This window comes from Cotesia glomerata, linkage group LG7 (assembly GCF_020080835.1).
Source record: "Cotesia glomerata isolate CgM1 linkage group LG7, MPM_Cglom_v2.3, whole genome shotgun sequence".
Lineage (NCBI taxonomy): Eukaryota > Metazoa > Arthropoda > Insecta > Hymenoptera > Braconidae > Cotesia > Cotesia glomerata.
Genome location: NC_058164.1, coordinates 18,244,328 through 18,316,416, shown reverse-complemented (window position 1 = coordinate 18,316,416; position 72,089 = coordinate 18,244,328). Strand labels below are relative to the sequence as shown.

The following is a 72,089-nucleotide window of genomic DNA, read 5'->3' as shown; positions in this document are numbered from 1 at the left end:
CCTAAAGGCAGCGTTTGATACAGTGGACAGAAAAATACTAATTAAAAAAATAACAGAGGCAGGTATAAGCGGAAGGATGAGGAACATGATAGTGGAGATTTACAAAAAAACAACAAGCGAAATTCAGCTAGGGAGTATGAAATCAGAGGAGTTCGAGATAAATCAAGGTGTCAGACAAGGCTGTGCCTTGAGTGCAATTTTATTCAACCTATTTATAGATGACATGGAGGTAACAATCAAAGAGAAGAATGTAGGAGGGACAGTAACAGGAAAAAACAAGATTTTCATAGCGAAATATGCAGATGATGCGGCGATAATAGCGGACACAGCCAGTGGATTAAGAGATATGCTAAAAGAAATAGAAAAATATGTGGGAAAAAACAACCTAGTGGTGAACGCAAAAAAAACAAAAATAATGATCTTCAGAGGAGGGGGAAGGGGCAAAAAAGAATCATGGAAATACAAAGGAGAGCAACTAGAAGTGGTGAAAATCTTTAAATATTTAGGTTACAGGTTCACGACAAAAAACTCACCGGAGATGCACATAAGCGAATTAGTGAACAAGGCAAATAAAATAGCCAACGCGACATGGGGAGTAATCAAAAGAACAGAGAGGAACAATGCAAGAGACAGAATATATCTATATAACTCGTTGGTAAAAGCAGGATGTCTATACGGAGTGGAAATTTGGGGGTGGGACGAGCCAAAGAAAATCAAGACATTTTACAACAGGATAAACAGGATGTCATTGGGGGTGGCAAGAAACACGCCGGGGTATATAATCAGACAAGAAGTGGGAATTGAACACATGGAATACATAATAAAGGAACGAGCCTTGAGATTCCTAGCAGATGTAGTCAAGATGGATGATGACAGGTGGACAAAAATATGCATAAAAAACGAGATGAGAGAGATAATGAACAAGAATCCAACAAAGTGAGGAAAAACAATAGAAAAATTTTTACAAAAAATAGGAATTGGAGAACTACCGAAAATGATTTATGAGGGTTGCAGCAGTGACGAAGTGGAGGAAAAAATAAAAAGCGGACTTGAAAACTATAAGTGGATGTTGGATGAAAAAGAGAAGATGTTAATAGAAAAATCCACCTACAACGAGCTATATAAAAATATAAAAACGGAGGGAAGCAACAATTATTGGAAAAGAGACAGCGTAAGGAGTGAAGATAAAGAAACATGGGCTAGATTACGATGCGGTAACATCTGGAGAGATGGAAAAAAAGGGCAAAATAACTGGGGGTGCAGAATTTGTGAAAAAGAGCAAGAAACTATTATCCACATTATAAAGTGCAAGGAAATTCATGAAAAAATAACAGTGGAAGGTAAACAAGCAAAAAGTAAGTGGATAGAAGAGGTAAATAACGAGGTGTCCAGTGAATTAATGATAAAGACTTTAAAAGGGGAGATAAAAAAAGACTTATGTATATTTATAAGAGAGGTGGAAAGAGTGTTTAAAGAAAAAGCATTAAATAACAAAAATTGTCAAGGCGCTGCGGACATATAATGTATACTAAAAAATGCAAAATTAATTAAAAGAGTAAGAACAGAAATGTGATACTAGTAATTTTGTAGAGTATAAAAATTATTATTTGTTATGGAAGATGTAAGGAGTGTGATATACTAGATTAAGTCAAAGATAATATTAGTAAGTGGTTGTAATAAAATAAAATGTAGTGTAGAGAGTGGTGTGTGCTTATAAATAACTAAGAGAGTACCAAAGAAAAACGAGTAAAATGCAATTATTATTATAAATGTAATATGGTAACAGTTTTGTAAAACACTAAATATGGTGATACAAATAAAATTATATTCTATTCTATAAGTTAATTTTTATTATAAATAGATTTTAAAAGGGTCTGTTAAATTAATAAAAATAGCACCGGCACACAAAAAAAAATTAAGTAGAATGTGCATTTGACCGGACCTACCTAAGGGTACGTATTTTGGTCCGCTGAATCCGAATTCGAGGTCAGTTTGACCCCTACATCCTCGAAATTTCAAGAAAACTTCAAAAAACCGTAAAAATGATGAAAATTGGCAGTTTTAATGATAAAAAAATGTTTTGGAACTAAACTAAGCGTGATTTTCATGTATTTCGATCCACTGAATATGAATCGAAACTTTATTAAGACCACGAGCCATTTTAAATGTGAAAAAATCACACAAAACTCTCGAAAATTCCGAAAAAATATAGTTTTCATGATGAAAAAACTTTTTCTGGTCCAATTCAGATAAAATTTTATATCTTTTGATGTCTTCAATTCGCATCTTAATTTTTTTAGTCTATTTACCCTCTAAAGCTGGAAAAATTCGAAAAAATTGTAAAAATTACCATTCATAACAGAAAAAAAATTGATTGATCATGATTTAATGTCTTAAATAAATACTCTATAACGTAGATATATCAAATCACTTTAAATCTGTGAAAAACATAAGACATAAAAAGATAGAAAGAAATGATTTTTACGAATCCTAAACTTTCCTTCGTTTGTATCGCACTCTTTTATCCTCAAATGATCTTTGGAGTGGATTCCTCTTTCGTTTACGATTTTCTTCGGGTACTTCTCTTTTTAACATCCAACAAAAATCTGCCATCATGTTAACACTCCAATTTCCTTGGTATCTACTCTCCATTTCACTGATGTCTTGGTGAAAACGTTCTCCCTGTTCTTCACTATATATTCTCCACAAATGTAACAAAATGAATCAGGACTTTTATTACACAGATGAGAATTACTTCTTGTAATAGTATACTCTCCAGTAGCCAAGTTTCCCACTTCTGAAGAGCTGCAGTCGCTTGATGACGACGCCTGCGAGCCTGCTTTCTCACCCTGACCAGACGCCGATACTGGGGCTCCGACTCCCTGCATCGTAAAGTACTTATCACTTGTACCTGCCATGACAGCACACACGCCGTTAACCCAGGGACTCTGCCAGATGGTTCTGTTGCCCACCGTCACCACGTGGAGGTGCCCTGGTTACAGGCACAAGCAATTAAGTCTTCAAAAGTCAAAAACGAGAGTAAAAAAACAAAAAAATATAGTTTTTTCGGAATTTCGGAGGGTTTGTGTGATTTTTTTACATTTAAAACGGCTCGTGGTCTCAATAAAGTTTCGATTCATATTCAGCGGATCGAAATACATGAAAATCACGCTTAGTTAAGTTCCAAAACATTTTTTTATCATTAAAACTGCCGATTTTCATCATTTTTACGGTTTTTCGAAGTTTTCTCGAAATTTCGAGGGTGTAGGAGTCAAACTGACCTCGAATTCGGATTCAGCGGACCAAAATACGTACCCTTAGGTAGGTCCGGTCAAATGCACATTCTACTTAATTTTTTTTGTGTGCCGGTGTAGTTAAATAAACATAATGACTGTACTGCTAAAAGTGTATATTAGTGAAGTCCAACTTTCAGGCCGATAGGCTGAAATAAATATATATAGATATAGAGAAAATACATGTTAGTATATAAGGATCATTTATATGTAGTAGAAAATATCTGTGCTTATGTATTCCTTAGAGTGGATGTATGTATGGAAGTTATGGTGGGAGAAGAACGGAGTTTGAAGCTCTTCGGAAAAACTATGTAACGACACTTCTCACCGAGAGCTTAGATTGCTAAGATCACGTCATTGTAAACCTCAATTTTATATTTTGAAGCTTTTTAATATTTTGTCAACTTGAATAATGAATTGAAACCAACTAAATAATTTTGATCAAAATTAAATAACGTCTAAATAGAATTCTTTTATTTAAAATGATTCCTTTCCCGCGCTGAAACCGAGTATTTTAATACTCCCGGGCGAAAGAACTACAGTAAGTAGTGATTCGAGTGGACAAATATCCGGTTACTAACCGGTAAGTTATTTGGCTATTTAACCGGTAAAATATTAATTTAAATGATAAATATCTACTTGTGTCGAATGTGTATATAGTTTAGTATACTAAGTTTTAAAAGCAATATGGCGTACTGTTCTCTACGTATAATAACTTTTTTTTTGTTAAACAACCATAACTTTTTTGAAAATTGACTTATTGGGATGTTTTTTTGTTTTAATTTTTGTTTTAAAATGTACTTTTTAGAAAAAAAAAAATCAGAATAATAATTCGGATTCATATTCAACGGTTTTTTTTAAACTTTTGGAAGAAAACGAAAATTTGGGGATGATGCTCATTTTTTATTTTAGATTTTTTGGTATTTAATAAAAAACCAGTATTTTCTGCGAATTCCCTAAAATTTTCAGTGACATTTTTTTTCTTTCTATATTCTTTTTTAAAAATAAAAAAAAATTTTTGTTTCAATGTTTGTTTTTCGTTATACCACTCTTAAAATTTTTCAGCAGATTTGAAAAACTTCAAAATCCGAGAAAAAAAAATCTGGAAAACGGTTGACCCTAAAGGCCATCCCTGCAACTTCCCGCTAATTCCATATCGAAGAGCTTAAAATTGCACTTATGACGTTTTTTAGCTCTTCGACCTCAAAAATAGAATTTATGTGTTATTTTGAGCTCTCCGAGTTCAATGAGTTAGCTGTTTTAAGCTTTTGAACTGAAAATCTTAGAGAAATTTGAAAAATTTACTTTTTCCGAATTTTTTCGACAACGATAACTCACGAACCAATCAACCGATTTTCACGTTCTTGGTGGCGATCGACGTGGTTTTTTGGGCGGTAATAATTATTTTAGTTCATCAAATACGATCCAAAATGAAATGTCGAAGTTATGTGAAAAAAATACTTTTTTCGAAATTTTTCGTTTTCGATAACTCTCGAACGAATCAACCGATTTTGACGGGGCTGGTGGCAATCGACGTGATTTTTCAAATTTAAGAGAGGATCAGTTTTTGAAATTGATCGGTCGAGCCGTTCAGAAGTTATTCCGAAAAAACGATTTTTTAAAAATTTTAATTTTGAGATTTCTCAAAATCTAGTGAACCGAATCGATTCAAATTTTCACCAAATTTAATGGCAATGATACTCTTTGGATCGCCACCTATTTCGATCCGATCGGCTGAGCTGTTCAAAAGTTATAAGAGGTTTACACACACACACACACACACACACACACACACACACCCACAAACATACATAAAGCTGCAGCACGGACACCATCGCGGAAATAGTCAGGGAAGCTTCCTGTGACCTTAAAACGTCGAGATTTGATGAAAACTCGATTTTCACAAAACGGGGTGAAACCAATAACTTCCCGATTTTTGAAAATTTTCAATTTTCTTAGCGGGAAGTTAAAAATCGAAAATCAAAAATAGCAATCATCAAAATTTTTCGAAAGTTTCAAAAAAAAAAAACGTTGAATATGAATCAAAATTATTATTTTCTTTTTTTTCTGAAAGTACATTTAAAAACAAAAATTTTCAAAAATAAAAAACATCCCAATAAGTTAATTTTTAATAAAGTTATGGTTATTTAACAAAAAAAAAGATATTTTTATTGAATAACTCGTATTTTTTTTTAGTTGGGTAAGAAAATTTGAAAAAATTTTGAAAATTATTTTCAATAGGGTAGAGAAAGATACGAAAATTTCAGAAAAATCGTCATCATATAAATTTAGCTTATGAGAATGATGAGATGTGAGTCAACTCATCGGTCGTATGGTGTAGGGGTTCGTTACCCATCTGTCAAGCGCGCGGTTCGGGTTCGAATCTCGGTTAGAACGGATACGATTTTCACTTTATTTCTATAATTAGCGAATGTTAGGTCTAAATTAAGAATTAAACGGTCAGAATTTGCGATAGCTCTACATCAAAAATAAAATTAAAACATGACACTGATGAAACCCTTTTATTATCATTTTTTATCAAATGGCATGAGCCGGTCATAGCATGCCGCTAACGGCAGCCATTTGTATCTGGATCCATTCCCCTTTTCTTTCTTTCCCCTCGCATACATCATATTAATCAATAAGGATCTTTTTTACGGTAGAGATGTAGTTTCAGGAGGCTCAATTTATGGTTCTAAAACTGTAATTTCGGCCTAACTTTGGTAAAAGCAGACAAAAATACTACTTGTAAGCTGAAATTATGGTTCTGATATACGCGTCATCGTAGTCGAAAAAATCTAAAACCATAATTTCAACCTATAACTCCTCCAGTAGGTTGTGGAGGCTCAAAATATGTTTTTAATTTTGACTCGGGAATTCATATATAAATTACTAATAAGATAAAAGAGTATAATATTTGTTAATAAGACAAAAGAGTATACTCATTGAAAATTGTATGATTATAGTCTTATATAATGGCTTTCTATTATGTTGAATTAATATAAGTCCAATAAGTCTTAACGGTTGATTACAAAAAAAATTTTGTTCCCGCGCGATTACAATGGTGTATACGGTTTTCACTGAATTAAAAATTTGATTTTGATACGAATAGCATTTGCTAAGTTTTTTAAACTTAGTTTAAGTAATAAAAGTATATATTATATTTGGCTATTTTTAAATACACATTTAATTTCCCAAACAATTTTCCATATGTGCATTTTTATGTTCTTTTACAACCGTCATTCCTTGGTAAAATTAAATAAAAAAATTATTATGATTTTTAGATGTATTAATTTTGCTTATGTATGAAAAAAAATGAAAATTAAGTTAGCCGTCATCTAAAAATTTTTAGAATTTCTTTTTATTGAAAAAATTATTACAAAAAAATAAAAAAAATTTCATTCGTAAAAAATTTGAAAAGCTGTGTTTAAAAAAATATTTTTTGTTCTAATTTAATTATTGAAAACAAATAAAAAAATTAAAAACGTCAGCTAACATTAGTAATATAAAAAAAAAAAAAAAAACAATAAAATGCCTGCCACGGATTCGAAACTGGGTTAAAGAATTTCAAATTCTTACGTTCAACCAACTTTGCTATAACAGACCTTCAGAAAAAGGGTCGTATTTCAATACTAAAGCTGCACTTGACGAGATCCGCGAATAACCTTAATCAATGTTTATTGGCATAATAACTAACTTTTTATCATTTATCATTTTTAACTATTTATTAACTCAATATTATTGAAAGATAATAGATAATTGCTAATAATTTTAGTCTACATTGTACACATCCTCAATCGCATACCCACGGAACAAAATTAACTACTTTGATTATTTATCCGGTAAATAACCTGCTGAAAATTGGTAAAATAAGTAAAATATTTATTTTACCGGTAAATTCTCTTCCCTAACAGTAAGTAAAGTTTTCAATAAATAAAAATAACATCCACTAGATAGAAGCATATGTAATGCACCTAGTGCATCCAGCAGGTGACGCTACCTGTTATTAGAGCGCTATTTATTATGAGAGCGTGAATTCAAATGAAATATTCAAATTAGTAAATATTAAATGATTAAAATTAGTTAAATTTTATATTCGAAGGAAATATTCAAATCATTTATTTCATGCTTTTACTCTTACCAGTTGTAATAAACATCTTTTGGTTAACTCTGTTTTATTTATAAAAGAAAATAAAATAAAATAAGGGAAAAACATATTTCGGTACAAAAGGACATTGTAACCGAATTTTCAGAACCCATAAAAGGTACTTGAGTAATTCAAGGACTATTTCTCGCCACATGGAATTTAAAACCCTATGAGGAAAAGTCGTAAAAGACACGTGTGAAACTCAATAAACCCTTGTTCTAAAAGTAACAAAGAATAATAAAAAACCATATGTAACTAAACAAAAATAAGATTGTTAAATAACATTTACTGTTAAAATCTAACTTTATATAATATTGTAGTTAAGCAAAATTAAGTTAAAATAATTAATAATTATTATCTTGTATTTAATTTATAACTAATAATTATTATTTAATTTATTATTGAATCATTATTTAATTATTATTTAATTTATAATTAAACGATAATGTCTATTCTTTTATACATGATAATAATTAAATTAACTTATAATTTTATTAGAAAATCTGATTGTAAAATAATAGAAATAATATTTAATTCAAGTTATTAATTAGTCAAACTCAAACATTAATCCAACATATTATAAACAATATAAGATATATATTTTCATGTTATAGTTTATTATAATTTTTATTGTAATTTAATTTCAAGTTAATTATAAGTTAATTTTTATTATAAATAGATTTTAAAAGGGTCTGTTAAATTAATAAAAATAGTTAAATAAACATAATGACTGTATTGCTAAAAGTGTATATTAGTGAAGTCTAACTTTCAGGCCGATAGGCTGAAATAAATATATATATATAGATATATATATATATATATATATATATATATATATATATATATATATATATATATATATATATATATATATATATTTATAGAGAAAATACATGTTAGTATATGAGGATCATTTATATGTAGTAGAAAATGTGTGTGCTTATGTATTCCTTAGAATGGATGTATGTATGGAAGTTATGGTGGGAGAAGAACGGAGTTTGAAGCTCTTCGGAAAAACTATGTAACGACACTTCTCACCGAGAGCTTAGATTGCTAAGATCACGTCATTGTAAACCTCAATTTTATATTTTGAAGCTTTTTAATATTTTGTCAACTTGAATAATAAATTGAAACCAACTAAATAATTTTGATCAAAGTTAAATAACGTCTAAATAGAATTCTTTTATTTAAAATGATTCCTTTCCCGCGCTGAAACCGAGTATTTTAATACTCCCGGGCGAAAGAACTACAGTAAGTAAAGTTTTCAATAAATAAAAATAACATCCACTAGATGGAAGCATAACATAACACTATAGTGTTGTGTTATGCTTCCATCTAGTGGATGTCACTACATTAACACCTGTAATTCTGCAGTCTCAACGCGGCAATCATTTTAAGCAGAAATCTTAGGATGACTAACGATCAAGTATGGTTAGTATTGAATTCAAGTTGACAAATAAAAAACTTCAAACAAGTGAGTTTGTAGCTTAATGCTACTGTCTCTGTACATAGGCTGCAGGCACATCTCTACATATGCCAACATGTATCATACTACATATCTATATCTATATACTTATTTAAGCCTATCGGCCTGAAAGTTAGACTTTACTAATATACACTTTTAGCAATACAGTCATTATCTTTATTTAACTATTTTTATTAATTTAACAGACCCTTTTTAAAATCTATTTATAATAAAAATTAACTTATAATTAACTTGAAATTAAATGACAGTAAAAATTATAATAAACTATAACATGAAAATATATATATTATATTGTTTATAATATGTTGGATTAATGTTTGAGTTTGACTAATTAATAACTTGAATTAAATATTATTTCTATTATTTTACAATCGGATTTTCTAATAAAATTATTAGTCGGTTTAATTATTATCACGTATAAAAGAATATACATTATTATTTAATTATAAATTAAATAATAATTAAATAATGATTTAATAGTAAATTAATAGTAAATTAATTAAATAATAATTATTAATTATAAATTAAATACAAGATAATAATTATTAATTATTTTAACTCAATTTTGCTTGACTACAATATTATATAAAGTTAGATTTTAACAGTAAATGTTATTTAACAATATTATTTTTGTTTAGTTACATATGGTTTTTTATTATTCTTTGTTAATTTTAGAACAAGGGTTTATTGAGTTTCACACGTGTCTTTTACGACTTTTCCTCATAGGGTTTTAAATTCCATGTGGCGAGAAATAGTCCTTGAATTACTCAAGTACTTTTTATGGGTTCTGAAAATTCGGTTACAATGTCCTTTTGTACCGAAATATGTTTTTCCCTTATTTTATTTTATTTTCTTTTGTAAATAAAACAGAGTTAACCAAAAGATGTTTATTACAACTGGTAAGAGTAAAAGCATGAAATAAATGATTTGAATATTTACTTCGAATATAAAATTTAACTAATTTTAATCATTTAATATTTACTAATTTGAATATTTCGTTTGAATTCACGCTCTCATAATAGATAGCGCTCTAATAACAGGTAGCGTCACCTGCTGAATGCACTAGGTGCATCACAATAGACATATAGTGATTTCAATTTTGTAGTGGTATGAATGAATCTTTGCAAAGACAAAATCCGGTCCCATCTAAAATCATTGAGTGAGCAACCCCTGGTTACAGACATAAGCGTCCTTTTTCGTCTAATCTCGGATATCTCCGCAACAAATGGTCGTATCAAGCTAAATAAAAAATGGAATTGAAGCTGAATAAACAGGATATCTGTTCCATAAGGTCGCTTTGTCTGAAAAAATTTTTCCGAGTCCGTAGAGCGGAAAAAAAAAATAAAAAATTTGGAAAATTTTTTTTTCGCTCTATTTCTTCGAATCATGTTGAAACCGTAATTCCTAAAAAATTTTGACCCCAAGATGTGAAAACTAGAGTTTCGGAGCTTTAAAATGCATTTTTTATTTTTGCGATACGATCATTTTCCGCTGAAATACAGCCCGTCAAAAATCTAAAAAAAATTTGCATTTTTTTTTATTCCCTTAATTTTTGTGAGTAGTGTATTAATGAGTTTTTTACGCCAATAAAATGTATATGTAGGTTTATATTAATAAACTTATGATTCGTTCATGTTTTTATGTAACCTAAAAATTCTCATCCCTATGAGGTGTCAAATAATAAAGGTTTTACGACATTCATCTTTTTATTTTTAACAACAAAAGTGCTTAATGAATTATTAACGAAATCCAAACGCAAATCAAACACTCTAATATCATTAACTTATTAGAAGAAGAATTTTGTAACGAACCTTTAAATTGTTGATAATATTGCGAATGTTTGTTTATATGTTGTAAACTAGATAGATGTTTCTTTCTAGCTTCTGAATCATCTTTGAAGTGTCGATCACAATAATCACAGTAATATCTTTTTCCCATCTAGCTTTTAAAACAGAAAAATAATGATTTTCTCTTTAAAAATATTATTGAGTATTAAATTTCAAATTAAGACTTTAACCTCAAAACCAAACAATAAATCGTTTAAAAGTATACCTTGGATAAATCGACAGATATGTTTACCTTATGAGCAACTGTAGCACTCATTTGTTTAAGTAGAGAGTTAGTACTTTTATCATTCAAAGAGAGCACCACTATACGTATTATGTCCTCACAATATAAAAATGCTCCTCCAAATAAAAATACATGAAAGTCTTGAAGTTAGTCATAGGTCGAAACTCGCAAAAAATGGGCCACAATTCATTATTGGATAAACTTAGGCGCGCGCGTAGCTATTCAAATTTCTAGTACCCGATTAACTTGCAACGTATATCGGAACCCCATAGAGGAAAGTACCACGGGGCCTAGCTTGGCCCAGCCTTGGCTCAACTACGTAAAACTCTGAGCCAAGCTTGTAAGCCAGGCTTGGTCCCGTCCTGGTTGAAGTCTGGGATGATAACGATGGGCCAAGCCTGGTTACCAGTACTGGCCCACGCCTGGTTACCAGGGCTGAGCCATAGTTAATTTTCAAGTCTGGCCCATGCCATTTGATAAAAAATGATAAAAAAGAATTATTGGAATGTTATTTTTTTATTTTATTTTGTAAGTAAAGTAAATTCAAACCTAACTGTTGCTAATTATAAGAAATAAAGTGTGAAAATCGTATCCGTTCTTCTAATCGAGATTCGAACCCGAGCCGCGCGCTTGCCAGACCGATAACTAACCCCTACACCGTACGACCGATAAGTTGATGTACATCTTATTATTCTGATAAGCTAAATCTATATAGTGACGAAGTGTGACGGTTTATTATTTATATAATTTATGTTATTTAATATTGTGTTTCGATGAAAATTAACTATTTTTTACAAATGTTTATTATAGTTAAAAAAAAATGAAAGAGTCAAGTTGTTATATTACTTTAAACTTTGTACATCGTTCTGTATATTTTTAATATCTTATGATAAATTTTCATGTTTAAAATTATCAATATTAAAAATTCAACTGTAAATTATTATATTTTAATTTTTTTAAGACTACATCAATTTTGACGATATGCAATTATCTTGGTTAAATAATAAATTTTGAATTTTAGAATTTGTTAGCAAATATTCGTTAAACAATAAATGTTTACTGTTTAAAATTCTATTACTTAATGATTTATTAAGTTTGAATTTCCCATTGAATGGCTAAGGCTAGGTTACCCAATTCTGGCTCAAGTCTTGGTTGCCATTCAACGCCCATGGCTACAAAGAAAAAAAAATTTACTTAAATCAAGTAAATAATTTTTAAGAATTTCATCTTCTTGATTTGAGTAGAAAAATTCTTAAACTAAGAAATTTTTCTCGATTTAAGTAAATTTTATTTAATTAAAGAATTTTTCTTTTTACTTGAAGACAATTAAACTCTTCAAAGTTATTTTCTTGGTTCAAGAATTTTTCTCTTGAATTAAGTTAATTTTTTTTTTCAGTGTAGGTTTCTCAATCTTGGCTAACCCTTGGGTAATCATTGTGGCCGTGACTGGGTGACCCAGTTCTGGCCCAGGCTCGGGTAATAATTGGGCCGACCAAGGCGTGGTTGCCCAGTCTTGGCCCAAGCTTGGGTCACCGATGAATCGCCAAGGCTAGGTTAGCCAGTCTTGGCACAAGCTTGGATAATTATTGGCATGGCCGAAGCTGGGTTAACCAGTCTTGGCCCACGCTTGGGTCGCCAATGAATGGCCAAGGCTGAGTTAGCCAGTCTTGGCCCAAGGTTGGGTAATTATTGGCATGGCCGAGGCTGGGTTAAACAGCCTGGCCCACGCATGGGCCAATACAGGTACGCCGAAGCTAGGTTTCCCAGTACTGGCCCAAGCCTGGCCCCTTTGTCAACTCTGGGGGTTTCCTGCATGGGACGTAGCAATATTTTGTTGAGTTGAATAGAAATTTTGTGGGTTGTACTTCTTTTGCTCTTATATTATTTATATTCATTTAATATGTCAAAGCATTGAGTTTAGTCCTTTCGCCACTATAGATAGTGGTGTATGCAAAAAGATCTCCATGAGATTTTTCAACTGTTATATACGTAATTTGATGCGAGGAATCCGATTGTGATAATTAAAAAGTCGCCAGATGGTCCAGTTTTTTGTTATTAACAATTTAATTGTTTAAATGCAATTTATGAGAAAACTATTATCGATAGATGAAAATTAATTTAAAATTCCGATAGCTCGCATCAAAATACGTAATTAATACCTGGATCACTTATCACATATTTTTATTATTTTTTGAGTTATAACGTGATAAAAAATTATTATTTTGACGCCGCAGTTGATAACTCGTTGATGCGCGCGCAGCCCAGTCTCATTCAGTTGCGGCGGAAAAATAATAATTTTTTATCACGTTATAACTCAAATAAATAATAGTTTAAAAAAACTAAAAACACGCTTTTTATAGAAAACCAAACTAAAAAATAGAAAATAAATTTAAATTAAGAATAGTGTTAAAAATTTCAATAAATATAAATTAATAATAGTGTAAATAAAAAAAATGTATTTTATTTTAAAAAAAGCGTGAGGTGCATGGTGTCAATAGTTATAAATATTTTATTGACAGATATGAGTAGAGTGATTATCATTTTGATAATATCTTAAAAAGCACCCCACGCTTTTTTTAAAATAAAATACATTTTTTTTATTTACACTATTATTAATTTATATTTATTAACATTTTTTACACTATTCTTGATTAAAATTTATTCTATATTTTTTAGTTTGGTTTTCTATGTAAGGCGTATTTTTTAGTGTTTTTAAACTATTATTTATTTTTTACTTTTAGTTTTGTTTATTTATAAAAGCGTGATTTTTTAGTTTTTTTAAACTATTATTTGTTGATTATCAAAAATATTCAGGCGCGCAAATTACCCACGGAGAGTTACATACTGACATACTGACATACAAGTGAAGCTAATAAAAAAAATAATTATTTATAAATATTATAAATACGGGGAATCAGAGTTCGATTTCGGAGAGCGAGCTTGAGAAACGGCTACCAGAACCAAGGAAGGCCGCAGGCGCGCAGATTACCCACGGAGAGTTACTGACATACTGACAAACTGACAAACAAACAAACTGACATACAAGTAAAGCTAATATAAAGCGTGTAAAAAACCTACAGAGGAAAACACCTGGTTTCGAAATATAACTTCGGGATGGTCATCAGAGGATTCCGGGTTGATGTACGGGTTTATCTGTGCCATTCCCGATGAAAACCTACGGAGGAAAACACCTGGTTTCGAAATATAACTTCGGGATGGTCATCAGAGGATTCCGGGTTGATGTACGGGTTTATCTGTGCCATTCCCGATGAAAACCTACGGAGGAAAACACCTGGTTTCGAGATATAACTTCGGGATGGTCATCAGAGGATTCCGGGTTGATGTACGGGTTTATCTGTGCCATTCCCGATGAAAACCTACGGAGGAAAACACCTGGTTTCGAGATGTAACTTCGGGATGGTCATCAGAGGATTCCGGGTTGATGTACGGGTTTATCTGTGCCATTCCCGATGAAAACCTACGGAGGAAAACACCTGGTTTCGAAATATAACTTCGGGATGGTCATCAGAGGATTCCGGGTTGATGTACGGGTTTATCTGTGCCATTCCCGATGAAAACCTACGGAGGAAAACACCTGGTTTCGAGATATAACTTCGGGGTGGTCATCAGAGGATGACTAGGAAGGTCATCACCTGGGTTCTAGGTTGATAATAATCAAAATTTAAATAATATCATTATGGTAGTCTCTTTATGCGGAGGAGAGTTACATACTGACAAACTGACAAACTGACAAACTGACAAACTGACATACAAGTGAAGCTAATAAAAAGCGTGTAAAAATAATAAAAATACGTGAAAAGTAATTTAGGTGTTAATTACGTATTTTGATGCGACCGATCGGAATTTTCAATGAATTTTCATATATTGATTATAGTTTTTTCATAAATTGCATTTAAACAATTAAATTTTTAATAACAAAATACTGGACCATCTGGCGACTTTTTAATTATCAAAATCGGATTCCTCGGATCAAATTACGTATATAACAGTTGAAAAATCTCATAGAGCTCATTTTGCATACACCACTATCTATAGGCGAAAGGAATAGTTTAGTCACACTCATTAAAATTTAAAGATTAGTCACATTAAATTATATAAAAAACATAGAGCAGCCTGGGGCACGACGGCCCCTTTAAGCCGATTTTTCCTTTTTGTGGCTTTTATCCATCAAATTCATTTATTTGCCATCTACTTTGAACGAATCAGTCGAAATTTTGCAAAAAATCGAAAAAAAAATTTTTTTTTCTGGGGCACGACGTCCCCTCCCCAAAAAATCATAAAAAAAAAAACTTTTTTTTATTAAAGCTATTACCATCAAAATCTAGAGACTCTCCTTCCAGAAAACGTCGTCGAGGGAAAATCACGATTCTTACGAGTTTTGAGTATCGCCAAGAACTCACAGAAAAAAAAAATAACATGAAGCAAAAAAAAAGACCTCAATTAAATAAAAAAAAAAAAAAAAAAAAAAAAAAAAAAAATTTGAAAAAAAAAAAAAAACATTTTAAATATAAAAATGATGATTGCCATTGTTTGTATTGCGATGGACTTTCCTTAGAGTCCTCAGAGTCATGGATTCAATGTAAAAATTGTAATAAATGGTCTTATGATTCTTGCGCAGGAATTGGCGAAGATTATTCTGACGAATATGTTTGTGATCATTGCGAATAATCGTATATTCATTAAAGTATCTCGATATGATTTTCTAATCATCAAACATTTATATTTCATGGTTTATTCAAAGTGTAATTTTTGTTAACGTCTTAAAAAATTATTATAAATTTTATTGTTAAGCTATTAATTAGTTTTAAATTGATAATAAATAAAAATATAATTAATTTCTTTTATTGCACTCAGAAGTTTTAAACCTACGATTAAGAAAAAATACAGAGATGTTATTTAGCAATGAATTGGTTACATTAGTTTACATTGATTGAAATCACAGGTTGAGTTTTCATATTGAGCTTTTTAAATACGTAATATCTTGAACCAGACTTTTTTTTTTATATTTTTATCAAGTCAAAATTAGAAATATGAATTGCGTAGAGTAAGACATCCTTGGAGGAATTCAAATTAAACTTTGAGATTAGGTTTCTGTCTGGTGCAGATAATACCGTGATCAATAATTCATAATATAATTATTACTGTTTTAATTTAAAAAAACTGTGTTTTCAATTTTTTATAAGCTATATAATTCAACTTTTCATTCAATTTTTCGGTTTAATTAAATTCATTCTCATTCATTGACCTGAAAAGGCCTAAAACAATGAATTCTTTAAATTTGTAATTTTTTTCTCGAGCGGTCCATTATGCCCCACTTATCAGATTTTGACCCGAAATATTATAAAAACATCATAGAGGCCATAACTTGACGGAAAATAAAAAAAAAATTTTTTACCTAATTTATGAGAGGGGCCGTTATGCCCGAAACCGTCGTGTACCTCTCTCCCCTGTATGATTCAATTTTTTGTTAAATTTTTTAGTTTAATTAAATTTCTTTTAATTCATTTCACCACAAATTTATCATAATTTGAAAAAAAACAAAAATTATTTTTCGTTACAATTTTTTTCTCGAGTGGTCCATTATGCCCCACATATCACATATTGGCCCAAAATATCATAAAAACATTATACACGGTGAGAAATTTCCATTATTTTTTATTCTGCATGGATTTTAGATTTTACAATGGTGCATATTACTAGTGAACCTTATTGACTCAGAATAAAATTTTACAATGGCCCATAGTAATTTCCGAAACAAATGAAATCAGACATAGTAAATGGTAGAAATTGAAATTTACCATAGTAAAATGAAATATGCAATAATTTAAATTTCCGAATGTACTATAGCAAAAAAAAATAAAAAAACGCCTGTAAAAAATAAAAAGTTTTGGAGTAAAAAATGTTTTTGGCAATCAAAATTTTTAAGTTTTTAACAATGAACATAGGATTTATTTTGACAGTTAGTTTTATTATAAATAATTATAAACACAATATATTACTTTTAAATATTATTACAGTTTTAATATAATTAAAGTTTACGGCTAATATAAATTCAACGTCTAATACAAATCTATTTTCAATTTTTTTTTTTAATTAACAATAACATGCAACTAAGTACGTAGCATTTTTTTTTCATAATAAAAATAATAAATACAATACAAAGAAAAAAATTTTTACTAATAAGATGATACTTTGAGTACAATAAGAATTATTTTGTTTTATACCCAAGTTTTAGGTATATAAATTTTACCATTAATAGCTGTAATATTTTCAATAATTAAAATATTTTTGGTGGCTAATTCATGAAGGGACAAACACTCCCATTGAAAAGTTTCCTCGTTCTGGAAAACAAAAGCTTCAAAGTGAGGGCAAAAATTAAAATCTGATAGTTCTTTTACTATTAGAGCTACATCATTATCGGTTTTTAATTCATCATAATCAGATTTTAATACAATATGAATTACTTCAAAGAATCGGGGATTATTCTCAGAAGGTTTCATAAGAATCTTTCCAGTCTCTATAATATACTCATACTTTTTAATCCAATTGAAAGTTACAAAAGTGTCGCATATTTTCCCATTGTTTATAAAATCGTAAATTTTCAAAGGTAAATTTTTTGTAGACACCGTGGTCTTAGGGCCAAAAGAAATGACTAACAGTTTGGGACAAAAAAGTATTATTCAATTTAAGTTGATGTCTAACCGCGATTGATCGACATACATTGATACGCGATCTTGCAGCACAAGCTGAATTTTTTGCATCTTGGTGCTTGCTTTCATTACGCATACTCGAAACATTATTCAGAGGTCCGATTTTCCTCATTGTCGAAGCGTAGTGTAAAAGAAAATGATGCTTAGGGATTAGTTTGTCACCAAATAATTCTATTCGACGAGTTAAGTATTCTTCAACTTCAGTTTCTAAAATATCACTATTTTTAGCATGAATGATAGAACTAGTAGCAATTATAACAATCCGTTTTAAATTAAGGAACATCAACCAGTATTCATCATCCGATTCTATTAAATGACCTATAATAAAAGCTAGATTTTTAACGAAATACAACATTTCAGTGGCTGAAACTATAATTTTTTTATTTTTTAATTGGTTTTCATTTATTTCTATTAGTTTATTTTTTTCATTTTTTGAATATTTATAAGCTTGTATCAAATTATTAAATTTTTCCAAAGTAAATTTCTTTTCAACATTAATGAAATGATTAAGGAGCCGAGCCAAGTCAACCTGACAGACTCCCTCTAATATATCATGCATCATATCTACATACGAGTTTTTAAGCATGTGAAATTTTGGTAATTGATGAAATGTGCAGTGTAATTTAATCCCTGATTCTTGTGCATTAATATTTGATACATGAAGATCATAATCAGCTTTATTCCGCATTTTACAATCGAGTTCACTGGTAACATCATTAATATTATCTCTATGTATCATGCAAAATCGGCAAAAGTAGTTTGAACGAAAAATTTCATTTAAGCCAAACAATGCGTGTAATCCTAAGTTGTCACCAAGAATTAATTGCAACGAAAAGTGTAACTGAGTTTTATTATTGCCATTATTTATGGTAATACCTGTATTTTCCAAAAATTTCAACTCTTCAATAATTTTTGAAAAAATAGAATCATTTTTAAACATTTCTCTATCTAAACTATTAAATATACAAAATAAAAATATATTACATAATTTTGACTGGAATTCTGGGGGCAAACAAGGAATATTTAGATAAACGGCTCCTCCACATTTGGCAATACCTTTGTGGCTTCCAAGAGGATTATTGGGCTCAAAGTCATCGAAATATAAAAATAAAGGGAAAACTAACTTCCCACGGAACTCAGATTTCACTTTTTTCCACAGATTACCTTGTATAAAATTAGAAATAATTTTTTCAGTAGATGCTTCTAACTTTTGTACATAAGAAATTGTTTCTTGCAAAATAAATGGTAATTCAAAAAATGATTTGAGAACATTCCGCATTGATACGAACTGAACAGATACCGGAATGTGCTTATAAACGATACGTCCATCAACATGCTGGAATTCTTGTCTTTCACCAATAATTATTTCTTCCGGTTGTATATAAGTTTTTAAGTTTTCAAACTCTTTAAATCTTCGAAATTCCGTTTCATATTTAGCTAATGGAGAAAGCAAATTATCAAATAAGTCGTGAATATTATTGAGATTATTAAAATTATATTGTGATAGTAAATACCCTGCGATATTATTTTCTAAATTATGTAAAGTAGACTTCATTAAACCAGAAAATAAAACAATAATTTCGTTAATTTTTGTTCGTGATACATCCGAATAACTATATAATTTTGATATAAAAGTGAGATATTGACGATCAAATGATAGTACTTTATCGGAAATTATGCTTGTTGAAACATTATCAACCTCACCAATGTAATCAGTTATTTTTAAATTGTGGTCTGATAAATTACTTGTCGTGCAGTCCAACGCCCAGCAAATTTTGAAAGCAACATCTACAGCGGATAAAGATGAGTCAGTTCGATACGCTCGGTTTCCAACGACAACATAAATGGCTGTAGGTTTTAATAACTCTCCTACAATGACTGGAATCGGCTGTTGAAGTGATGATGAGCCGCGACGTTAATTTGTTGCATTCACGATCTCTTCAAGGTCAAGAACATTCTAGAATGTAAAAAATTAATGTCATATAATTTCGTTTCTTTTTTTTTTAATTTAAAGAAGCTTAAAAATATTTTTAATTATTTACCTCAAGTTGCAATATAAAAGTATCACGACGCTCTTGAAAAGCTACCCGAGGTTTTCGTTTCTTACCAGATGCTTGCTGAGCTTCCACTTCAACAGTAGGGTTAACAACATTATTAGAATTAACTGTGGCATCACTGTTTTCATTTGTTGTCGATTTTCGCTTTCTTTTTCGACTTGTTAACCCACCAGCAATCAGATAAGGCAATAAATAGAAAATTACTGTATCCTGAACATCTAAACAATACAAAAAAGTTTTATAACTTTACAAATCTAATAACTATGTCAAGTCTATTCACTAAAATTGATTTAATTGTATACCTGAATTTAATGTTGTGACAATGTGAAGCAATCCGTTATCGTTTACGTTCGAGATTTTTATGTTCCGCAGTTTAGTTATGAGAAAATCTCGACTTTTTTCCAATTGTCTCTGAAAGAAGCCGATTTTTCTGGGAACAATTGCACAAAATCTGCTTCAAACTATAATAAAAATGATTTACATTAGAATTCAATTGCAATAGTAAGATACAAAATAAAAATAATAAGTTATTCATTAAAAACAAATCATACTAAATCAATAGCTTTCTGTATACGCAAACATTCATATGCATTTAAATATTCTACCACCGTTGGTCTTTCTTTAATCAAAAAGTTTTTTCGGGCTTCAAATGTTCTTTGCCACAATTCTAACACCGTACACCATGGTTCGACTTTAGTGCGTAAAGTATTTAGCTGCTCAACAATGTTCACTAAAAAATAAATAATTTAGAAAATATTTAATTTACCTTTAATTGTTTATGAAAATGAATTGCATTTTAGTGATACAAACCATCTAATGGAAGGGGATCAACTGGAGCTCGGAGATTTACCAAAAGACCGCTTTCTTTAAGTTTGCTTTTAATATAATTGTAGTGATGCCAAAGTTTACCACTGGCATTTATCTCGTAATCATCCACTGACTCATATGGAGTATAGTACGTCGCCGCACGTTCACCAGGAAACGTTTTTGCAATTTCATTTGACCAAAAAATAAATTTTGTAGATGATATCCTAAAGAAAAGAAAAATATTTTTAAATTCTTATGAAACAAAGATAAATATAGATTAATCAACTTTTTTAACAATAGTGTTCAATTACTTACATGAAATTAAGTAACTGTCCCCTTGGCTCCAAGTTTTCAACTGCTTTGTCACGTTCAAACTTAATTACGAATCTTGTCAGTCTATTTCTAGCTTTGGGTATCAATTTCCTTTTCTTTTCATAAATACTTAGAATCACCCGACCATCAGAATCATCATTCAAGATGTGGTATAGTCTCTACCACATAAAAAAAAAAGTTTGAAGAAATTTCATGTAAATTAAAAAAAGAGTTGAACAATGACAGATAAATACCGTGTTTGAATTTACTCGTATATTATTTGCTACTGGAATACCAGTTGCTGGAAGTTGTGAATTAAAAGACGTTCCAGATCTAGGTTCGTTTGAATCACTTGGTTCATCATCACTGCTCTGGTTTGAATTCACGACTCCCTCGTAATCACGTCTTGGATCATCAATATCCAGATCACCATCGCTCTAAAAGTGATGTAGGAATTAGTTAGATACACATACATGCGTAATGTCACAACAATAAACGTTAAAACAAAAATATGCCGAATACTCCACCCCCGAGTCGTCTAAATTGTCTATTATACTGTGTTTCCACAACCTATACAATGACACACATATATTTTTATTAATTCACAATCACAATTCATTTAAAAAACAATGCAACTATAAAAATTCCAAAGATGACAAAAACTACGTAGCACTTAAAATGATAGACATCCAACAAAAGTAATTTAAAAAAAAGAATCAATTTTTAAATAGAATGATAAACAATAAATAAAATTTATTTATAATTTTTCTATTGATAAAATTAACAATTTTTGGATGTCTGACATTTTTATTATTATTAGAAAAAATAACACTTAAGTTAGCCGACGTTTTAAATTTCTTGATTTTTTTTTTAATTATTAAATTAGAACTAAAAAATATTTTTTAAAAATTGCACTTTCAGTTTTTCGAGTTTTTTACAAATGAAAATTTTTTTTAATTATTTTGTAATTGTTTTTTTAATAAAAAAAAAATTCGAAAAATTTTTAGATGTCGGCTAACTTAATTTTCATTTAGAAAAGTGAAAGTTTCAGGTTAACCATCAAATGTTTGTTTACATTTTAATTTTTCACGGTAAATTATTAAATATTTTATTAATTACCTTTATTATTTATGAATCTTACAATATTTCACTAATTATTGATGTGTTGATGGATTTAGGAACTAATATTTATTTGAAACTTAATGTTTATTGCAATTTTCATAACACTGTTAACCACTACTGATAGCGTTTGTACACTTATGTTCACAAAACAAAGCACGAAAAAATGAAAGAGCGCGCGTCGCGACTGACGCGCATACGTTTACTATGGCTATGTTCCGATATACACTGTAAGCACTGCGCAGTATAACGGCAAATTAGTATACTGTGATGTCGTTTCTTTATAGTCAGTTATACTGGTTACTATTTAAAACGGAACGCGGTCCAGTATACTGTCGTTCTTGTTTTTTCATGCCATTTTCAAACTAATGTTTTTTAATTTAATGTTTGATTAAACGTTCTCTGTTAAATAAGAAAAGTTATTGTTTGAATATTTAAAAAATAAAATATTTAATGTTGAATTTAATTATAATTTAAATAAATTTCTGATATCAGTAAGTATCCTTTTTATGTTTCAAAAAGTATTTTTTCACAAATACTTGTAAACCTATAAAAAAGGTTATGTATAGTTAAAGTTAATATTTTGTTTGCAAACAATAATAGTATATTAATTAAATTTAAAAAAATATACAGCTAATGGACTACACAATAATCGGGATCGTATTAGCTGGTACAGTTCAAAATTTATTAGAATCCTCAGACGATGATTCTAGTGATGATGAAGATCTCGTCTATTGTTTTGGCAATCGCGATGATCAGAACATTATTCCAAGGATAGAAAATTATGTGGAGACTACTGTTTTTCGAATGACTGATGAGACCTTTAAAAGTCATTTTCGGTAAGTCATCCATTTTCACACATTGAAGTATTTTTTTTTTTTTTTTTAATTTTATATTAAGAACTGGCGTTACTATTAGCTAACGATTATTGTGTTATAATATATTTTTCAATTATAGTATGAGACGAGATACTTTTGAATTTCTTATAAATCTACTTGGACCTGAATTGCAAAAACAATCTGTACGTTACGGTAGAAATCCTATTTCTGTCGAAAAACAACTTCTTTTGAGTATTTGGACTATGTCAACACCAGATTCACACAGGTATAATATTAAGTGTTTATTATCTAATGCGATTTTACACGTTTTGAATAACTGTCGAAATGTTAATGTACAAAACATTTTATTACTTTTTAACAGATCCGTTTGTGATCGCTTTAATGTTGGAAAAGCAACAGGATGGAGAACTGTTTGGAAAGTTATTAAATCTAATTTATAATTATTTACCTGTTTACATCAAATGGCCTACTCATGAAGAAGCAAGAATAACATCTAATCACGTATTTCGAAGGTACGGATTTCCAAATGTTTTAGGAGCAGTCGATGGAACACACATAAGAATCGCTCAGCCCAAAGAACACCATGCCAGCTATATTAATCGCAAAGGATTTCATTCTATTCAAACTCAGGTTTTTGAAAAAATTTTATTTTTAATTTTGCTGATATATATATATATGTTACTTATTAAAAAAAGATTAATTTTGTAATTTCAGCTAGTTTGCGATCACAAGTTGAAATTTATTCATGCATACTGCGGTGAAGCAGGCTCAGTTCATGATGCCCGTGTTTTCCGCTTATCAAATTTACAAAATTATTGGACACCTGAATTTTTCCCGAATGACAGCCATTTATTAGGAGACAAGGCTTACAGTATCCAACCATGTGTAATGGTACCTTATCGAAATAATGGTAATATGAATCAAGAAACGTTTCGATATAACACGATTCACTCTCGCTCTCGTATGATGATAGAACGAGCAAATGCTTTGTTAAAAGGAAGATTTCGGAGTTTATTAGACGAATTGCCTTTCAAAAGAACTGACTTAATACCATATTATGTTATTGCTTGTTGTATTTTGCATAACATTTGTATTTTGAAAAATGATTTAATAGATATCCCAATTCTTGTGAATCATCAAATTCCACCATTTGACATAGATGTTGAAGCAAACAATGACATGAAAACCGCTGGAATGGAAAAAAGAGAACAGCTGAAAAATTTTCTAAATAATTTGTAAGTTTTGAGCCTTTACGTACGTTCATACACATACAACTAGGCAGTTAATCAAATTCTGTGAATATATATATATATATATATATATATATATGGACAAAAATGTACATCATTCATGTAATCAACAATCATTCATGTAATCAACAATTGTATAAAAAACTCGATGTGAATTAAAAATAAAATTATTTTTGACTTGGTCATATGGTTTTTATTTTTAATTTGAACTTTCATTTATTTATAAACATTGATAAACGGTTTTTATAAAGCACTTAAGATTACTTTTAATACCATAAACGGAAACCCTAATAATTAATTTTTTTATACTATTAAAAAGTACGAAAATATAAATCTTTCTATTTTATAAAATATTAATAATTAACATTTTTTTTTAAATTAAACCTTTTAAGCTCAATTTTTGGTATTACTTAGACATGTAAACATGCACGTTCTAAAAATATAAATTGTCTGTAACATTTTTAATCATATTAAAATAATCATAAAAAATATTTGCACTAAAGTTACTTAGTTTTAAATATAATCAACTTTGCCGTTTTTATGTTGCATAACATTCTTAATCATATTAAAATAATCATAAAAAATATTTGCACTAAAATTACTTAGTTTTAAATATAATCAACTTTGCCGTTTTTGTGTTGCATGACCTATAAGCTCTCTTAGAACATCCGTTAATTGATTTGTAGCAGCGATTTTTTCTTGGTGATGTTGTATGCGAATTGCACGATTCTCTTTTTTTTCTTCTAGTAATTGTTCACAATAATCTGCCAACTTTTTTTGGCGTTTCGATGGTGGGTTTATAACTTCAGAATCTGTTAAATATAAAAGATGTAAATTTTTTATTATTCTTCATCAATTTCCGAAGAGTAAGCTAAAAATTTTATTTTAAATTTTATACATTCTCAAGCGAGTTAATAAAGTATAAGTAGCGAGTAAAGTACAATTAATATCTATCAAAAAACACATAATAATAACAATAGGTTTATATAATTCTTTAAATACCCATTGTGTTTTCAATGTTAGAACCTGCAGTGGACAACGGTTTAATCCATGGCTGCTCACCAAATAGTTCTTCCGTTTCCTATAAATGAATTTCATTAAATTGTAGGCTATAAATATTAAAGTTAAAAAAAAATTAAATAATTTTTAAAATTACATCATAGTAAGGCCAAGTAATTTTTTGGTTCCCAGACTTTTTATTATTATCTTTAAGACCTTTATAATGCCGTTTCAGTGCTTCCATTTTTGTTTTACATTTTTTGATATCAATAGGTGATAAATCGTGCTCAGCAAGTGTAACCGTCATATGATTAATTACTTTCGACCATACATCAGCTTTGCAAGCATTTTCATCCAAAAATTCCAATTGGTGTTCTTTATAACTCGCAATTAGAAGTAAAACCTCCGACTTGGTCCAATTGTGTACTTCTTTAATTTAATAATAATAATTATTTAATGAAAACATTATTTTCAACAGATTTATCAATATAAAGAAAAGCTTAAAAAGTTGTACTGATTTTTATAAGAATTTTGTGTATGTAATTTCTTACAGTAACTATTTTTGTTGAAATTTATTTTTAAAAAACTGAATGAATTGTCATCTGTCTGTAAATTTCAGTATAATATAATATATTTAAGTTTTTCTTCTATTAAAATAAATCGAAACTTTAATTTTCTAGATTTCACTTTAACTCACCACTTTTTCTATCGTTATCTACCGAAGCTGTTTCTTTTGAACGCGATTACCAATCTTTGCACGATCATATATTTCGGGCGTAACTTTGAGCGAGTATGTTTTATTAGATTCACATTCTAATAAATGTAACATCACTAACTTTTCCATTTTTGTAGTTTTTTTTAACCACAAACTTCTATTTGTAAATAAATAACTGGTGTTATATAACTACATACAACTCTCGACACTTTTGTGATCACGTGACCAAAGCACTGCGAGTACCTTACCTTGAAAATGCCAGCGCTCACAGTGCAAAAATGGCGGTGATTTATGACGTCATATATTTCCCTAGGGTACTGTAGCATTATACTGGCAGTCCATATCGGAACGAATTTTTCACCACTGAGACCACTGCGCAGTGCTCACAGTGTATATCGGAACATAGCCTATGGGACATATGAAAATTTCATAGTCACAATTTTAAATTTAAACTGAGTACACGTGACTAAATGTAAGACTATTTTATAAATTTTTATTGTCGACTGAGCAACAGAAATTTTACTATGGAACTATAATGAAAAGTTTTAAGTACACTAACAGTTTTTGTTCTGTCAGTTTACGAAAATTTTTTATATATGTTTATGTAACAGTTGCATGGTCAAATTTACTATGGTCCCTAGTAAATATTGATTGGTACAATATGATATTCTTAAATTTTTATGGTAATATTTTGAATTGAGTCATTAAGGTTCAGTCTTCTTATGTATGCATAGTAAATTTCTACAGAAATTTCTCACCGTGTAGAGGTCATAACTTGAGGAAAATTGAAAAAAAAAAATTTTACCTAATTTTTGAGGGGGGCCGTCGTGCCCCATGGGGGACTTCGTACCCCAGGTTCCCCTAATAAATATTATATAAAAATTAAAGTCTAAAACAAAGTTTCCCATTTTATTACTTGTGAGTGTTTCAGATGTCACTGCTGATAAATTAAGTGGTAATTTTGAATACCAACTCTCATCGAATAAATCTTTATAATAATCTTTTTATATTTTATAAATAATATGTTAACATGCACTACTTAAATCAAATAACTCGCTGAAGGATAGAATTTTTCCAATAGTATGATTTTGGTATTGTAATAAAACACAAACCAGCTGAAAATTAAAGCATTTCTTGAAGAAATATCGCTACTGTTTAAGTATTTCAAAATAAGTTTTATTTTTTTTTTAAATTCTTGACATGAGAATTAAAAATTTTTAAAAGTTATAATAATCAGTTTGACTTTCGGAAATTAAGTCTCCATTAAATATTATTATTAAATAAAGAAATAAAATAAAGTTATTAAATAAAGAAATAAAATAAAGTTATTAAATAAAGAAATAAAATAAAATAAAATATCGACATTTTGAGGTCCTACAGAAAACTATTCCAATCATTTTCCGAGTAATGTACGATGATCAGTTTAATAACTTCTGAAAAATCTCAAATATATTTTACCGGTCAATTAAATTCCCGAAAATTACTCATATTTTCGGCCTTCTTTCACAGTGGCTATCTGCCTCGCGAGCTGATTAGATTATAGGAACAATCGGTATATTAATTTAAAAATTATTCTGAAAAAACAGTTTTTTGAAAATTTTATTTTTGAGATTTCTTAAAATCCATCAAGCCAAATTATTTTAAATTTCCAGAAAATCCAATAAGTTTGGGAGAATCTTTTAAAATGCCACAAACCGCGTTTCGATGGATCATCAAGCTGTTTAAAATTTATGCGAGATTGACACCCACCCAACCACCCACCCACACACACAAACCCACACACCCACACAAACATACACACACTCACACACAAATCTAATGAGAACTCGATGTTTAAAAACCGAGGTAAAACCAATGATTTGAGCTGTTGGAATTCCAATTTTTCTAAATCAATGAGTGTCATAGCAGGAAGTAAAAAATAGTACATTTCTCACCTAGGGCAGGAAAATAAGAAATGTCTCAGATCACATGTAATTGTTGACCGAGGCGAAGCTGAAATTTATTATTTTTCCGTAAAAAATAATAATTTCATTTTTACTCGGGACTTTGTATTAACTAGTACAGTAGATCAAAAATGTAATTATAGAAAACGCGCGGAACCCTATTTTCAACATTAAATAAAAATTATCATTTTTAAAGCCAAAGTTCCGGGAGTCGAGACTTTTTTTTTTTTAAATTTCCTCCTCTTTAAGGATCTTTTTTCGATCTTCAATATCACCTATAGCTATTGAGTTATTTACGAAAAACGGAAATTTTTTATTTTACTAATGTTTTTTGTTAATAACAAATTGACATTTTTATCGAAAAAATAAAAAAACAACATCGTTGAGTTCAAAATGTAATTCCGCAACGAATGAGTGGTTTTTCATATTTTTATCACAATTTCTTACAAATATTTCCGTTACTATGTAACATAGTAATGGTTACTATTCTACATAGGAATAAGATCTATTCTTTTCTCTCCGTGCACACACGAGCGCCTGTCGAAAATACTTGAAATAATTTCTCTGCACCTAAATGTTAAAAAAACTTTTAGTCTTAATAACAGATTATTTTAACTTAAAAAAATTAAGAAAACGTTTGACCCTGAAGACTATCTCTGCAACTTTCTGCTAATTCCATACTTAGGCGCTTAAAATTGCACCTATGACGTTTTTGAGCTCGTCGAGCTCAAAAATACAGTTTATGTATTTTTTTGAGCTCTCCGAGCTCAAAGAGATTACTTTTCTCGGCTTTTGAGCTCTTCGAGCACACACACACACACACACACACACACACACACACACACACACACAGCGATCAACCTGGTTGTTAATACGGCCAAAGAGGCAATCGCAGGAACTAGATGGAAGGGTGGAACGAAGAAGTACTGCCTGGTGGCTGCCTTGGACATCAAAAATGCTTTCAATTCCGCTAATTGGGACTGCATCATGCAAGCTCTCGACGAGAAGAACGTGCCAACATATCTTCGCAGACTAGTGATTAGCTATTTTACAGATAGAGTGCTGAAATACGATACAAAGAATGGTCCGAAAGAGTATGATATAACCGGTGGTGTGCCACAGGGCTCTGTTCTTGGTCCACTTCTGTGGAATATCATGTATGACGGGCTCCTGAGACTGAAGCTTCCAAGATGTGTCAAACTGGTAGCGTATGCGGATGATGTTACCGCAGTGATCGTCGCCAAACACCTCGACGAGATTCAACATCTGTTTGACATCACTTTTGAGAAGATCAACCAGTGGATGGATACAGTGAACCTACAACTGGCCAAGCAGAAGACCGAATCAGTGCTTATTACCAGCCGAAAAGAAGTTGAAACAATTAAGATAAATGTCGGTGACCGAGAAATCACATCACAACCTCATATACGATATCTGGGAGTGATGCTTGATGCCCGACTCAACTTCAAGCAGCAAGTGGAACACGTCTGTACGAAAGCGTCAGTAGTGAGAGCTAGTCTCGCACGATTGATGCCGAACGTCGGAGGCCCAAAGCAGAGCAGGAGGCTACTATTGTCATCAGTAGTCACATCGGTGCTCACCTACGGAACATCAATTTGGGCTGACGCACTAGAGGTGCAAGATTCATGGAGAAAAGCTGGACCAATATATCGTATGAGTGCCCTACGAGTTGCAAGCGCCTTTCGAACAATATCAGAGGAAGCAGTGTGTGTCATTTCCGGAACTTTGCCGCTCAGAGTCCTAGTTGAGGAAAGACGGAACCTTTACCAACGAAAGAGGACAACCACACAAAGTGCCGAGGAACTCAGAGCTGAAGAACGGCAGAACAGCATCGCACGAGGGCAATCGCAGTGGGACGCCGCGACAACAGGGAGATGGACACACCGTCTCATACCGAAGATCGACGTTTGGCTAAACCGAAGTCATGGCGAGGTCAATTACTATCTGACGCAGTTGTTGTCAGGACATGGATGTTTTCGGACGTATCTTTACCGCTTCAAGCATGATGATTCACCGGAGTGCCCGTCCTGCCCAGGAATCAATGAAGACGCGGAGCACGTTTTCTTTGAGTGCCCACGATTTTACCCACAGCGAGATGAGCTGGAGATGATCCTAAAGAAGAAAATCCAACCAGAGACAATAGTAGAAGCAATGTTGTCATCAAGAGCCTCCTGGAACGCCATCAGCACATTTGCAACAGAAGTCCTTATAGACTTGCGTTCCATCGAAAGAAGAAGAGCAAATGACAACAACTAGAAGAAAGGTAAAATAACACCTTAGCTACAAGAAGAAAGAGCAGTAGCTAGATCCTCCCCTCACGAAGTAATGCCTAACGGCGGTTTCCATGAGGGATTAGGGGAAAGAGGAAAAGGGGTTTAGGGTTTAGTGGGTAGGGGCGCTAGCGTCGAGTTTTAGTATGACACTGCGTCGAGTCGCCACACACACACACACACACACACATACATACATACATAGTGACAAGATCGCGGGGGTAGTCAGGAAAGCTTCCTGTGACCTTAAAACGTCGAGATCTGATGAAAACTTGATTTTTGCAAAACGGGGTAAAACCAATAACTTCTCGATTTTATAAAATTTTCAATTTTCTTAGAGGGAAGTTAAAAAGTGTTATTTCCGATATAAACATCCTGCCCTTTCCCTTTTTTCTGAAGAATACATCATTTTAAAAAAAATAAAAATTCAATGAGTCTGGGTAAATAAAAACGCCTGACAAAAAAAAACTAATATTATAAGGTCAGTTATGATGTACATTGAAAAATTTTTTTAAGAAAGTTTATTCAAGAAATCACGGATTTACAGTCGAAATCATCAACTATTAAAATATTTGTACAGATAACTTTAGTAATTATGGATATAAAAAAGAAGCAAATGACAAAGTATTGTTTATTATGATATAAATTTTGGCTTAGTCCATCATGCCCCGAGTATCTATATAATATCAATCTTAAAGAAGTAGGTACAGTAGAATTCCTATAAACTCGAACTACATACTCGACTTCTAGAAAGAGAGAGAGAAAGCTATTTTTGTCTAATTTTACTCGCTCACTAATGTAGGCTCCCGTAAATTCTAATTCTGAGGATTCTCAGTTCCGTAGTCCCGAATTTACAGGGGTTCCACTGCATGTGTTACGCACTTATAAATAGATATAGAGATATAAATTTGCAAAGATATATAGGTATATAGATATATATGTAGATGTTTGCTTGGTATTTAACTAAAACACCAATTCAAAATTTACCTATTTTTTAAGGTTTTTCAATCTTTAAACAGGAATCTTTTATATTTTCGAGATGGAAAGTATGCAAAATTTTAAAAACCTCTTTATTCCGAAGTTAAAATTTCACCAAAAGAGGATAAGTAGTTTCAGAAAACAGAGAAAAAAGAAAAACATGAAAAGGGTTGTTTGAATGTTGATAATTAATTTGTAGTTATTTTGAGGTCACATGCAGGCATTCTATTTATCTTCGTATAAGGTAAAAGCCCCAATAGATGATCACGTACCAGTATATGATCACTCCATGTATTTGTATATCTATATTCACAAATATAGGTATACAAATACATGGAGTGATCATATACTGGTACATGATCATCTATTGGGACTTTTACCTTACGTAAATTAAAAATTATAAATTCAAAACTAAAATTTTACTTTAGTAACTTATAAGAATCATTCATTTCCGTGTAGGTATCACTGAGAAATCCGTTTCTATTACAGCTGCCGAATGGGATTTCCTTTCAACTGTAAATTGTCATTATAAATATAGCGTAACAGGAGCAATTTTAGATTTTACTGAAAAACATTTATACTATGTCGAAGTAATTATATGTTCCTTTCAGAATTACTATCATGATTAATCAAAAAAATAATCTGAATTGTAATAATTGAAAGAAAATTGAATTTTTATCAACCACAGATGTTTTCACAAATTGTAATTTTATTTTTTTTTATGTTGTAATTTAAAATGTGGGTATTTATTGTAAAATTTCTTGATCAGTGAAGTAATCTATTAGCACCTAAGAAAAAATTTGAACAAAGATATTCTTTAATCTGCATATAAAGTTGATTTGCTAAAAATTTTATCTGGAATTCTTCTATAAAATAAAATATATAAGCAAATAACTTTTTTATAACTCATAAAAAATTGAAAAAGAAAAAAAAAAAATAAGCAAGTATAGATGACATCACTGACTTAATAGAGTCAATTTTTATTCAGATTTACCTGTTTTCTAAATATGTTAACGATTTTATAATCTTTACTGTATGAATGAATGGAAAAAATGAATATGAATATTTTATTAAAAGCAACGATGCGAGCTACGGACTCTCGGAAGTACTCGGTAATATTCGTGATCAGTCGTTAATTTCCGCGCTGCCATCTGCCTCGACTAATCTCCTTTTACTTTACCTCCCGGTTCGTAAAACTCTTATAGTGTTATGGAGCTTGTTGTTACAGTCGAAATCAACCGTCGACTTTTAGTTTCTAAATCAGTGTGCTGCTGTCGTTGAAATAAATTCAATTGACATAGTTTAAGGTAAAAATTTGTGTTTCAAATAATGAAAATATCGCGATTTAAAGCATATATTCAAAATTGAGTGTCGTGTGAGCTCCAAAATGAGTTTTTAAAAGTTCAGACAATTTTTATCCGTTGCATTTGACGCCGCTCGCGTTGAGCGGTTAAGATCTTCGATCGACACACTGACTCGATCCTACTAGTAAGTCTTTTTTTATTTTTTGACTGGTTAAATATTCTCAGTACGTCAATAATAAGATGTTTATCAAAATTTGAATCATTCAAATTGAATAAAATTTTATTTAACAAACACTAAATTAAGTAAATAACTATAAATAACCTCCATAACTATCAATAAATATTATTAAAATGCAATTGATAAACAAAAAACACCACTCCGTTTTTTTACTATTTTATACATAATAATTTCGGTCGTCTGTATCTACTTCAATTATTTATTATTTATTTTGATTATGCCATGATTCATGAATGATAAATGAGAGAATTAATAAATTTATAACAAGAAATTTTTTAAAGAATATTATCAATGATATCAACAGTTAGTGGCATAGAGTATAATTCTTTTATCTTAACTTGAACTTTTTTTACCTTTGCGGATTGTTATGCAAGTTAAAGTGAATTATCAAGAATACAAGTTGATTACATTCCTTGAATAAAAAAAAGTATTGAAAAGTATTGGATTGGCTAGAAAATCAATACTTTTCAATACTTTTTTCTTTGTCTCAATACTTTTTTTTTTAATCAGGGTTAATTATGTATTTGTACATATTCAATTTTTAATAAAGTACCAAATAAAATAAGATATCATCGCATTTTATTAGAAGTTTAATTTTTTATTCACTATTGGCAAACTTACACTTCCACAAATGAAATTATTCCATGTATATTTTATATTAAACTATATTTTCAATAAAATAAAAATTTTATTTTCAAAAATTTCTCTTACGTCTATTTCAAGTTCTTAATTGAAATATATATAAGTGCATAACTATCAGTAGGACAAAAAAAAAACACACATTTTCCGTAATAAAATAATGACGAATGCAGGTTTATTATTTCATAGTATAAATTACTGCATTTTTATTACCAATATGTTTATAGATATTCTCTTTCTTTACAATCTAACAAATGTTTAAGGTCATTTTTTGTGTTTATTTTTTTTCTCAACAATTGAAGAAAAGTGATTCAAGTATTTCCTTTATTTTGTATATAATGAATCAAAATTATCATTGCAAAATTTTGTTTTTACTTACAGTCAACGCTCTTTGTATTTGACTCGCCCGTACAGGACCATTCTCTGTATTTGACTCGTCCTTGTCCATAAGAGTTGTGTAAAATCGTCAAATACAGAGGAAGAATGTGGTCAAATACAGAGAACGGTCAAATACAGAGAGGTCCAATACAGAGAGCGTCGACTGTAACTATGAATAAATCAAAATTTTTGTGAAGAACAGCTATAGTTATATGTTATACTGTTATGTTATACTTGAATAAATATAATTCATTTATTATAAATTATAATAAGCATTCACATCACCGCGACAATCTTCACGCTAAGATAAAGAATACGCAATCGTAGTTGCATCCCAAAAATGTATTTACTGGTTTGGCATTTTATTAGATTAAGTCAACATTCCTCTTTGGCTAGATTCCACACAAAATTATGATATATGATATACGTATATCATAGCAGTTATATCACTATTTATAAAAACTTTAGTCACAGACAAAATAAGTTTTTTTTTTATAATAATTTACATTTCGATTATCCTACACTTTAGAGATTTTTTATCTTCGAATAAATTTCTCGTGAGTAGAATTTCTGGCATCCGCGCCGGAAGATCTTTGCAAAAAGTCTATCAGTATTTGCGGAGGTTCAAACGCGTGTCTACCCGGTACTCAAGTTCAAAGGTAAGCATGCTAACTATTTAGCTACAAGTATAGCTGTATTTAATTGGTTTGATGCAATTTTTCATTGCATAATATTATTTGAATAAAGTAATTATTTTTGATATTGATATTTCTGTAGTATACTTTCATTAATCATCTAATTTTTACTGATATATTTCCAAAAAATTATATATTCTTTTATATGTCAACAGACTATAAAAATGATTTATTTTTAAAGTTATTTTTTTTTTAATTCAATCTTTTTTATAGTTTTCAAGGACATATGAGAGTTTAATTTTTAGTTGTTCTCATATTTAGTATTTTTAATAATTATACACTGATTATTTTTTGTTCAGTTTCTATTAAAATTGACAAATCTGAATATTATTTGTTTTAAAATACAGGCAGTTAGATTTTTCCATTAAGTAAATTTTTTCATCAAATCTGATGCGGACAGGTATGGCCAAAGTTGTTGTAATATACTAGTATATACTATCTCAGTATGATTTGACCTAGCCTAACACAGCCTGACGTATATGATTTTGTGTTATAATCTGATGTAGCCTAATATGATTGATACAATCATATCAGATAATAATAATGACTGAAAAATGTATATGTTTATATTTGATCTAATGCAGTTTAGATATATACCCATGGGTAATTGTTTTTAAATTACCTGATGTGGCCTGACAGACATATAAGACCAACAATTATCATATCTATTTTTATTAGTCTTAATTAAAAAAATTTTTTACAGGATATACATAAAAATATCAAAGTATATACGTTCATATCAGAATACATTAAGCCATATTAAAAAAATCATATATGGACACAGAGGCCGTTCACATATTACGTCACGGAGATAGAGAAAGGGAAGAGGGCATACTAAACATGACAATATAAGAAGATGGGAAAAAGCGTGGTAAAGGAAAGGGAGGGGCCCTGAAAAGTTGATATTTTTTGTGACGTAATATGTGAACAGTCCTATATCCCATATGAGGTCATATCAAAAATTGTATGTGGGCATATCAGACCAGATATGAATACATCTGTCTGAATCAGATCTGACCAGAGAATATTGTCACGGATATCATTTTTCGCTTATTTTCAATATCTCAACATCCGTTTGTCTAAGCTGCATGTCCTTTTCTAAAAACATGCATGTCCTTTTCTAAAAAGTTAAGTGATGGACATTCATGTAATTTCTGTTATCTGTTTATTAGGTCTGTAATTAGTGATGGTTAAATAAACAGAGGTCGATGCAGGATTTCAAGAGTAATAAAGGAGTCCAAAGCTCACGTGATGTGTCTAATTTCTTAAAATTGTAATGATATCATAGATAAGTCCTCAACCTTAACGAAGTAAAACTATGAAAATTAAGTTAACCGACATCTAAAAATTTTTATAATTTTTTCTATTGAAAAAATTATTACAAACAAATAAGAAATAGTACATTAAGATACGAGTGGCTTAAATGAGCGATTATGATACGGCGTGATTTTATGATACGGCGTGATACGTCGAAAAAGTATGAGTCTAGTAATTTTTTAGACTTTATAACTACTGATTAATTTAACATAACCAACAAATTATTAGGTCTATTTTTTTCATCTTGGAGTGTAGTTTTATAAAAAAAATGTCAAAAAAAAATTTTTTCTCTATTTTAAGTTTTAAACTAAAATTTTATTTTTTTTCAATGCGACATTTTTCATTATCTGCAAAAAACATATATTATTATAGACTGTAAAACAAAATTTTTGAGCTATCAGCAATGATAGGATTCGAATATCTTCGATTTTTAATCCACTTTTCTGAATTTTTTTTTTCTAAACCACTTTTTTCTGGGATTCATTAATATTTTAACGAAAAATTTTTAATATAAGTAGCAGACGATACTATTCTACAGTATATGATATAAGAAGTATAGGGGAACCTGGGGCATGAAGGCCCCCCTGGGGCACGACAGCCCCCCTCAAAAATTAGATAAAATTTTTTTATTCAATTTCCGTCAAGTTATGACCTCTATAATATTTTTATGATATTTTGGGCCAATATGTGATATGTGGGGCATAATGCACCACTCGAAAAAAAAATTGTCACGAAAAAAGAAAATTTTTTTTTTGAATTGTGATAAATTTTTGATAAAATGAATTAGAAAAAATTCAATTGAACTAAAAAATTGAATCATTCAGGGGAGAATAGTACACGACGATCCCTGGGGCATAACGGATCTTCTCATAAATTAGGTAAAAATTTTTTTTTCCATTTTCCGTCATGACCTCTATGATGTTTTTATGATATTTTGGGCCAATAGGTGTTATGTGGGGCATAATGGACCACTCGAAAAAAAAATCGTAACGAAAAAATTATTTTTTTTTTTTTTAATTGTGATAAATTTAAAGGATTCATTATTTTAGGCCTTTTTAGGTCAATGGTATTTATCTTGGGTAAAATGAATCGGAAAGAATTTAATGGAACTGAAAAATTTAACAAAAAGTTGAATTATATAGCTAATAAAAAATTGAAAACCCAGTTTTTTGAAATTAAAACAGTAATTATTATATTATTAATTATTGATCACGGTCTCCTCTGCACCAGGCAGAAATCCAATCTCAAAGTTTTATTTGAATTCCTTCAAGGATGTCTTACTCTACGCAATTCATATTTCTAATTTTGACGATAAAAATATAGAAAAAAAAAGGTCTGGTTCAAGATATTACGTATTTTAAAAGCTCAATCTGAAAACTCAACATGTGATTTCAATCAATGTAAACTAATGTAACCAATTCATTGCTAAATAACATCTCTGTATTTTTTCTTCTACGTAGGTTTAAAACCTCTAAGTGCAATAAAAGAAATTAATTATATTATTAATTATTATCTATTATAAATAATTGATAATTAGGAAATGACATCGAGATAATTTAATGAATACATGGTTATTCGCAATGATCAGACATATTCATGAGAATAACATTCGCCAATACCTGCGCAAGAATCATGAGATCATATTTATTACAATTTTTACAGTGAATCCATGACTTTGTGGATTCTGAGTAAAGTCCATTGCAATAAAGACAATGGAAATCATTATTTTCACATTTTAAATATTGACATATAAAATTTTGATTTTATTTATTTATTTTTTTTTTTTTTTGTTTAACTGAGGTCTTTTTTTTTTGCTTCATTTTGATTTTTTTCTTTGAGTTCTCGGCGATACTCAAAACTCGTACGAATCGTACTTTTCCCTTGACGACGTTTTCTGGGAGAAGAATCTCTAGATTTTGATGGTAATTGTTTCAGTGAAAAAAAAATTTTTTTTTTATGATTTTTTTGGAAGGGGGCCGTCGTGCCCCAGAAAAAAAAATTTTTTTTCGATTTTTTGCAAAATTTCGACTGATTCATTCGAAGTAGACGGAAAATAAACGAATTTAATGGTTAAAAGCCACAAAAAGGAAAAATCGGCTTAAGGGGGCCGTCGTGCCCCAGGCTCCCCTAACTTGATCAATTTTTCATTTTTAACAAAGTAGTCAATGAAAAAGTACCATTTGTACTTGTGATTAATAATCGTTTTGAATAAAAGTTTATGTTGATTTGGGAGTTACATTCGAAATGTGTAACTTGTTTACTAACTAACATATTTGTGTGATATCAAATAAATTGGTCAAATAACACTAAACCATTTATGTTGAATTAACCCACCAAAATGGCAAATATCGAATACAAAAATTTCAACACGGTTTTTTTTTACACAGTGACAAAAACGTTTGTACTGTGTACACTGATAATAAATTTGCAATGAACTGCTGTGTTCACAAACTGATAGTATAGTAATCTCTTATTCTCAAGTTGATTTATTAATTAAAAGCAAATAATAGTTGTATTCTTGAGTAGCTATCTTGTCACTTTTATGGTTTAAAATCTAATGTTAATAAAAGGATATTATCAAAAACAAATTTATCATCAAGTTCCAGGTTGTGAAGATCGGAATATTTTACACGTAACGCATACAAAGTCTTGAACTGAATCAAAATTTAATGTGAATTTAAAGTATTTTATCCTCATTTTATTCGATGGAAAAGATCCCTGATTTCAGTCGTATTTAATAACTTATTCTAATCTACTTAGTAATGACGAATTTTTCTTTTCTAATATTTTCATCATATCATATGTGAATAAATCTGGCGTGACTTCCCGTCTTGATCAAATTAATATCATATTTCGTCTATACAGCTTATCTTTAAAATTATCGCTGTTTGTGGAATGTACTGTAAGATCTAGTTACCAACTTAAAGAGATACATAACGTATACCGTTAATTCAAAAAGTTTATTTCTCTATAGTTTTCTATGGTCAGAATGACATGTAAAAGAGTTTTACTTTTCTTGGAACTGTACTCCGAATTATTAGATGCCATTTAATGCTTTTTTGCTCGGTGAAATAATTTTTCTATTCATACAATAATTGAATCACTAAAGGAAAACCTATGATTAGAAATTTGTAACTCATTAACAGCGTATCAGGCTGATAAGAACATGGCATATTCTTGTAAAAAATTAAAAACTCTATAACAAAGGTCATTAGTACTTTTTTAATAATAGTATTCTGTCAAAAAATATTTAAAATTAAAGTTAAACTTACTAAAAATTCTAAGATTTTTTTCAATTTCTTAATTGTAATATTAATCAAGCTCATTGCGAAATTTTGCTCTCAATCCAATAAATCTATCTAGTTCAGTGAGGTAATACAATATCGTAATAAATTATTTTGTTTTCTGACTATGAAAAATATACCCTACAAAATTTCCACAACATTCAACAAGATACGAATATATGTGTAAATTGAGAAAGCAACCTACACTGTATGGTCTGGCTATATCATTAAGTCTTTTATTGCTTGTTAACTAAAGTAAATGATTTCAGTCCGGTCATTGACATTGACTGTTTTTTTTTTTCCATCTGTCGTTATGTTACTTGGATGGTTTATTATTGTATCTACTTTTACTCTCACAAAATCAGAATTTTTAAGTTCCATTTAATGCAAATAGTAACAGGTAGAAAAATTTTAAAAACATAATTTCAATTATTATTAAATTACTTGAATAATAATTTTTCATCGTTATAAAATATTTTTAGGTATTTTATCAGATATCCGCTGATACTCAATTAATAATTATTGACTATGATTTAGGCCACTTGATTGACTCATTTCACATAAAGATTAAATTTGACCAAAAATATGTATATACTTATGTGTTAAATATGCAACACAATAAGGGATATATGTCAAATATGCAACACAATAAGGGATATATGTCGTAATACAAGTATACCACAAATTCTCATTTTAGTAATAAATTTTGAATTAGAAATAATCATTTCTATGAAACCTTGGATTAATTACTGAAAACAAGACTTTTGTGTGAAAATTGCGATAGTATTTTATCCACTTCCAAAAGATTTGAATTCAGCCATTTGGTTTATTTGACATAAAATGATCCATAAAAAGAAGGACAAGTATCATAATCTTTATAGCCTGTACAATTATTTTTTTACATCAATTGAAATATGGAAGTTGACTTTAAAAAAGTTTATCTAAATAGTTGCATTATATAGAATTTTTAAAAGTTCAGAATACATGAGCACTATAACAAGAACTTCTACTTCAAACTCATAAAGTAATAAAATAGGTTGAAACTATGGCTGTGTTACAGGTCTACTCATAAAATCTCTACTCACAGCCATCAACGACATCTGCACTCAGTTACATTTTTATTCAAAATCATCTTCATTCAGTCACAACTTTATTCATTTAAATCTTTACTCTGATTCAACTTTATTCAATATTATTTGCCTTCAGGTAGAACTTTAATCAGTTACAACCTTACTCAAATTCAACAGTAGTCAATTACAACTTTGCTCAGTTTCAATTGTATTCATTTTCAAGTCTATTCACTGAATTTTTAACTCAGTTACATCTCTATTCACAAAGAATCTATTCACTTACATTTGTAATCATTTGCAAATGTACCCAGGTTCATCTCTACTCACGAATTTTCACATTATCAATTAACCATAAATTTATGAATAGAGATGAACCTGAGTACAGTTGTACACGGAAAAAAAATCCTATGAAAAATTACTATAGTAACATCGTAATCCAGGACTAGACTTTCAGTATCTCGATTTTTACGATGCTGCCGTCTACAGAATACAATTTGAATTATTGAAAATTACGATGTTATTTAGTAAATTTTTTTTCCGTAAGAGCAAGTGAATAAGGACGCATACTATATGTTTTAATAAAAAAGAAACAGAGTCTAGTAGTTTGCGACGCCACCACCGAAAGATAACCAACTACTGTATCGAGGGTCTTATTATGTGACTGAACGGAAACTATAGTTAATCCCTCCGATAGCGTGAGGGAATAAACCTTGGACTTGAGGCGGAGAGGACACCGGGTTCGATTCCTGGATGATACAGAATTATTTTTTCGGTGACCTAAACTTCTTTTTAATTTGAGTGATAGAAATTTACGATGTTGCATCGTATAAATTACGATGTTTGAGTTCTGGTCCGGCACTGCAATATCCGATATTAAAAATTACGATGTTTTCATTGTAATTTTTCGTAAAATTTTCTTTCCGTGTAAATGATTACAAATGTAAGTGAATAAATTCTTTGTGAATAGAGATGTAACTGAATTAAAAATTCAGTGAATAGACTTGAAAATGAATACAATTGAAACTGAGCAAACTTGTAATTGACTACTGTTGAATTTGAGTAAGGTATTCAATTTTTAACTTCCCGCTAAGAAAATCGAAGATTTTCCAAAAATCGGGAAGTTATTGGTTTTACCCCATTTTGCAAAAATCGAGTTTTCAACAGATCTCGACGTTTTGAAGCCCTAAGAAGCTTTCCTGACTATTTTTACGATGATGTCCGTACGTCTGTATGTATGTATGTATGTATGTATGTATGTGTGTGTGTTCTTTTTTTTTTAAAATTAGGGGGGGGGAATCCCTTTTACGGATTCCAGGCATAGCTGTTCGGCCTGGATATGTGGCGACTCGACGCAGCGTCATACTAAAACTCGATGCTAATGCCCCTACCCACTAAACCCCTTTTCTTCTTTCCTCTAATCTCTCATGGAAACCGCCGTCAGGCATTACTTCGTGAGGGGAGGATCTAGCTACTGCTATTCCTTCTGGTGGCTAAGGTGTTATTTTTCCTTCCTTCTAGTTTCTGTCATTTGCCCTTTTTCTTTCAATGGAACGCAGCTCTGTAAGCACTTCGGTGGTAAACGTGCTTGTGGCGTTCCAGGCAGCTTCGGATGACAGCATTTCTTCTACTATTGACTCTGGTGTGATTTTCTTGTTCAGGATCTTCTCTAACTCATCACGCTGTGGGTTAGAACGAGGGCACTCAAAGAAAACGTGCTCCGCATTTTCAGCAACTCTTGGGCAAAACGGACACTCTGGGGAATTATCGTGCTTAAAGCGATGAAGGTACTCCCGGAAACAGCCGTGTCCTGACAATATCTGGGTCAGATAATAGTTGGCCTCGCCGTGATTCCGGTTAAGCCAAACGTCAATCCTTGGTATAAGTCGATGAGTCTTCTTCAGCGCTCAGTGTAGATGACCTCTTTCGGTGGTATAGGTTCCGTCTTTCCTCAGCTAGAACTCTAAGAGGCAGAGTTCCAGAAATGACGCACACTGCCTCCTCGGATATTGTGCGGAAGGCGCTTGCAACTCTCAGTGCACTTAATCGGTAGACCGGTCCGGCTTTCCTCCATGATTCTTGAGTCTCCAGCGCGTCTGCCCAAACGGATATTCCATATGTGAGCACTGATGTGACTACTGATGACAGCAATAGTCTCCTGCTCTGCTTCGGGCCTCCAACATCAGTCTTGATAGACTAGTTACCACCGCTGATGCTTTAGCACTTACGTGTTCGACCTGTTGCTTAAAGTTCAGTCGGGCATCCAGCGTCACCTCCAGATATCGGATAAATGGTTGCGATGCGATCTCCTGTTCGCCGACATTCAGCTTGATGTTTTCTACGATCTTTCTGCTGGTGATGAGCACAGCTTCAGTTTTGTGCTTGGCTAACTCCAACTTCATCATCTCCATCCATAGGTTAATCCAGCTAAATGTGATATCGAAAGCCAGATTGATCTCTTCCAAGTGTTTCGCGACAATCACTACCGCTACATCATCGGCATATGCAACAAGTTTCACCTCTGATGGTAATGCAACTCTCAGGAGACCATCATACATGATGTTCCACAGCAAAGGACCCAAAACCGAGCCCTGTGGCACTCCTCCGGTTATTTCGTACTCCCTTGGACCGTTTTTCGTGTCATATTTGAGGACTCTGTCTGTAAAGTAGTTTGCTACCATTCTGCGCAGGTATCCTGGCACTTCTTTATCTTCTAGAGCTCGCATGATGCAGTCCCAGTTAGCGGAATTGAAGGCATTTTTGATGTCCCAGGCAGCCACTAAACAATACTTCTTTCTGCCACGTTCCCATCTCTTTCCAGCGATTGCCTCCTTAGCTGTATCGACCACCAGGTTGATCGCATCCAGCGTTGATCGTCCTTTCCGGAAACCATACTGGCCTTCTGCTAGGAGTGGATCGACGGCTGCTTCTATTCGTTGGTACATTATACGCTCTAATATCTTACCCGCTGTATCCAAGATGCAGAGTGGTCGGTAGGATGATGGCTCGTCCGGTGGCTTCTTCCCTTTAGGGAGAAGTACAAGTCTTTGCTGTTTCCATCTTCTAGGAAAAATCCCTTCTTTGAGGCACGAATCGTAGGTATCTAAGAATAGATTTGGCGCTGCTTTAATAGCTGTTTTTAATGCAATATTCGGGATTCCATCCAATCCCGGCGCCTTATTATTCCCTACTCGGTTACACGCCTCCATCAGTTCCTCTTCTGTGACAGGTGGAATGTCTTCTCGATTTACTGGCAATGAAGAATAGCCGAACTTACTTTGTCGAGGAAACAGCGTAGAAACTATTCTTTCTAGGAGCTGTGGACACGTAGGTGATGGCATTGGCTGGCGCTTCAGGTGGATCATGACCACCCTATACGGTCTGCCCCATGGGTCCTTTTCTACCTCATCGACGAGTTCCTTCCAACAGCGTCTTTTGCTATCTTTGATGGCCTTGTTCAGTTCTCGACGGGCCTTTTTGTATTCTGCGACCAGCTCCGCAGAGTTAGGTCGTCGGTGGCCACGCTGTGATAATCTTCTCTTTTTGTGACAAGCTGTGCGAAGGGCGTTAATCTGATCATTCCACCAGTGCACCGATGGTCTTTTATTGATGCCACGCTTATGGGGCATGCAGGTGTCGCACGCCTGGTGTGTGTGTGTGTATGTGTGTGTGTGTGTGTGTGTGTGTGTGTGTGTGTGTGTGTGTGTGTGTGTGTGTGTGTAGCTCCAAATAACACATAAATCTTATTTTTGAGCTCGAAGAGCTCAAAAATGTCATAAGTGCAATTTTAAGCACCTAGTTATCGAATTAACGGGAAGTTGCAGGGATGGCCTTCAGGGTCAACCGTTTTCCTAATTTTTTTTTCAGCTTTTATAAGTTCCAGAATTAATTTTTGCTTATCAACATTGTAAGATTTAAAAAATAATACATTGTTGATCATACAACAGTATCGACATTGATTAGTCCAACTTAATCATTAAGATAGTTTATCTATTAAGTATTAGTGATAAACGGTCGAAAAATTTACGAAATTAATATTCATTGAAAGGTTTTCTTTAACGATTTAAAAAACAAATTTATGATAATCAATCTATAGCTATATTTATGATTTACGATTATCTTGATTTTATGTCCTTGGATTTTGTTTAACATATATATTTTTTTTTAACTTCCCGCTAAGAAATTTTTCAAAAGTTGGGAAATTATTGGTTTCACCCCGTTTTTCTAAAATTGAGTTTTCAACGGATGTTGACGTTTTGAGGTACTAGGAAGCTTCCCTGAATGTTTTCGCGATGATGTCGTATGTGTGTGTGTGTGTGTGTGTGTGTGTGTGTGTGTGTGTGTGTGTGTGTGTGTGTGTGTGGCTGTATGTAAACTGCTTATAACTTTTGAACGGCTTGATCGATTTCATCGCGGTTGGCGCCATTCGAAAGGACTTGACCAAACTTAAATTTTGAATACAATTTAAACCGATTCGAACCAGTAGATTTTGAGAAATCTCAAAAAAATTACAAAAAAAAATTTTTTTTAATGTGGTTTTTTTGGAATAATTTTTAAACGGCTTTACCGATCAATTCCAAAAACTAATCAGCTTTTAATATCAAAAAACCACGTCGATCGCCGCCAACCCGGTCGAAATCGGTTGATTCGTTCGTGAGTTATTGCGGTTTGAAAATTCAAAAAATAGTGTTCTATTAAACTTCTGTCAGAATTTTGAGCTCGAAGAGTTCACAATGACACGGAAATTATATTTTCAAGCTCGAAGAACTCAAAAACGTAATATGTGCAATTTTAAGCGCTTAAGTATGGAATTAGCGGGAAGCTAATGCAGGTATGGCCTTTACACGGAAAAAAAATCCTATGAAAAATTACTATGGTAACATCGTAATCCAGGACTAGACTTTCAGTATGTTGATTTTTACGATGCTGCCGTCTACAGAACACGATTTGAATTATTGAAAATTACGATGTTATTTAGTAAATTTTTTTTCCGTAAGAGCAAGTGAATAAGGACGCATACTATATGTTTTAATAAAAGAGAGACAGAGTCCAGTAGTTTGCGACGCCACCACCGAAAGATGACCAACTACTGTATGGAGGGTCTTATTATGTGACTGAACGGAAAGTTTAGGTATTCCCTCTGATGGCGTAAGGGGATAAACATTGGGCTTGTGGCGGAGAGGACACCGGGTTCGATTCCTCGGTGAAACAGAATTATTTTTTCAGTGACCTAATCTTCTTTTTCATTTGAGTGATAGAAATTTACGATGTTACATCGTATAAATTATAACGTTAGAGTTCTGGTCCGGCACTACAATGTTCTATACTAAAAATTACGATGTTTCCATCCACCACTGTGGTTCGATTGGCACTTAGAATTAGTGAATATTCACTTATTCCAGTGAATTTTCACTAATTTATGTTTAGAGAGTACAATTTTCTTTCTGTGTAGGGTCAACCGTTTTCCGAATTTTTTTAATGATTATTGTGCTGTTTGAGTCTTGATAATAACCAATATTTCATCGTAACATCTATTTATTTAAAGATTGTCCTTGACTAATTGTGAATTCCCATCATCACTTTCCTGAAAAAAGGGCATTTGAATAAGGGGGTGGTGGGAAGAGAGTGCGGAAGTCTACTCTGAGAAGTGATTACTTGATGATTCGAATGACCCTTATTCTTTGTATTTCATAGACAAATTTGTCTCAGCCGAAATATCTCTGATTAAAAAAATCTTAAGACTAAAATATTTCATATGAAAACATCTTACGTAAAAATATTATGCACTTTACCCTGATGATTTATGTTTATTTAAAATATGTCAAAAAAAAAATTTCTATTTAAGAGTCTGAAGAAATGTTGATCAACAATTAATAAATTGTGTTTAATAAATAATTTTTCCTATATATAAACATTTGTTGACTGTTTATGAATATTTAGTAACTTTTAATAATTTATCTAATAAATGATTTATAAACTTTTAATAAACATTTATCAAATCATCTAATGTTGAAACTTAAAACTTTTATTTCCGATATTTTTGAGTTCAAAGCTTATAAAAATTAATATTTGATTGTGTAAAGCTCTTCAATCTAATAGATACATATTTCTACACCAAGATAAAAAAAATCTTGATTTAAAATAATATATTCACGGCTGAAAGTGTTCGAGTTCTGGAAAGAAAACTAAAATTTATTAGATCATGTGATGACTAATTTTCACAATTGAGGAAAAATTTTTTCGATTAATCAACCTATTATTCCTCGTTCAATAAAAAAGTTGAACAAAATGACTTTCTTGATTCAAGTAATTTTTTTTTGTGTATTCTAGTTTGAACACTTAGAACTAGAAAATATAAAATTCTATCTATTTTTGAGCTCGAAAAAATTAATAACATACGGAAGGTTATATTATTCAGAAAAATAACCGTACACAATTTTTTGGCATTCTTGTTTCATTCTACAACCTTTAAATATATCAAACAACTAAAATACAAAAATAGACAATGTTTTAATTTTTTGTGATAAAAATACTTTTTCAATAAATCAAGCGATTCGAACAAGGCTTTTAGAATTCAAAACAGTGATTCCTAAACTCAAAAAATAATTGACTTATATAAATCGTTGACGGAAACCACTTAGATACACAACCATAATCTGATGTAAAGTTGATTTTCAAAAATGAGTTTGAAAATAATGTTCCACAATTATAACAGAAGTTGAAAATAACTATATTATTTGACTGCGCAAAATTGACAAAAACTACAATTGTTGATTCAAGCATTTGTTTTGATTTTTTTCTAGTAATGGCAACGGCAGGCTTAGAAGTAAGAGAAGCAGGTCGAGCTCTGAGGGTACAAGCAGAAACTCCTCATCTGGTTTCAATGGGAAGTGGAAGATTATCGACAACAATTACACTTCATCCATTACCCGAAGGTAGATATTTATTGTGAAAAGTCTAAAAAAGAATTAACGAAGCAGATCGATCACCCGTAAACTCATAATTTTATTAATCACTGGTCGAATAGATGTTAATAAACTTAAAAAAAAATATAATTCAAAAAAGAAACTGTTTTTTAAATAAATCTGGAACCGGTGTGTCCATCAATTCCAAATTTTAATCCATTTTATATCTTCCGAAACTCCAAGAAAACTGCAAACTGCATATCAAATCAGATGATTCATTCGAGAAATATCGTTTTCAAAAATGTGTTTTTCGGAAATAATGCTTAAAGTCTATACTGAGCAAAACTGTTTTGAGTACCGTAAGCCCGATTTCGATTGATAAAAATGGTAAAATCTAATGAATACTCGATTACAAAAAATTGAGGTAAAAAGAATAATTTTTTGAATTGAAAAAAATTATCAACAGTCTTGGCAGCAAAATTAAAAAAGATTGTTTTACTTCTTCGTCACATTATTTTTTTATAATCCTTTCGAAGTAATTACTCCATGAATACCATTTTTCAAGAAGTTTTTTAAGCTGAGAATATTAAATGCATAATACACAACTAGATCAAAAATTCAACAGAGTTTCTGTTCTATTTAATATGTATACATATATTATGAATTAGTGAAGAATTGAAAAAATCACAACTTTTCAAAATTTCTATTTACGTTGTTAATCTGATGAATAAACGATGGAATTTTTCCAGCTTTTGATCAGATAAGGTTTTATAATTAATTAATAATGCTAGTACTGTTTGGAAACAATCGTTTATATTTTATATCTGACCACACATACTTTGACCTGATAGCATATGATTCATATACATGAGTCATAAAACTGAAATTTCTAAATTTTATAACGGATATTTGAGCACAATGTACATTTCAAGCTTACAATAGAATTCTAAAAGTGATTGTTTGTTTTTAATGTTTTTTGTGAGATGTGTTTTTGTGGATCATTATGATCATATTGTATTTCTCAATAAATATTTCATACATAAAATACTTTTTAAAAAATCGAATGTTTGTTTTGGATAGTGCTTTTTATTGTATTGAAAATGATTTCAAACGGTTACTTTGTTATGTAAAAATCTCGGAGAAATGCAATGAAAGTTATAAAGCTATTTAGAAAAATCAAAATTAATCGCAAAAAAGATTACGATAGTTAATTATTGTTAAGTTTGTGGTAATTCTTTAGTGTCTAAAAGTTAGAAGGAAGTGGAACAAAATATGCATTTTTAAAATATCAAATAAAAAAATGTATTTATTCGGAGAGATTAAAAAAATCGGTTTTTTTTATTCTTAACTTCTGATGCCATAAAATTGATTGCTACTAGACACTTCAAGGAATATCTCAAAGTATGAACTCTTAATATTAATAAAAATATTCTCTATACCTCAAGTTTTCACTTTTATTTTCAATTAATAATAAGAATTTCACATCTCGCTGATAACAATACGCCCAGTGAATTTTGTTATACTTATTCTTGTAAGAAATTATACGCTTTACAAAAAAAACTTTTCGAACTTTTTTTATCAATATAATCATTTAAAATAATATAGGAGGTCAAAGTTTGATAAGATTGAAAAAAAAAATTTCTTGCTTCTTTATTTAATAACTTTTTAATTAGTTAGCGCGGTTTATTACATCAAAAATTTTGTGTGCATGCGCACCTCGGGACGTACTCTTTTCTTTAGTGTAGTTTCTACAATGCCCGGAAAAGCAGATGGATTAAATCTTAAATCACCCAACATTAAATAAAGTTATCGAAATTATTTTTTATCGTCTGTATGGACCAAGAATTTCTATTTAAGTAATACGACAATAAAATTATGCGTACAATTTAATATAAAATAGCTTTTACGTCATGCATAAACGTTGATTGACCTAATGCTATTACTTTATTTATATTGATAAAAACACTTGGCGATGATGTTAAAAACCTATGCAATACTTATATGTTGACATCACTCGCCTTTGGCTCGTGACGTCACAGCCCACTCAAGCTATATTCATTTAGTAGCATTAATATACAATATTCTAAAATTAATTCTCACTTAAAATTAATGACTAGCTATTAATATTTTAATAAGAATGTGATATGACAAAATAATTTAGAAATAAATAAAAAAACATCTGTATTTTAGTTTTTGTTAACTATTAATACTTATCAACCAGTTGTAATACGTTTCTCCACCAATTTACGGCAAGAGTTGCCGCAAATTAATGAAACATATTATTGTAGATATTATTGAATAAAACATTTAAATGTAAACGTTTATTTTCAGTTTACAATTATAAATTCTTATATACTTTTATTATCTAATCCGAGTTCGTTAAAGTTAATAATGCTTAATAAAAGTTTTTATTACAAAGCTTTTATAAGCATACACGGTCTCAAGCATGATATTTCTAACGCACATTCTTGGTTCTAAATGTATTTTTTAAAAAATTCTGATTTAATTCTGGATTAACCATTACTAAACATAATTTTCCGAGAATTTGTGGGAAGTTTCACGAAGTACGCTTTCAGTAAAATACAATAGATCAATAATCATTTTTATAATTTTTCGGTAATTATAAGAAAAATTAAAAATCGGTAATTAGAAAAAAATATTGATAATTTTTCTATGAAATGTGTAATCCCTGAATAAAAAAAAGTATTGAGACAAAGAAAAAAGTATTGGATTGACTAGAAAACCAATACCTTTCAATACTTTTTTCTTTGTCTCAATACTTTTTTTTTTATCAGGGATTAGAAAAAAAAAAAATCATACTTTTACAAAGAAAATTAGCAATTAATGGCGATATTATAAACGAAAATATTATATTTGCCGATTACTAAGATAAGTTTTCAAAGCATGAATTTTCAATTAAACAATCATTATGTGAGCTCATTAACTATTAAACTGTTAACATATAATATTCGAATACCATCTTTATAATTTCCGATTTTTAAGTTTAAACAAACAATTATTACAAAGATTAAAAACATACAAATTATATTTTTTTTTAATTTGATCTATTTTTAGGACAAATCATTGTAGGATCTGAACGGAATGCTGACATTCCTATAACAGGGACAGGTGTTGAACCTATCCACTGCACAATTGAAAATAATAACGGTATTGTTATTCTTCATCCTGTAAGCGGAGATACACTAGTTGATGGTATAATTGTAAGCTCACCTATTAAACTTACTCAAGGTAAATTTAGTATAAATATTGTAGTAATTATCAGAAGTTATTTTAATAATATAAAAAAATCTACTATTAAGATAACAAATAAATAATGTATTCTTGACATTTCTTAAAGTTTTTTATGTGATTAAAATCCGAACAAAAACAGTTTCACTGTAAAAAAAGTCGCGCCAAGTCCACGTTCATAAGACTATTAGGAAAAAAAAATTTTTTTTTTTCTTTACAAAAAGATACAAAATAAAAAAATTAAAAAATCCGAGTAACCGATATGATTGTTTATGATTTTCGGAAATTAAAAAAAATTTTATTGTAAATTTAAAAATTAAAAAAAAAATTTTAGAACGTATTTAGTGTGCGCGGTTGCAAAATATTTTACTTTTAATGAAATTCGTAAAATCTATTTACTAGGACTTTAAAAAAATTGAAATACACAATGACGCACACCAAATACGTACTAAAATTTTTTTTTTAATTTTTAAATTTACAATAAAATTTTTTTAATTTCCGAAAATCATAGACAATCATATCGGTTACTCGGAGTTTTTTTTTTTGTTATTTTGTATCTTTGTAAAGAAAAAATTTTTTTTCCTAATAGTCTTATGAACGTGGACTTGGCGCTACTTTTTTACAGTGAAACTGTTTTTGTTCGGATTTTAGTATTTTTTGTAATTATAATGAAAATTTACAATTAATAACAACTTAAATCTCGTGTTGACTGCATTTTTTATTGCAAACTATCCCCTTGAAGCTACAGTTTATGTAGATGTAATTCCAGTGCACCCTGACGGCCATAGATGCAAGCTATGAATCACTTTTTTTTACTGTAGTTGCGTGTCTATAGGAAGGATTACTACACATTTTTATTTTATCAAGTCTGTGGCGCTGATATTCCCCATCGAAAAAAAGTCAGGATCGAAATTTCTGAGCTTACTATAGTTTGTGCTGATAAAATTTAATAATTTTAAGTGAATTAAGTCTTATAATTGATTATAATTAATTAATATCAGTAAAATAAAGTATAAATTACTTTTATAATATATCATTTTGGAAAAAGGAGAACCATATAATTAAATAAAATTTTACAACCTCGAAATACCGTTCTGCTTACAGTAAACACAGTCGGTAGTCTGGCGCTCCGTTTACAACGGATTTGAACGGAACTTGGCGCCAGATTCTACCGAATCTGTGGATAGAGATTTATTCATTAAATAAATGAGTTCATCAATTAATTTTACATGAGTGTTGATACATAAATTTTTATCATTGTTATCGATAATTGTTTTCACATAGTTATTAGCTAAACATTATTTAATCTGACAAATTTGAACATCAGGATTAATTGTTATTTTATCTTTTTTTTTTTTTAATATTATGTACAGACAAAACCTTAATGTTTATGTAGTAATGTATAAATAAAAAAAAATGTTTGTATCCATAATTCTATGAATAATTGATTTTTATCAAAACAAATAAAAGTTCTAAATAATACTCAATGTTAAATTTTGAAGACGAAATATGAGAAATAAAAAGCAATTGACAGTCAACAATATTGCTTCGTTTTATCTTATCAAAGTTTCTCTAATTTATTCATCAGTATTTTGTCTACATCTAGATATCATAATTCACAATTAATTTAAGAGTAACTCTACTATATAAATCTAAGTATTCTCTTTACAATTGAAAAAATGTTATCTCAATTATAGAAATGGAGTAAATCAATTAGTCACAACAGAACGAAGATAGAAAAACTTTACAGATTAGTACAGATATAATAAAATGCTGCAATGGCTTAATTTTTTCCAGTTATCAAAACTTTAAATAATTCTCATTCTTAATAAAAATAGTTTTTTCTCAGTAATCCTCCAAAAATCTCATTAATTTATTTTAAATCAAAATTTTTATGAATAGTAATCACGAAATATTATATTTTGCATCTGATAATTTTTTTTTTTTTTTTTTCAGGTTGTATACTGTCGATAGGAAGATCAAATTATATGCGCTTTAATAATCCCGCAGAAGCAAAACAATTGAAATCAGCTTTACCGAGTCCAAGACTATCGATAATGCCCAATAATTTCTGCGTACTATCGGAAAACTCATTTGAACATCTGGAACGTAAACCACCAGTAGGACCAAAGAAATCTTTCCGTACTACATGTCTCGATGATGAGATAGGTTTTCAAGGGAAATTAACTAAATTTGAAATGCTTGCAAGACAAAGTAGAAACTGTGTATCACCTAAAGTCTTTCCCGCAGGTTCGTTAACGACAAATGTTCCTGCAGTTCAGATTTTTGGGCATTCCAGAACGACAAATTTAATTTCTCTCGGTAAAAATGAAACTTCTCCACTCCGAAATCTCACCAATCTCGATAAAAATCGATCAAGTACACCAACTTACAGTAATTCTAACAACAATCTTAATTATATTGATGATCAACAACAAAAGATAGACAGCAAATCTTCCAGTCGTTCAAATACTCCTTACTCTGATTATGGTGTTCCAATATCTAATCATAATCAAATTCAAATGTATACTACAACTGAGGCTTTTCTCAAACACTACAAACCTCAATATAACGAGAATAATAATGAAACACAAAACTCCCTAGCACATTCAAAATCGTTTAAACATGAAAATAATTATGATCTGATGTCTAAAAGTTTAGTGTGTCAAGTATCTTCTGACTTGGATAAATACGGCCGTAAATTCGATATGAGTCAGAGCCTGATCGTAGCTAAAACTACAATGACAGAATATTTCCAAGTAGACCAATTGAGATCAAATCCCAATTTATGTGATCGTCTTTCGATTCATGGATCCCATTCATCTGTTAACAATATAAGAGGCAATTTAAATTTTGGCTCAAGTCCTAATATTAAAAGAATTCAAGCACCTAGCCCATCATTTAATCGCAATCCGAAGTATAAAGATAATAAAATACTTAACGAAAGGATGGTAAGTCCAACACTTAGTATAAGCAGCAATTGCTCACTTCAAGAACTTAGAGAGAGACAGATAGACGCTGAAATAAAACAGAAAGAAGCGGAGGATAAAATAAAAGTAGTTCAAGAAGAAAGATTACGAGAGCAAGAAATTGAAAAACAAGAGAAAATAAGGCTTGAAGAAATATTAACTTTGTGTGCAGAGTATGATAAGCAAAATACATCAGATAAACCAAAACAGCCCAATAGGTATTAAATTTTATTTGATCTAACTAAAAGAAAAAAAAATAAGTTCGAATCATCGATCCTGGTTTCCGCTTTAAAGGTTTAAAATTTTATATTTAGGGATAGATGATCGAATATATATCAAGTTTTTCATGCATTGTCTTTCTGAATAAATTTTATCTTTTGTTTTTTGCAGGATTAAAACTAATGGATCGTTACCAAGAGATAAGAGACCAGGTCAAAGTTCACCATTTCATAGCTCTCAAAACTCTCCAAGCAGCCAATCTTATTTTTCTTTTGACTCTTCAGACCAAAATTCATTGCTCAAAACTATTCAGCTTAATGGGTCATCTTATAATAAACATCAAGTAACGCCATTATCAGATGAACTAGTTTATCACCATAATAATAATAATAATAATCATCAACAAATAACGTGGCAAAATAATATTATGCAACTAGAATCCAGCTTATCACCCGTATCACAAACACAACCACCAGGTAATAACGAAAATAATGAGACTGCCAACAACACAAATATTGACTCCACGTATGGTATAGTACCATTTGATGGAGCACAAATGAATAACAACACCTTACCTGTCAATTCTGAAAATATTAATCATTATGAAAATGTGGTGCGTATGTCACAGCAAAATAATAATCCAATTTATGCAACAATTAAAAAAAATGGAAATTTAACGAATTCATGTGGAATTATTGAAAATAAACTTGCAATATCGAATGATGATCTTCTAGAAGCTATTGAACAGCTTTCTATGTTATCAAAATCCAAAGAAGCTTATATTAAACCAAAGAAAAATAACATTGAAAAAAATAATACGAAATCAAATGAATTAAAAGCTGATAAAGAAAGAAAGGAACTAGAAGATGAGGATAAGAGAAAATATATTGCATTTTTACAAAATGAAAAACTTCATATTCTTAGCAATATGGATACACTTAAACGGAGTATCGCTGATATCGAAACACAAGAAGAAGAAATTAGCCGTGAGGTAATTTTTTTTTCTTATTAAAACTGCTTTATGCAATTTTATTATTAATGTTTTTTTTGTTTTAATCCAAAAAGTTGATTATAACTTATTAATAAATTTTTTTGTACATAATTTAATTAAAAAAAAAAAAAAGTTCAATACTTGATAATTGTAAAATTAAAAAATTAATCAAGCCATTTTTACACTGGAATAAAATTATTCTTGAAAAAAGAGTCAATTTTTCTTACTAAAAAATTCAATTTTTTTTCTTGAATATAAAAAAGAAACAATTGGACTATCATTAGCAGTCTATGAAATCATACTCAATACTAGTGTAAAAAATCTTAGACTTACCGTTCGAAGGTTAAAATTGATTGTAAAAAATAGAAGGTCAACTTTTAAGAAAAAATTTATACAAAACTGTCAAAACGGAGTGATTTAATAACTTTATAATTATTGATTTAAAGTCCAATTTTTTGTTCTTTCAACTTATATTATACTCTAAGTTTTTCGTTAAAGTCGTTTAAAAATGATTCTAAAAATAAGTTAAGTAATACAATAATTTTAATAATAATCTATTCTAGCTTGAACTCGAAAAAGCATTGCTATCAGCTGAGTATGAATCGGAATCATTGAAGTTAACGTCTGATGAGACTGAAAAAATAAGCATTCAAATAAGAATCAATAAACTTGAACAAGAAATGGCGGAAGATACATCAATACAAGCAAATATTCAAGCTGAAGCTAAATTTCGAGTTGAAAAAGTACAGCAGTTGTGTATACAATTAGGAAATGAATTGAAAAATTGTTCTAATGAAAGTAAACAGCAATTACTAACCGACAAGTTACATGTACAACAAAATGCACTTGAAACAGAAAAAAAGACATTCGAAGATCTTGAATTTCAACATCTGGAAGAAGAAGCCAGCAAGTTAGCAACCAGAGAAGAATTGCAGAAGTAAGATTTTTATTGAATATTTTATTTAATTTACTTATAAACGTAATATTAATGTTTAAAATGAATTTCTAATAGGTGCCTAAGTGAAATTTCTCATAAAATTGAAGCACGAAAGGTGCAACTCAATCATTTGGAATCACAGCGAAATGATGCTAAAACATCAGCAATGAAGGAATCAAAAAGCCTTGAGCGTCAAAAGGTTGGACTTATGAGGAGACTGGAAGAAGTAATGTTTTTTTATTATTTATCATAGTAGTAACAAGCGTCAGTTGGCTGTAACAAAGTATATAGCTATACGTAAATCGAATTTTCTGTTAGATCTATTAGAGAAATTTTAAATTTTTGCAAGTGCTTTTAGAAAGATTAGTGCATCTATCAAGTACTTTTATTGTTTTTTTTTTTGATTGAGAAAGGTGCTTCTTCTTCCTCACAAAACAGACCAAGAATTTAAACTTTCAATATATTTATTACTATTTATTTAAACTGTTTTCTGTATACTAAAAAATTCTCACTTAACACGAAATCATAAATTTCATTAAAAAACTTTGATTAGCAAGAGAACACTTTGCAAACTGGGTTCCATGATAATTAATATGTCTCTTATTTATAAAAATATTTTACAAATAATTTTCTAACATATTGACTGATTATTTTTCCATACAATTGACCGATGTTTATTACGATTTTTCATTACATTCTTAATATTATTTTTTCAGAGTCGCAACAGATTACGTGCTATAGACGATGAATTGCAAAACCTAACTAAAAGTTCAATAGAAAATGGAACAGAAAATTCTGAAGAAAAGCGATCTCCAAGTAGAGAAGATTTTGATAGAATTTCGAAAGTTACACATAGCTCACCAATTGTTAATAGTCAGGGAAGTTTAGGTAGAAAAACAATAGAATCGCTCAAAGAAATTGAAAGAAATCGGCAACTACACCTTGCTAAGCAAGGAAGTCAAGTTATATCAGAAGAGCGCCGAAGAGTTGAGGAGTTAAAAAGAAGAGTTCAAGATGAAGTGCGATCACAATGGGAAGAGAGAAAATTAAATTGTGCTTCTTTTAATAGTATTGAATCAGGTGAAGAATCGTCTAATTATTCAACTGGTCCTACTGAAAGGTAAATACGAATTTTTTATTTCTTAAAATAAATAAGGAATTCTCAGCATAAAAATTGTTATTATGAGAATCGACTATAATCGATAAGTAAAAAAATTGTGAGAACTTAAATATTAACTGATTAAAAAATCTGAAAGTTATTTCTAAAAAATATTTCTTTCACAATTTTTCGTTCACGATATCTCTAAAACAAATGAGTGTTATAACATAATTTAAAATAATTTAAATTAAGTACTTCTGCGAGATATAGATTGTGCTATTGTTTACTTTCCTACTCGTTTGTGTATATATCGATTTTTTACAAAGATGCTAATATTTATTTAATAACGAAAAAAAAAAAAATCGTAATTTTCTCAATTTTCTCTCAAGCTATATGTACAATAAATGCCGATTTCAATTACAATAATTTAATTTTTGCTTCATTCAATCGACTTAAAATTTTAGATATGCAAAAGTAACATTTTTATAACAATACCAAAATTTTAATGATAAAAACTATCAAATTTTTTCGTTGGTATAGCAGATCGATTTGTTATTAATTTCAAAAGATTTCTAAATCATAATACATGATGAGTAACTTTTCATAGAATTTGCTCAGTGGGGAGTTATCATATCTGGTACGATAAAATTTTACTTGGTATAATGTGTTAACAGTCATATCAAACATTAAAAATCAAGATAAAACCTTAAACGCTAGTTTAATAGGTATGCATGTAATGTATCAACATAGATATATTACATACGTATAATAAATATTTTTACATAATAAATAGTTATTAGTTATTATTATAATATGAATCAGTATTATTTATCTAAAAACTCATTATTTATTTACAAATCGTACAAATCGTCATTAAATACAATAAAGATTTAGGAACTCGGTGAATCAGAGCACGAAGAAAATATGTGAAGATGAACGCGAGGGAAATGGGCGCGGCTATAGTTGATGAAACGCGTGTACTAGGATGTAATTTAATTACAATAATTACTAGCAATAAATTCTATATGGTTAGTAGAGACTGGTTCGTTGAAAATTGTTATCACCCAACCCAAAATTACATATTACAATACCATAAACAATGGTTGTAAGTTATTTCAATTTAGTTAACAAAATATAAAATAATATATATTTTTTTATTTTATGATTATTTCTATTCAATTAAAGTGTTTATTAATATTTCAGTGGAAGCAGAAGTAGCGATGGTGCAGATATTGGTATTAACGAAAAGCTGTCACCATGTAAACTTGAAGAATTCAATTCTTCAAGCCCTGAAACGTCAAATACTTCTTGTCCACTTTTAAAAAATGATACCGTAAGTTTACATTTTTATTTATGTTATAAATTCTTCAACTTATATATAAAAATTCTAAGGGGGCATTCTAGTCTAGACACAGCAAATTTCGGGCATTTTTTTTAGTTCGATAAAAAAATAAAATAATAAAATAAAAAAAAAGTTTTTCTGTACATTTTTTTATCAAAATAATTTATTGAAACTTTTAGAATATGCAAAAAATTATTAGTGATGGAGATAGGGGAGGATTTATTGCGTAAATTTTTCTAAAATAAGATATCAATTACGAGTACAATAATAAATAGTGTCAATCAACAATATTATTTTAAAAAATATGTCTAACGTCTAATAAAGAATAAGTATTGATTAAAACTCTTTCACATAAATGATTTTGTACCGTTTTGACCCTCCGTTAGGGGATTATCTGAAAGAAAAAACCATGAAAATGGTGGGGAATACTATAGTGGTTCACTGGGGAGGGGGTAGAATACAAACATAAATGATGTAAGAGGCATACAATTTTATTGAATCAATGTTTTAAATCATTTACTGTTCAGCTGACAGAGAAGTGCAGTTTGAATTTTGCGTCTTTACGCAATATATTATTCTTTATAATATTAATTGAAAAAAAAATCTAGATTTTAAAATAAAAAATAATTTAATCGGTTTGTAAAGAACTTGACTATAAAATCTTGTGTAAAGTTTTTGTAAATCGACAACAGTCTCCAAACAAAACACAATAAAAGCCAAGCAACTTGCCTATAGATTTTAAAAAACAAGTTTATTCGAAATTGTATGTGTGTATAACTTACAACTTTTGTGATTAAAAGTCGATATGTGTCGTAAGTGAAGGTATTTTTCATAAGCAAATACTAAGAGAGGGGAATATATGCTTGGATAGTAAATAATAATTGTAAACTGGTAGCAGTGAAATACAGTTACTACTACACTGCCTTCAGTACAACATGACGTACTTTATTATCATACACAAAAAAGTGATTACTCTTTCATGATATTCGTTAGCTATAATAAAATGTCGTCAAGTTTATAATCACGATTAAAACTCATAGTATATTCACAATATTTATCAAGTAAAACTAAAATAATAATATTGTTAAATTTTTGAAAATATTAATATAAATTTTAAGACACTATGTCTTTAATGTGGATGAATTTTTTAAAATCGTCGTACAGAAAAAAACACCTGAGAAAGAAAAACGTAAGTATTTAGTAAAAAAAAAAAAATTAGTTTTTTTTTTCTCATAGATTATCTTAATCTTAAAAGTCGTTTCGTAAAACTATATTGAAGAATTTTTATTCAATAAATTAATTAATTAATTTTTTTTTTGTATAAAAATTCATGAGTATTCATTATATAAGAAATATCGTTCGAGTTTTTTATTAAAATTTGTTGAGTTATCGTGTTTTTTAATAAGCTTATCCAAAAATTAGTTTTATAAGATTTTTCAAGAATAACTCAATTTTTAAAAATTTTTAAAATCGTCAAAAATTGAATTTTTTTTTTGTTTTAAATTCTTATTGTAAATAATTTATCATTTTTCAAGATGAAAATTATGTTATTGAAATTCCAAGTCGGCATTTTTATTTATAAAGGTTGATCAAGACAGTTATTTTTTAAAGTTGTGTAATTTTTATGTTTTCAAGTTATCAGTGTGAGCTATGAATATCAAAGGATTTTTATTGTTTTCCTCTAAATTATCATAGACCGATAAAAAAGTTAATATCATTAAAAAAAAAAAAAAAAAATCTTGAGCAAGAAACTTATTTTAATGTTAAAGAATTTCATTGTTTTGAATTGAGCAAAAAAATTCTTGAATTAACTAAAATTTACTTGAATCAAAAATAATTTCAATGTTCAAGAATTTTTCTTGCTTGTTCAAGATTTTTTTTTTCAATTAAGTTAATTTTTTTAATTGATATTTCATTTATCTACACTACTTTGAAAGTTAGAAAACTTTAAACAGCTTATAGAAATCAAAAAGTTAACTTAAAATTTTCAGAATATATACAATTTTTTATGTAGAAAATACGAAAATAGTAACATAACGAGAAAAAGCATTAAAAATAAAAAATAAAATTTAATTTTGACGATTACGAAAATTTTTTCAAATCTTAAGCGATCTCTATAAATTTATAATACGAGCTATTTTTTTGGAGAAAGCTCTTAAAATTAACTTATATTCTTTTATAGCAGCCTCGAAAAAAATAGTCAGTTTTTAATGCCACCCTAATATACATTATTAGAAAAAAATAAGGAAGCAGAAAAACTTCTATTAATACTTCGTTAATAAAAACTGTATGCGGTACATCAAAAGACAAAATAAGGCATTTTTAATTCAAAATTACGATTACTGGGTACGGAATGCTTTTTGACTTAGAATAATTTTTTAACATCGTTTTTCGTACTGCAGAGACTTTAAATTATATTAAATTGTTAATAATTTTCGATTCAATCATTTTTTCCAGACAAAAGATGGTAAAAGAATTTCTTCAATAGAAGGAGAGCGAGTTAGTACCAGTAGCATAGGAATTACTGATGGAGACAGAAGTCGTCCACTTTCACAATCCTCCAGTGAAGTAGAAAGTATTGGATCGTTGCAAACAGTTAAGCATCGTGATAAGACTAAACTTCAGGTATTGGTAAAAAGTAGCAGTAGAACAAAAACAACATTTTTTTTTACAATATTAATTTTTCGGCTGTCCCATCTCAAAATAAAGTAACTACAAAATCTTAAATTTTTTTCCTAATATTATTACTTTATTTATTATTTTAAAATCACACTCTGATTTTTATTTTCTCAAAATATTTTTATCAATGCATATTTTGTTCATAAATCGAATTTTTTATCAATCTAGAAAGTTAACTTTTTTTTGCGAGGTAAATTTGAAATGTCAGTTTCTATGTTTTGAAATCGGACGACTGTGTTGTATGGAGAAATTATTGTTTGTGATTGTGAGTTCGCAGAAATAAAAATATTTACCACTGCGCTAACAAAGGTCTGTGTTGAGATACTAAATTTTGCTGACGTTTGTAGAAATGAAATAATACTATTACTATTTAATTCTGATTAGTGGATTTTTTATAACATTTAAAAGAATCTAAATTTTTATGTCCATCAATAGACATTATTAATGTAAAAATAATATGAAAAATTGTGTTAGTCGTTTTTCTGTACGAAATTACCTGCAAATTGACCTAAATGTTCTCACTATGAATAAAAATATGCAACTCTTTTATGGTTTGCTTTATTGAAGAATTGTATTTACTTTAAGACTTTTCCATGTCAACCAAAAAATGTTATAAATTAAAAAAAAGTACTTATTAAAAATAATAAGTTACTTAAGACATATTGTATACGAACTAACTACAAAAACATAGTTTTTTAATTTTTCCTCACTGAAAACATTTGTAAACTCTTGAACGAAATAGCCTTGAAATTAAGACATTTTCTCATTACGATAATCTCTTTTAAAATAAAATAGCTCAATATTAGATGATGCGCAAGTAAACTAATAACTTAAATTGAAAATTGTAAAAGCAGATATTTTTACGATATTAGAAATTAGTACGGAAAAATTTGAATTTTCTCAATAAGATAACTGAAATTATAATAAAGTATTATAATAAAGTTTAAAAATGGTGTATACGTAAGGTCAAAGCCCCAATAGATGATCACGTACCAGTATATGATCACTCCATGTATTTGTATATCTATATTCACAAATATAGGTATACAAATACATGGAGTGATTATATACTGGTACATGATCATCTATTGGGGCTTTTACCTTATAGAGAATTAATTTGTAAAAAAAACATGCGCTTTATATTTTTCCTGTTATAAAAGCTGTACAAAAATTATTTAACGCGTAAAAAAATTTTGTGATCAAATTTTATGCCAAAAATAGCCTTATAAATTTTTTTTAAGTTTTCTAAAATTTTGTAAAATTAAAATTAACTAAAAGCTTATTAAATTTTTATATCGAAAATAATTTTATAAAATTATTAGATTCAACTTTTTTTATGTATGTCTTTTTAATAATTTGTAGATAATTACTAATCATATCCCTCCCACTAGTAATTGCAGTGAGTAACGTCTCGTTACAAAAATAAACATGACGCAAAAATATACGTAATTGCAATACTGAAGCACTTATAAATCAATAAAAAATTTTTTTTTCTTCTTACATCTTCTAGTGTACATTTGAAATAATGAATATATTGAAAGGAATTTGCATCGATGAACACAGCTGTAGAGTCTATTTTATATTATAAAAGTAAACACTATATTGCTGTATCTTTTATTTTCTCGATAGCATCAGTAAAATTATGATTCTCATATAAAGTTCTTACAAAACTGACCTGAAAAAAATATTTATATGAATGCATTAGAAAAGTTAGATTTCTAAATAAAATTATTTTTTCAGCGTCCATTAACACGGTATCTTCCTATAAAATCAGAATCATTAGATTTGAGACACCACATAGAAACAGCAGGTCACCAGCTATCTCTTATAAGCGATGTCATTATTGACACAACAACTTGCAGTGGCTACCTATCAAAGATGAGCAAAAAATTTCATCATTGGAACAAACGTTGGTTTATATTTGATCGGAAAAGAAAAACTTTATCTTACTACAGTGATAACTCATCAAAAAAAACTCGTGGACTGATATATTTTCAGGTATGTAGAAAATAATTTTTTTTTATAAAAATTTTTCTCAAGATTAATAATCAATATTTTTTTATTTTTTCAGTCGATTGAAGAAGTATATGTTGATCATATGAATACTGTTCGATCACCTCAACCATCGCTTACTTTTATTATTAAGACATCAACAAGAACTTATCATTTGATGGCGCCAAGTTCAGAAGCGATGAGAGTTTGGGTGGATGTTGTATTTACTGGAGCTGAAGGATATCATGAATTTGATCATCAAGTTTAACTGATAATTTAACTCTTGATAGGGGAGAAGGGGGTCAAATGAACCACGGGGCAATTGAACCACTCGACTTAAAAAATCGAAAAAATTGAAAAAACGCTTCATGCTCTTAGAATTAGATTCTAATATGTTAAACTCGGATATGATCAAAATTTGAAATCATTGCGATCGATAAATTTTGAAAAATTGAGATTTTCTTATTTTTAGGCATGCAAACTTTCTTTTCGGCTGGTGACAAATTGTTTAATAATATTTAAATTTTTGAATTAATTGATAAAATTTGAATTATAGTAGTTGTATATACTTATATTTTATAATCCTCAACTGTGTTTATAGTGATAGAATGGTTTATTTATTTATTATTTACTATTAATTGTTTTAAAATTATACGGGGTCAATTGAACCAGCAGTCCCGGGGACGATTGAACCATACGGAGAAGCATGGGACATGCGCGCGCATCTTGACTCGACGTGAAAAATACTCAGGGAAATAACCTAACAATTTGATAAACTCAATTTGTAATTAAAATTATTTTTAAATCGATTTTTAATTTATTAAATATAATATATGTGTATTAAAAATGTGCAACAGTAATATTAGAAAGTAACAATTAATATGTTATTTATTAAAAGTTCGGGTTTGAGTTATAAATGTCATTGGTTCAATTGACCCCGAGCAGTGGTTCAATTGCCCCCCGAGCGGGGGTCAATTGAACCATTCGACGCGTTTGGATAAATTAATAATTTTTAAAAATTCACGTTGTTTATTAACTAATTTATGTATTGATAATGATAGTAGACTTAATAAACTATCATTCCAAGAAAAAAAAATTTATTATTTAGTTTTAATTCGAATAGTAAAAAATTACTAAACTTTTTTTGGTTCAATTGACCCCCTTCTCCCCTACTTCTCGGAGGATCTTATCTAATAAGAACATTACAAAGCCTATTCGTGCCTAAATACTTTTCCGCCATAATTTAATAAAATAAAAGAGACGATTGAAATTCAATGAATTTGAGTCGTCGACAGTAAAGCACTATTTCAAACGATTCACGTTATGTGATGTGCAGTTATACAGATATAATTATAGTTGAATATGATAAGTTTTATTAAACTTAATGAATACTTGAATTATATCAAGGAAAAAATAAAAGACTAGGTAATTCATGTTCCCAATCTTGGAAAGTTCTCTATATTTTAAGAGATTAATCAGAATTTATAAATTAATATACAACTTATTGCTGTAATCAATATTAGTTTTTTTTCAACATTCAAAATTTTGATTTTATTATAATAAATAATGTTCAATCTAGTCTTCCAAGTTCGTAGTAATTTACAATTCGTAAGTTATCAACTTATATAAATAATATATTTTTAAGATAACGGTGAATATTATAAAATTTTGGACTGAATAGTATGTTTTTCAGGCTTAAAATTAATGTTTTATGTATTACTTAATTTAACAGCTTTTAATATTTTATAAAATGAATTTTAAAATCTAGAATAAATATTTTATGTGTGTATTTTTTTCAAAAATGTACCAATTGACTTCTTGTATTCAGTCATTACATTTAATGATTATTAAATGATCAATAAACATTGTTGAAATTTTTTTCGTAAAAAAATCGTTTTCTTTAAAACACATCAATGTGAAAGTTATCAAATTCGGCTTACAAAGTCTGACCCATCGCAAGCCAGTGGAATATCACATCACAAGTCGATCTCTTTTAATTTTTATCACAAATGTCATTCTGTTGGAAATCACGCTATAAAAAAATTTATACAAAACAGTAAAAATGTTTTATTTTATATTTTCACAAAATAAAAAAAATAAACTTATTCACGTTTATCAAAGCTAGAGTGTTAATTTATGAGTATTGTGAGAATTTGAAAAATCTCACCATAGAATTTAAGAATAAAAAAAAAAGTTTAGTCTGAGGTTTTATTGCGAGCGTATGGCTTTGATCGAGCATCAATTAAAAATCGATGTTTCTCGATTTCCTCGTATTAGATTGTATCTTAAATGCTTACAATGAATTAAAAGAAACTGACATAATTACTGCAATAAATTAAAATTACTCTTAAATTAATAGATTATTCTTTTATAGAAAAAAAGTAGTTTTAATAGTTTACGGTGTAGATTTTGTAAACTTTTGCTGGAGGCGTAAACGTTATAACTTTTAAAAAATAAATTTTACAACTTAATTATTTTTTAACCTTTATATCTTAGTAATATCTATGAGCTATAATATTTCTATCTTTACGATAAAAATTTTTTACTTAATTTAAACACCAAGATTTACTAAAAATTTTCAAAGGAAACAATAATTGTTCTGATGACAAAATGTTGTATTTATTCACTCGGACACTAAGTGTTACAAACCATAACTAATGGCTGCGTTCAGGTTTACTAAGTTCTGAGCAGGGCTGACTTTATCTACCAAAAAAATTAATTTTAAACACACTTAAATAAATATACCTTGCATTGTTTTATTATAGATTAAAAAAAAAAATAATATAGTTAATTTAAGTTGTTGCTACAAGATATGCTCAGATCTGCTAAGAACTCAGTAAACTTGAACGCAGCCAATTAGTAATTGATATGAATTGTATGTAATTAGTAATTACATACAATTCATATCATTTTAGTAGGAACATACTTAATTTTTTAGTAAAAATGAGGTATAAGATTGTTGAAGTGATTGAAATTGAGCATCAAAAGCATTAATAAGTATTTCCAAGTTTTCGTTTTCAAGAAACTCAATAATCTCTAATATAATTTCATAAGGCAAAGGTATTGCTTCAGTCAGTTGTGCAATTTCTTTAACTTTTTTCAAAAGTTCAATCCTTATTTGACCTTTCTCAATTCTCAGGGCGAGCATGACTAAAAACTCTTCATTTCGTATGCCATAGGACTTCATTTTTTCATAAACATCTTTGAAAGCAATAATGAAGTTTTCATTTCTCACCAATCGTAATAAAGTTTTTTTATTGAAAACTTTCACAGCCAGATCGTAAAGCGTCATACTTTGATTTCCAAATGTAATTATTGTTTTCTTCAAAGTTCCATGGATAAAATATATCACGTGATTACATACAACGTTTATGATTTCACAATTTTTAACCATTAATCTTTTCATTACTTTTTTTTCTTTTTTGAGTGCGGGTAAACCAAATGTGCATCTGCTAACCAACTCTGTTAGAATGGATTCAAGATTTGATTGTCTCTGACTATCGATTTTGTCTCTTGAATAATTGTTACCAAATAAGTTTTTGTGCTTACGAAAATATTTGTCAAGATCTTCAACTAGGCGAGTAGCATAGAATAAATTTCTGGATTTTCCAGCAAATGCGTAATAAGCCTGTAACAATTGTACAATTTCATAACAACCTCTATAAGCTGCAACATTAATGAACAATGTGCTTCGATCTCCTTTTACAGTTGCATGAATGTCAACACTGGCATGAATTAATGCATCTAGAGCATGTAAATGGTCATCCTTATGCCACTGTTGTTTTTCGTCAAATCGAAAACCTCCATACTTATCCGCGTCCAATATATAATGTAACACTACATGTTTGTCATTATTATCGCGAGCGTTTATAAGCTCTCGATCATTCAACTTAGACATAATGAAATTAAATGAACAAAAACTATTATGTTCAACAGCATACATCGATAGTGTTTTTTTATTAGTACTAGTGACCTTAATATTAGCGTTGTGTTTTAACAAAGTTTCAATATATTCAAATCGATCATTAAGAACAGCAAAAGTTAGTAGCGTCATTTTACCATTAAAGTCATCAGACCATACGAAATACTTGAAATTTTTCAAATGATCTTGCGTCAGCTCAGCTTCAACATTAGCACCAGCGTCTAATAACTTACAAAAGATCTTTTCATTTCTAAATAAACAAGCGATATGAATCGGTTGGGTTCCGTCGTCAGCCACTACATTGACATCTGGACTGAACATTTGTAACAATTTTAATGCTTTATATTGATGTTTTTCCATACATGCGAGATGCAATGCTGTGTAACCAGCTTGAGGACCACTTGATACCAAACTACCATTAATATCAGCTCCATTTTTCAAATATTTTTTTATTACACCCCAATTCAAAGTCTTAATGGCATGATAAAAAAGATTATTTGCGTCGTGATTTGCAGAGTGGCTAATTAGTGTACTTGTATCCATAACTTTAAAATTGGCATTGGATCCTTGAATCATTTTCTCTTATTTATGATGATTGTAAAAATAACGGAAAAAAATATTTTTTGGTGCACAAAGCTACTGTAAAAAAGTTAATAATTGATAATTATTTAATGTTTCTATGATAAAATTTTTTTCTTCGTTCATTCAATTTTATTTATATACTCTGTAAAAAATCAGGAATAAATTCAGAGTGATTTTCACTCCTATCACTCAGAAGACCGGAATGAAGAAATAAAATACTCCGCGTGTAGAGTGAATCTAGAGTTTTTTTAGCGGAGTACATCCGTTCTTTTGGAAAATTTTTTTTTGTCGGTAAAAGAAAGAATTAAAATGAAAAAAAAAAAGTTTTTTCCGTATAGAAAAAAAATTTGGAAAATCCAAAAGTGCACAACTCATAATGCTAATTTAATTATGAAATAAAGCGAATGTGAAAAAAAATATCAAACAGCTGAAATAGGACTATAATGCGCACGCGTCCCTAGTGGGATAAATGTAGACAATATATATCTATATACAGAGTATCCCTAAGATAATATATAAGAAGGTATTCCAATCCTGCAATGCATGATGGGAAATGTGTCAATCGGTCGCGCCACCACGAGTGTGTCATACACACTAACCGGCAACTAAAGTATTTTCATGCTAACTCTCGCAATAATAATAAATTTTATGTAATAAATAATCATTGCATAAAAAAATTATTTTCACCCTCTAACAATAATAATAAATAATAATAATTAAATAAAAACCTTTAAATAGCTTTTTTATTGCATTCGTAAATTCTCCGGTTTAACCGGTTTTTCCTAAACGCAGTTTATAATTTGCCTCTTACATCACTTCGTTAAGTTCTATTGTGGTGCCTCTATTTTTTGATAACTTTACATTTACCAAGTCCGGGTTCGAAACTCGGCAATTCTAAATTTTTTTTCTTTTTTTTTTTTTTTTTTTTTTTTTTTACAATTATTCTATAGTTTTATTATAATTTTTACTATTCCAATAGATTGTCAGGTCTTATACTGAATGTATTATTATTATTTATTAATTAATAGTAAAAATAATTAGATTAGAGCTCGTCTAAAAACAGGTAAGTAATTAGTATGTACACAGTCATTTTAATTTATTGAAATTTTTATCAAAATGTTATAATAAATATAATGAACAATATCGGGTTATATTAACAATAAAATTTTTCACAATTCAAATGCTACTGGTGGGAAATTTGGAATTCAACGTTACCCTTATGAGGTATCTGATTGTACTTATTAATTGCAAATTATTTCTTATCCTAATTAATTTATATTTTTATAGAAATTATAATGACAATTATTTATTCTTAAAAATATTTATTTATGTATGTGTATAGTCAAATGAAAATTTTTAATTTATTTGATAGATACAAGTAGTATAGAATTTCGCGATTGTCATTTGTTTAAAAATGTCAATTTGTTTTTTCTTAACGTTTTGTTGTTGAAAGTGTGTATTGAAGAGCTAAATTAAGTAAGTATGGTTATTTATTTTTAATAAATCTGCATTTGGATAACTTTTTATTGTATGTAACAATATCTAAACTAATATTTATTAACGCAGATCATGGGTGGATGTAGCTTTCCTGACTGTCATAACAGCAGTGAAAAGGGTTTTAAAATGCTGAGGTTTTCTCGTTCAGTTGAGATGAGAAGTAAATGGGCATCTACTTGTAAAATTTCAAAACCCATTACTGAGAATTCTCGTTTGTGTGAGGTATTTACCACCATGATAAAAAAAAGTAACTTGCCTGACGAAAAAAAATCTTGAACCAAAAAAGAAATCTATTTGGAAAAGAATAATTTTTCTAAGTGAAGAGAAAAAATTTTTAATCTAAGATAATACTCTTCGTTTCAGTACATTTTTCTAAATTCAAAAAATTTTTCCCATTTTTGTTAATATTACCCACGTTCGACAGCTTGTAGAGTACCAATCACTTGGTGGACCTGTTCTAATAAAAGGTCTCACCACTGCTATTTTAGACCCACCACAGTTCGATAAAATGCACGTTGGACTGGCTAGAAAAATTTTTAGCTATGAAATGGGACATGCATTAATTCTAGCGGCGCAAACTGGTCTTCTTCCGCAAACAGCTATGACCACTGGGTGGTTTATTTTATTATGTAGTCAGTGGTATGAGTTCATGGTTTGTCGGCACAAAAGTAACTCACGGAACTTATGGCGCATCGTTAGAACGAGTAGAGTTTCTGCAGAGCTTTATTGAGATTTTCAGAGAACTACAAGTTAGCTCTGATAATAGATGGAAACCGATACAACGGGGCATCATTCTGGCTACTACTACTGCGTTAAAATTACGAGAAGATCTAGTTCTGACAAAAAAATTGGAGTACCTTCTTACGGGGCGTCAGACTTCTAGTTCTGGAGAAAATTTATTTTCTCAGGTTCGAGCTGGTGGTGATATTCACCCTAAACTTCGCCAATATTACGCTACCGAATGCGCTTGATTGCAGTGGCTCAGTATTTATGTGTCCCTGCGTCTGTATCATATGAAGACGATGATGAGCCGTACTACATTGAATTTCTCAAGCATAAAAAAACTGAACTCCAAACTACTAATGATGATTCACAAAATTTCCTTGAAATTCCGGTAAATTGTAAATTATCCGAAATACAAAACTATGGGCTTTATTACCTTTGTGGTTGGGCAGTGTTTACTTGTGCGAACGGTTGTAATGATTGTGAGGCAGCAATAATCTCTTCAGTTCCTTTGCCTAACGCGAGTACGGCTTGGACGGATGCAATAAATCGAGGAAACTTGAAACATCCGACAGAGGCAGTATATACACTTTTGAAGACTGCGGAAGAAGTTTTTGCTACTTACAGAAAATCTCTTCTCCATTTGCAATCTGTGCATGAAAAAGTAATGAAGAGTGTCCTGGAAACTGCCGATCAATCATTAGTCTTCCCAAAATGTCATGGTATTCGCGACAAAATACTCGGAAAATTTATCTCATTGCGACTCCATGTTCTCGCAAAAGACATTACAGTGCAACCTGATAATCCCAATGTTGCAGTTCTCAGCTCTAAGAGCGCATATATGCGCACGTCAACAAAAACCGTCCGTAAATAAGTTAATTATACTACATTATTTATTCTTCTTTCTCAATAAAATTGAGGCTTTCAATTTTTAAAAGTTACTTGCTGGGTGACAATATTTTATACATATATTAGTCCTTGGAATAAATATATTTTATCTATATATACTGTCCATCATATTTTCTATTGTAATACGTTGAATTTGTTGATTTGATCAATAATAATTTCATATATTTTACACAATAAACTTAAAAAAAAGTACTTGTTTCAATAAATTAAAATGACTGTATACATACTAATTACTTACCTGTTATTAGACGAGCTCTAATCTAATTATTTTTACTAATAATTAATAAATAATAATAATACATTAAGTATAAGACCTGAGAATCTATTGGAATAATAAAAATTATAATAAAAATATAGAATAATTGTAAAAAAAAAAAAAAAAAAATTAGAATTGCCGAGTTTCGAACCCGGACTTGGTAAATGAAAAGTTATCAAAAAGTGTCGGTGCCACAATAGAGCTTAACGTACCGATGTGAGAGGTAAATCATAAACTGCGTTTAAGAAAAACCGGTTTAACCGGAGAATTTACGGATGCAATAAAAAAAGTTATTTAAAGGTTTTTATTTAATTATGATTATTTATTATTATTGTTAGAGGGTGAAAATAATTTTTTTATGCAATGATTATTTATTAAATAAAATTTATTATTATTGCGAGAGTTAGCATGAAAATACTTTAGTTGCCGGTTAGTGTGTCTGACACACTCGTGGTGGCGCGACCGCTTGACACATTTCCCATCATGCATTGCAGGATTGGAATACCTTCTTATATATTATCTTAAGTATCCCAGAAGTAACGGACGCCATTGTAGCATCTGATAAACAAAATAATTCTGAGACGAAAAATCCTTAGCCATTTTTTAATCAGACGCATAGATAATTAATTATTAATTAAAATAACGTCCTTCTATGCGTTAGAGAGAGAGAGCACTAGTGTCAAGTCAAGTGCGTTCCAACGAAGACGCTTGCACGTGTGAATGTGTAAGTAAATATGTGTAACTACGTTAGCTATAGAAACTAGTTAGTCATATAGTTAGTTGTGTCTTTGTTTGGCACATACTTTACTGGACACTGGCGCTCTCTCTCTAACAAATAAAGAGACGTTATTTTTAATTAATAATTAATTATCTATGCGGTTAATTGAAAAATGGCTAAGGACTTTTCGTCTCAGAATTATTTTTTTCATCAGATGCTGAAATGGCGTCCGTGACTTTTGGGACACCCTGTATAGTCTTTTGGCTTTTTTTGAATTTTATTAATTGCAAAGAAACGACTCTGAGTTACCTAGGCTAGCTAGCCATTCGCATTCGGTGGCAACAATTCTTTCAAAGGATTAAAAAAAAAAATTTGACTCAATCAATGGATTTTTTCGCAAGTCACAGTGTTTTCAGGGTTCCATACATGACGGACAGGAAAATTTTTTCAACCATTTTGATGTTTTTTTTCCGTTTCTATTGCACTTAATAAATTTTTGAAGAGCATGGAATTAATCTCCATTAAATTATCTTGACAATAGTATGCAAAATATCTTGATTATGTGAAATAAAAAGGCTATAATGATAAAAATAGCTGTTGAAATGAGGCAAAAGAATTTTTCGATAGTAAAGCACTCTCTGATGCTTCGCTTCATGAGTCGTGCAATTAACAAAAAATTAAAATTTTTAAGAAAAATTCAAATTAAAAAATTAAGAAAACGGTTGACCCTAAAGGCCATCCCTGCAACTTCCCACTAAATTCATACTTAAGCTGCGCTCAAAATTACACTTATTACGTTTTTGAGCTCTTCGAGCTTAAAAGTCTGATAAAAGTTTAATAAAACACTATTTTTTGAATTTTCAAACCGCAATAACTTTTGAATAAATGAACTGATTTTCACGCGGTTGTCGGCATTCGACGCAGTTTTTGAAGCCTCATTGAGAACTTCTAAGTATAACGTGATCGAACTAGGAATTTTGAAGTTATTTCCAAAAAACATTTTTTTCTTTAACGATAACTCACGAACGAATCATCCAGTCTGGCAGTGATCGACGTGGTTTTTTTATGTTAAGAGCTGATTAGTTTTTGGAATCGATCGGTAGAGCCGTTTAAAAGTTATTCCAAAAAAACCACATTTAAA

At 29.9% G+C, this 72,089-nt stretch overlaps 4 protein-coding genes, 1 long non-coding RNA gene and 1 pseudogene across 8 annotated transcripts; 2 read left to right on the top strand and 4 right to left on the bottom strand.

Annotated features, from left to right (window-relative positions):
- Positions 1-3,740: 3,740 nt before the first annotated feature.
- LOC123268460 lies at positions 3,741-8,729 on the bottom strand. The gene is made up of 2 exons (XR_006510239.1): positions 8,672-8,729; positions 3,741-3,813 (listed from the first exon to the last, which is right to left on the bottom strand). It is a non-coding gene; the product is annotated as an uncharacterized LOC123268460 (long non-coding RNA).
- Positions 8,730-18,267: 9,538 nt separating this feature from the next.
- LOC123269713 lies at positions 18,268-22,220 on the bottom strand. Its single transcript, XM_044735547.1, has 8 exons — positions 22,215-22,220; positions 21,158-21,340; positions 20,907-21,082; positions 20,595-20,815; positions 20,336-20,514; positions 20,087-20,245; positions 19,770-20,002; positions 18,268-19,684 (listed from the first exon to the last, which is right to left on the bottom strand). The coding sequence occupies exons 1-6, from the start codon at positions 22,218-22,220 to the stop codon at positions 20,162-20,164; spliced, it is 849 nt and encodes a 282-aa protein (XP_044591482.1). The 3' UTR covers positions 18,268-19,684; positions 19,770-20,002; positions 20,087-20,161.
- A 54-nt stretch (positions 22,221-22,274) lies between these two features.
- Positions 22,275-24,213, top strand: LOC123268871 (annotated as a pseudogene).
- A 305-nt stretch (positions 24,214-24,518) lies between these two features.
- LOC123268872 lies at positions 24,519-26,236 on the bottom strand. 2 transcript variants are annotated; one of them, XM_044734297.1, is made up of 5 exons: positions 26,074-26,236; positions 25,808-25,982; positions 25,268-25,539; positions 25,114-25,192; positions 24,519-24,923 (listed from the first exon to the last, which is right to left on the bottom strand). In XM_044734297.1, the coding sequence occupies exons 3-5, from the start codon at positions 25,415-25,417 to the stop codon at positions 24,730-24,732; spliced, it is 423 nt and encodes a 140-aa protein (XP_044590232.1). In that variant the 5' UTR covers positions 25,418-25,539; positions 25,808-25,982; positions 26,074-26,236; the 3' UTR covers positions 24,519-24,729. The 2 variants fall into 2 exon arrangements, with proteins under 2 accessions (XP_044590232.1, XP_044590231.1); XM_044734296.1 differs by lacking the exon at positions 26,074-26,236 and having other exon boundaries at positions 25,808-26,067.
- A 5,987-nt stretch (positions 26,237-32,223) lies between these two features.
- LOC123268370 (pleckstrin homology-like domain family B member 1) lies at positions 32,224-63,943 on the top strand. 3 transcript variants are annotated; one of them, XM_044733368.1, is made up of 13 exons: positions 32,224-32,525; positions 46,763-46,894; positions 49,940-50,113; positions 52,070-53,300; positions 53,473-54,292; positions 54,856-55,229; positions 55,305-55,455; positions 55,946-56,349; positions 57,532-57,661; positions 60,128-60,295; positions 62,090-62,347; positions 62,421-62,628; positions 63,512-63,943. In XM_044733368.1, the coding sequence occupies exons 2-12, from the start codon at positions 46,765-46,767 to the stop codon at positions 62,607-62,609; spliced, it is 4,029 nt and encodes a 1,342-aa protein (XP_044589303.1). In that variant the 5' UTR covers positions 32,224-32,525; positions 46,763-46,764; the 3' UTR covers positions 62,610-62,628; positions 63,512-63,943. The 3 variants fall into 3 exon arrangements, with proteins under 3 accessions (XP_044589303.1, XP_044589305.1, XP_044589304.1); XM_044733370.1 differs by lacking the exons at positions 49,940-50,113; positions 63,512-63,943 and having other exon boundaries at positions 62,421-62,708; XM_044733369.1 differs by lacking the exons at positions 60,128-60,295; positions 63,512-63,943 and having other exon boundaries at positions 62,421-62,708.
- On the bottom strand, positions 60,703-66,898 carry LOC123268371 (alpha-latrocrustotoxin-Lt1a-like). Its single transcript, XM_044733372.1, has 2 exons — positions 64,991-66,898; positions 60,703-60,715 (listed from the first exon to the last, which is right to left on the bottom strand). Exon 1 carries the CDS (start codon positions 66,837-66,839, stop codon positions 65,268-65,270), a length of 1,572 nt encoding a protein of 523 aa, XP_044589307.1. The 5' UTR covers positions 66,840-66,898; the 3' UTR covers positions 60,703-60,715; positions 64,991-65,267.
- Positions 66,899-72,089: the final 5,191 nt, after the last annotated feature.

Bases quoted from the DNA above. Each gene is read 5' to 3' on its own strand.
- LOC123269713 (XM_044735547.1), bottom strand. The intron at 20,816-20,906 runs GTAAGTAATTGA...TCTTTTCTTTAG, and splicing joins GGACAGTTACTTAATTTCAT to GATATCATCTACAAAATTTA. The intron at 20,515-20,594 runs GTTTGTATCACT...TTTATTTTTTAG, and splicing joins TGATCCCCTTCCATTAGATG to TGAACATTGTTGAGCAGCTA.
- LOC123268872 (XM_044734297.1), bottom strand. From the start codon at position 25,417: ATGACGGTTACACTTGCTGAGCACGATTTATCACCTATTGATATCAAA. The intron at 25,193-25,267 runs GTAATTTTAAAA...ATTCATTTATAG, and splicing joins TTACTTGGCCTTACTATGAT to GAAACGGAAGAACTATTTGG. The intron at 24,924-25,113 runs GTATTTAAAGAA...TATATTTAACAG, and splicing joins TAACATTGAAAACACAATGG to ATTCTGAAGTTATAAACCCA.
- LOC123268370 (XM_044733368.1), top strand. From the start codon at position 46,765: ATGGCAACGGCAGGCTTAGAAGTAAGAGAAGCAGGTCGAGCTCTGAGG. The intron at 46,895-49,939 runs GTAGATATTTAT...ATCTATTTTTAG, and splicing joins ACTTCATCCATTACCCGAAG to GACAAATCATTGTAGGATCT. The intron at 55,456-55,945 runs GTAATGTTTTTT...TTATTTTTTCAG, and splicing joins TTATGAGGAGACTGGAAGAA to AGTCGCAACAGATTACGTGC.
- LOC123268371 (XM_044733372.1), bottom strand. From the start codon at position 66,839: ATGATTCAAGGATCCAATGCCAATTTTAAAGTTATGGATACAAGTACA.